The sequence below is a fragment of the Schistocerca americana genome, chromosome 8, assembly GCF_021461395.2.
Source record: "Schistocerca americana isolate TAMUIC-IGC-003095 chromosome 8, iqSchAmer2.1, whole genome shotgun sequence".
In the NCBI taxonomy this organism is placed as follows: Eukaryota; Metazoa; Arthropoda; class Insecta; order Orthoptera; family Acrididae; genus Schistocerca; species Schistocerca americana.
In genome coordinates, this window is record NC_060126.1 from 88075978 (window position 1) to 88148066 (window position 72089).

Consider the following 72089-nt stretch of genomic DNA (forward strand, 5'->3'; position numbering starts at 1 on the left):
CCCTTTCATGGTTCAGGTAGCATGGTACTCCCAATTCATTCGGACAGAACTGCGGAAGCTCTTCAACTGAATTTGCTTCTTCGATGTGTATATTGACCAGTAGGGGAGAAAAACTACATCCCTGTTGTACACCCTTTTTAATCCGAACGCTCCATTCTTGGTCTTCGATTTTATAGTTCCCTCTTGGTTATTGTACGCATTGTATGTTATCCGTCTTTCCGTAAATCTTGCCGTATTTTTCTCAGAATTTCGAACACTTTTCACCATTTTGTATTGTCTAGCTTTTCTTTCCAGGTAGCAAATGCTATGAACATGCCTTGATTTTTGTTCAGTCTTCCTTCGGTTATCAACTGCGACGTCATAACTGCCTCTCTCGTGCCTTTACCTACCCTAAAGCCAAACTGATTCTCATCTAACAGACGCTTAAATTTACCTTCCATTCTTCTGCGTATTATTCTTGTCAGCAACTTGGTTGCATGAGCTGTTAAGCTCAATGTATGTTAATTCTCGCACTTGTCAGCCCTTAAAATCCTTGGAATTGTGTGGATGATGTTTTACCGAAAGTCTGATGGTATGTCGCCAGCCTCACACATCATACACACCAACGTGAATAGTCGATTCCTCTTCGCCCAATGATTTTAGAAATTCTGGTGGAATATTATCTATATCTTCTGCCTTATTTGACCTTAAGTCTTAAAAATTAAAAAAAAAATCTTTTAAATTTTGATTCTAGTATTGGATCCCTTGTGCCTTCCATATCGACAGCTGTTTCTTCTTCTTCATGTTATTATTCAAGTCCCCACCACGCCTCTCCCCCCCACCCCCCTCCACACACAGGGCTTCAATCCTCTCTTTCCACCTATCAGCTTTCTCCTCTGCATTTGACAGTGGGATTCTCATTGTACTCTTAATGTTATCGCTCTTACTTTTAGTTCCACCAAAGCTTGTTTTGACTTTTTCGATGCTGAGTAGTTCTTGTGACAGTAATTCTGTTTTCCATTTCTTCACATTCTTCGTGTAGCCATTTCCCACTATCTCCCTGAACTTCCTGTTTATTTTGCTCCTAAGTGACTTGTATTCTCATAATCCAGAATCTGTCTGCTCATTTTTGTACTCCCTACTTTCGTCGATCAACTGAAGTATTATTTCTGTTAACCAATGTTTCTTTGCAGCTACCTTAGTTAACCTCCTTCAACATATATTTTTCTTTCCAGATTATGTGATTGTCCTTTTTATAGACGTCCATTACTCCTCCGCTGAACAGCCTACTGAGCTACTCATTATGGCAGTATCTACAGACTCTGACAACTTCAAACGTATCTCTTCCATTCGTTGGGACTTCCGTACACCATTTCTTTGTGCGTTGATGCTTCCTGACTAGTCTCTTAAACTTAAGCCCACCATTCATCATTACTAAACTATTATCTGAGTCTATATCTGCTCCTGGGTACGCCATGCTGTCTAGTACCTGATTTCGGAATCTCTGCCGGACCGTGATGTAATTTAACTTAAATCTTCGTGTATCTCCCGACCTTTTCCAAATGTACCTCCTCCTCTTGTGATTCTTGAACTGAGTATTTGCTATTGGTAGCTGAAACTTACTGCAGAACTCTAATAGTCTTATTTCTTTTTCATTCTTATTACTGAACCCATATTCTCCCCTGAACCTTTCTTCTACTCCTGCCACTACAACTGCATTTCACTTGCTCATAGAAATTAGATTTTCATCTCTCTTTTGCACTGAACTACCCATTCATTATCCTGACTTACTTTCTCATCCTTCTTGTTCTGCTTGCGACGTTGGGATGTATATCTGTACTATGGTTGTCGATGTTGATTTGCTGTCGACTCTGAAGAGAGCAACCCTATCACTGAACTGTTCACGATAACTCGCTCTGCACTACTTTCCTGTCCCTAAAGAAATGTACTACCGCTGTACCAATTTATGGTGCTTTTGAAATTACCCTACACTCATATGACCAGAAATCCTTATCTTCTTCCCATTTCCGGAGCCTCATTATATCTAGATTGAACTTTAACATTTTCCTGTTCAGATTTTCTCTACTGCTTTCAAACTTCTGACATTTCACATCCCGATTTGCAGAATGATGTTCTTTCTTTGGCTATTCAATCTTTTTTTGTGCTGGCGTCAGCTGTCGCCAGCACTCCGGTCGAGAAAGGTATAACAACAAGAATGATAGTATGCACTGGATCGAGCGCACCTATCAGGAGAGAGGCCAGAGACAGACTTGCAAGCAACACGCCGCCAACACCCTCTCGACAAGTGTTTGGATTGCCGCTGGTGACCGGAAGGCTCAGTCTCAGTTTCAGTCTCAGTCCCCATTGCAGTCGCTCAGTCACTAGCTCAGTCACTATTGTAGTTGGCGTCTGCCAGTTCACATCACTGGCCACGACAGTCTATAGCGACCGGAGTAATGTTTCTAGTGTGACTTGTACTTCACCAGCAATGAGGCTAACGTGGACCAGAACTGAAGAGCTTTTACCACAAAACATGGACGCTGTTTACGTTAAGTAGCCGCTATCTGTTTAAGTAAATAAAGAAACCTGTTAATACCTGTGTGCAGTTGTGTTGTAGAAAGAGGATACCAGCCATTAAACAACATCCTGTCCCTTGATTACTATGGTACAAGACGCAACAGTGGAGACGAGGACCAACACTTTTTCTCAGTCCAGAATCTTTCGCTACTGGAGGGATCATCGTAACACTTTTTTCAATTACAGTCACCTGTGGATACACATAATGCGTCATTAATGCAGTCGTTTCCATTGCTTTCGCATCCTCATTCCGCTGATCAATAATTTTTGCCGATTGTCAGACGTAGCCAGGATGGAGGGAAAGAGGAGGGACGAAATATTTTTCATTCTGGCAGATCAGAAGTAGTATTTTAGATGCAGCGTCTAAGAATTCTCTTCAGCTAACAGTGATTTCAAATCTTCGTAATGTCTCAGAATATGCTCGAGACACAGGAACAGAAAATGTTCGCATACCCAAGCAATTTTCTTCATGATTTGTACAGACACACTACCTTTTAAGATTGTGGAAATGAAGGTTTTTTTTAATCTGGATGCCATTGCACTATTGTGCAAAGTACAATCGAGACACATTCAGGATTATGCCGGAAAATCAGTCACAACTGGCTCAAAAATAAATGTCAGACGTGAACAATTTACTACCTACGACAGGTATTTAGACTGACACAATGCAATGTGGAAGTTTTCTGTGGATTGTCACTCATAATTTTGATGGCGATGAATTGGAAACAGCTTCTCGTGGTACATGTGAGTTGTCGGAATCAAACACAGGGGTCTTACAGATAAGTACCAGCAAACCTGGGAACAATCGATATTGTAGTTGTAAACTGTCGTAGCTGCGTTAAGAAAGAACCAGAGCTCCACGCGCTAATAAAAAGCACTGTAGCTCTATTCGTTATAGGTACTGAAAGCTGTCTAAAGTAGAAGACAATTTCACCTGAAAGTTTTGCAGAGGACAACGTTGTTCAGAAAGGGTAGATGACATTATAGATAGGTTGTGGCGTGTTTCTAGCTCTTAGGAGTAGTTCATGTGAAACTGAAACAGATGTTAGGTTAATGCGTGAGTTCGCAGTTTTTGTTTAGCATGTTGGTATTCCACTTGCTATGGGTTTATTTATCATCATTTTTATTGGTAGTTCACTGTTGCTGTTTCAGTTTACTTGTTGTCATTTTGACGGTTGAAACTGGGCTGTTAAGTGGAGAAATCGGAACATTTCCGACGTGTTCTTCTGTTTGAATTCAGTAGCGGGGTGACAGCAGAGGAGACAGCCAGAAACATTTGCGCCGTGTATGGGGTGATGCCATTGGACAGAGCACGACAAGAAAATGGTGTTCTCATTTTAAGGAGGATTGTTTTGACATTGGCGACTCTCCACGTTCATGAAGACCTTCAGGGTTTGACGAACATCCTTTAAACCCATTAACCCACAATGATCCACGTCACTGTACTCGAGAACTGGCAAATATGATGAACTGTGTCAATCCACCTCGAGCGACATTTGCATCCTGTAAGAAAGGTTCAAAAGTCGGGTGTCTGGGTATCACATGCTCTAAGCCAAAGTTACAAAAATCAGAGGGTGTCCCCTTTGTGCAGCACTGCTTGCTAATCACGAACTGACTCTTCAACGACACCGGCCTTTCCCACCCTGTGTCGTTACTGGTAACGAAAAATGGTATTTTCATGCTAACATAATGAAAAGAAAGAAATGGCTGTGCCCAAACAAAGCAGCAACTCCCCGTACAAACACCTGGCGCATCCACAAAAGATAATGTTATGCATCTGGTGGGAAAGCGGCGGTGTGGTGTGCTATGAATTACTTCCCCGAGACGTAGCCATCACTGCCGGCATTTACTGTGGACAACTGAGACGTCTTGCAGGCGCACTCCAAGAACAACGGCCAGGAAGGCTGCCTGAAGTGATGCAACTCAACCATAACGCCGGCCAGCATTTTTCTAGACTAACAAAAACACTATAAAGAGTCGGGAGGGGAAGCTATTCCACACCCACCTTATTCAACTGATCTTTCGACATCAGGTACAAAATTTTTCCGCTCTCCATCGAACAACCTCCAAGGAACTTCCTTTCCGGATCAAAATGCGCTCTGAACATCGCTCGACGAGTTCTATGCCTCAACACCACGTGCGTTCTACAGTCGCAGAGTCGAAAAGTTGCCCAGCTTTGGCAGACTGTTGTAAATAACGCGGAGAATATGTTATTGATGACTCAAGTCTCTGAAATGTGTGTCTGTTCTGTTTCTTAAATTTACGGATAAACGCTACAACTTATGCACCAATCCAATAGTTCCTGTGAGTTAAATATGTAGATGTTGCACACGATAACAGGAATAAATTGAAAATTTTGAGAAAAACTGACAGGAAAGATGGGACCTGGTGTCCGAATTTGTCAAATAAATATAGAAGGCACTAGCAGAGCAAAATGGCAATTCCTGCATAAGATCCTTAATGAGAATGATATTAAAGTCGTCGTAATCCAGGAAACGCACTTTGGCAACGAAGAACAGCTGAAACAGGGGAAAGATAACAGGGTATAACATGCTTAGGGCCACTCTCCACCTATCATAAGATAGAGGCACATACGTGTATGTACGAACCAACTTAGAAAGTACATCTTTAGTAAATACCTCCTCAGTTGACAATATATATAACGCTGTTACAAAAGTTTGCGAAGTAACCGCTGATAAAATTTATAAGCAACCACTTATTCAGCGGTCCCAGCATATCCTTCAATCAGTTCCTCATCCAGGTGTTTTTTATGCTAAAGACCTTAGAACTTTCAAGTCAACAGCTGGAGCAATGAAGGTTCCCAGATCTACGTTTTGCAACAGCTGATAAAGACGTTCGTCTGAGTGCCTGTCGCAAGCTTCTGACGGATTTCCCTCACTCTCAACACAGACGTGTAGTTATCGAAATAGGTATCATTATCCCTCCCTTATCTTCATATCCTCACCACAGATCGAACTTCAGATGTTGTGTTGGCTGAAGAGCCAACACCGTGTTACTAGAGGAGGCCGACATGCACGCGTTTTAGCTCACGCAGGCTGGCGTGAGAAGGGAAGAACTATACTGACGTGAGGTCTGGAACATGACAAGGAATTAGAATTCAGAAAGCGGACGTAGCTAGTTCGGTACTTAACTTTAATCCATTAATGATGAACGTCGCTCTTGACGGTACGTGATTCACAATATTATCTGTTCAGAAGACATATTAACTTAATATGGCTCCTTGCTAGGTCGTAGCAAATGACGTAGCTGAAGGTATGTTAAACTGTCGTCTCTGCAAATGAGAGCGTACGTAGTCAGTGAACCATCGCTAGCAAAGTCGGCTGCACAACTGGGGCGAGTGCTAGGGAGTCTCTCTAGACCTGCCGTGTGGCGGCGCTCGGTCTGCAATCACAAATAGTGGCGACACGCGGGTCCGACGTATACTAACGGACCGCGGCCGATTTAAAGGCTACCACCTAGCAAGTGTGGTGTCTGGCGGTGACACCACATCAGAAAAGCAAACTTGAAGAAATTTTCAGACATTCTTGATAAAACACTTGGTTGGATACCACCGTCACAAAATAACTATAAAAGATTTGTTGGAATGGTAATAAATACTGCTAAGAAAAGTATCCCCCCCCTTCCCCCCAGGCTTCAGAAAATAATATGTTCCAGGGGGGAGAAAGACTACAGAACAACTGTACCAATAGTTCTTAAAGAGTGACAATCGTGAAATCGTGGATGAGCTGGCCACGTCAATTTTGTAACATCAGGAAAGTTGGCATGGTTGTTGCTGCGTAGGTTGGCAGTGACGAACGAACCCACCCACACTGGTTTATCTGACTTTTTCACACTTGCACAGAGAGCCAATTGTACGGAGAGGAAATGTGTTGACATTTGCACGAAGCCCAGGACACTGCAGGTAGTGGACAGGCTGTTCCAGAAGTAGGGACAAAGGTCTGTTTGCCGCTACCTGCGTCATTCTCTGGAAAAGGGCAAAGCCCATTTTCTTCTCAAAGTTCCCTGTCCCCGCAGCTGTTCGTAGTGTGGATGGCTTTATCCCAGAGTTCAGTACTGCAGTTGGCAAATAGTGTTCTGTGTTTTAGTGCTGAGAAAATGGAGTTCACCAAGACCACCGAACAGAAGCCTTTACTGATTTACAACGAGCACTACTATGTAGTGGACTATACAACCAAACAAAACGTGACTTACTGGCGTTGCGTAAACTTTAAAAAAATAAATGCAAAGGAAGTCTATCCACAAAAAGTAATTCAATTTTGGGAACAGGTAGCCATGTTTGTATTCCAGAGGAAGCAGCAAATTAGGTGTAGAAACATTTGGTCAGCGCAAAGAAGAGGGCAAAAGAAACGGATGCTTCAGCTTCGTCAGTTTACGTAGAATGAGTAGCACAGCTCTTCAATCGTGGCTACGACTTAGCAGCATCCTTACCACCACACAGAAGTGTGAAGCAGTACGCAAGATTCCACCCATTCTGCAGGAATATTCTTCCAAGAAAATAATTTACTGATGAATGATGGTAGTAATTTTTTACTTGAAGATCATAACGAGGGACCGAAAGACAGAAAGCGGAAAGGGAAAAGCATGCCCACTAAATTATGTATCATTCTTTGTGTATGGAACCTTAAAGATTTCGAGCAAGCAGTTTGGACAGTTGTTTGTTCTCCACGCCGACCTTAATAGTTCCTGGGAGAGAATTAACACCATTCCAGTCGTTTGCACTTTGTTGCCAAATAAAAACCGAGAGACATATGAACGTCTGCTTTAAAATATTACAACTGCAGCGCTGCATCTCTGATGATGGACTTCGAAATTGGCATCGTGCAACCAGCTAAAGTTTTGTTTCCTAGAACAGAGATCACTAGTTGCAATTATCATTTTAATCAATGTTTGTGAAAACAAGTTCAGTGTTGCGGCCTCGTTCCAGCCTATAAGGAAAACGTGGAAATACAGACGACGTCAGAAAAGCAAAAGCGTCAGGACTTTTATGACTGTTTAGTGGAGCAGTGGTTCGATAGCGAACTTTTGCCAAGAAAGATGTGGAGCTGCAGTGGAAGGCGCCATCGCATTTGTAACGTTACAGAAGGATGGAACCGAAGAATAAACACATTAATATCAAAGTTCACCCTAATGTGTACTCTTTAGTGAAGAATCATCGAGAAGATGTAGGGGACCAGAGCCACCATTTTGACCGACTAATTTTAAACGTTGATGGGAACACAAGACAAAAGTCAGCAATGAAGATGACGAAAGGATTGCAAAGGCTTTGAAGAAACTCCAAGCTGATGGGAACTCAAAATCATTTCTGACTTGTGTGGCCTGCCCACAGAAGTTAGAGTGACAAAGAAAACGTCAGAATCATTGAAACATTTGCAAATATTGAAAAGTAGTTTGATGTTTTCGTTGGAAACCTTGTAAATATTGTAAACAAATTTAATCGGCGACGAAACGAGACTACCTTTTCTTGATGTTCTCTGGAAACGACACAAAATCTGCTAAATATATCTCGAAATTTGCAAAATATTCCCTAATGAAGATTGACAAGATTACTCAAATACCAAGATTATTCTAGGGAATAATCGCAGCATTCGCCTTGAGAGGTCCTTACAATCGAAAACTTTGTGGGCCGACACCGAATACTAAATATTTGCAGCGGAAGCGCAGAAAATGTCATGCAGTGAAACCCGTACTTTCTCCCTCCGTTAGAAGATGGGAAAACCAGCAACAAACTAGTATAGACAAAATAAATTATCATAAAAAAGTGACTGATCGCATTTTTGCAACCTTTCAACATATGTTAAAATTAGTTTCAAGTAACTCATGTCATAGGCTACAGCAGGCCTGTTGGGGATGCAGGTAGGCGATCAACAGCGGCCACCTTCGCTCGCCGCCTGTGTTGTGAGTGTTCGCGGTAAAATGCGACGGTCAGACGTCGTTACGCAATACAGCACGATCGATTGGTGCTGCCTTCAGAAGAATTACCATATTTAGGTTCGGCGTAGCCTTAGATACGAACACACAGTATATATGGCGCAGTGCTCAAGGGGAAATGCCACCCAAAAATTTAAATTTTCTTGTAGTTTGCCGACGACAACCAAATTTTAACATCGTGTCTATTTTATAAAGATGTATCATTACCCAAATTTAGAACTCCATAACTTCAGTCGTTTCGATTTTTGAATTTTTAGTACGATTTTAATCGTATTGTTGAAAACCAACTTATGGTGCCAACAGCACAATTTCCACATGACAGATTTTAAAGGTATATTCTCAAAATATAGTTCAACGGTCCTGTCCATTAACTTTGTGAGAAATATTAATAATTTTGTTTTCATAGCTTATCTGAAATTTTTGCCTTAAATTTTCTCAAATTATCAGTACATAAACGTGATGATAAAATAAACATATTTTCTATAGTATTAATGCATAGAAGTATGCAAACACATCAAGCTACTTCCTGCAAAAATTTCATTGGAATTGATTAATACTTATAATGAAAAATGTTGGTACTGAGCTTAGAATAACAAACTTATCGTAAAACGGATGTTAACATTCTATCAAAGAATGAAGGTGACTACAAGACACACACGCATTAAAATTCACCGGCATAATAACTTTTACCGTTCTTGCTTATAGGAGGATTCTTCTTGTAGTCTCAATATCAAGGTAGCCTTTTTCTTGAATTTCCTGAATAAAAATCTGCTCATACTCTTCTTGTGGAGGTACGTGGTAGGGATATCTGATCGCAAGCCAATGCCTCTTTCCTTGGAACGTGTTGATCATACTGAACAGGACTTCGTTGTGTTCCCTAAATTTATATTTATACTGTCACCAGGCAAACGAATTGATTTCTAACGACTGACTGCCAGCTGTTTATCTTCAGTTTTCCTGGAAATCTTGCAACTTGGTTTCCCCAGTTTGACTTTATGCCAAGTTCGCTATAAAGCTGGTTCTGTTTTATGACGATAGAAATCAAAAATTGTATTTGGCGTCTTTCAGTGTCCTACGTCCCCTTATGCAGTCCTTATTTCAAACATTTCTTCGACGTGCTTGTAATTCGAATACAGCCAAACTGATTTGGAATCTAAGAGTTAACACATCAAAAATGTGAAATAGTCATTAAATTTCTTTTGAAAAAAAAATTAAGTTTTAGGACGGTGTTTGTAAAGAGTTGAGAAGTAGCATAATGGTCGGGTTAGGAACTTCAAAGCAGTCAGACATATCAACATCAATGTATCAGTGCTGGATACCTAGGCTATATGTTTATTGTATGTGCTTGTATCTTGATGCCCTTAGTGTTCTATTAATATGCTTCAAAACTTTGAACACAAAGAAAAAATTCCGGGTTAGAAGAACATTATAATAACTTCCATGCAAAGGATTATGGACACTTGGAAGGCAAACAGTCAGAAGCTGAAGTTGAAAAAAAGAAGGAAAAAAGAAACCTTTTAAGTGATCTGACTGAAGAAATTATTCATCATATGGGAGCAGAGAAATAAAGACCTCAACAATTTTCTCAACATTTTCACAAGGAAAAAACATTTTTGTTTTTTGAGGGGGAACACTCAACGAATGAATCTGCATTTAGATACAGTTACCATAAACTGCTTTTCAGCTTGCAAAGGGTCGCGCAACTTCACTGATTTTCTGGTTATGCTGGCAGTGCGGAAATTCGGCTACAACTGAAACTTACACACCAACAGTGTGGCGTTTGGGTGATTAATATTTCACAGCAAAATTAGTTTCGTCGATTTCTGTTTCTTCGACGTGAAGTTTCGCTACTTCAGAAGTCTGCAGGTACGATTATGTCAATGTTTAGGCTTACATGTACATGGTGCTATTTTACTCAATGAAGAGAACGAAATTCATCTACAGTAGCTCACTGGCAGATTTAAGAGCTTGACTTCGAATCAGCATTACTCAAAAACTGATACCATACGTCGTGCAAGGTAAAAAAAGTAATATTCATCGACATACTGTCTTTTCACGAGGGTCATTCAATAATTAAAGAAAGAAATCGGCCTGCGGAAAACACTGTTAGTAGGGCAAGTTTGGTGCTTTTATGGCTTTAAGTTGGCATGACTGGGATGAGCCCTGATCAGCTGATGTACCAACGTTGTTTTGTTTACAACCTCAAAAATACATTTCTATATCGCGATTCCGCTTTAAACGTCCACAATAGTTGAACAACGTTCTGTTATTCGTTTTTTATTTGCTGAGGAGGAGAAACTAGTGAATATATACTGTAGAATGTTTATAGTTTATGGTGAAGGTTGTATGGATCGCACAAATTTTTACAAGTGGGTAGGGCAGTTCAAAAATCGTCGCGACTCAGTGACTGACGAACACCGTTCTGGTCTACCAGTTGCAGTTTAAACTCCCTCACTTGTAAGTCGAATTGATGACATTATTCATGACGACCGCCGTGTGACTGTGGAAATGATAGTTGATAAAGTTCAAGTTGGTACTGGTACAGTTCATAGCATTATCTGTAACAAGCTGAAGGACCGCAAAACATGTGCAATATGGGTCCCAAAGGAATTGACTTGGCTACACAAGGAAACAAGGTTGAAAGTGTGCACAGAGCTAAAAGGACGTTATGAAAGAGAAGGTGAGGACTTCCTCAACAAAATATTAACTTGTGATTAAAATTAGGTTTGCTATTATGAGCCAGAATCAAAAAGACAATGCATGGAGTGGAAGCATACCAACTCACCTGTAAAGAAAATTTTAGAACCCAAGCATCAGCAGGAAAAGTCATGTTGACGGTATTTTGGGTGCAGTAGGTCCAGTTTCTTGTGATTATCTCGAAGAGCAGCGTACAATGAACAGCCAATACTACTCGGATTTGCTTTTAAACAAGGTGAAGCCATCTACGAGAGAGAGACGTCGTGGATCTCAGAGGAGAGGTGTGATTCTCCAGAAAGACAACGCACTTCCTCATATTGCTCAACTAACTCGTGAAACCATCGACAAAAAAATGGGCTGGGCAGTACTGCCTCATCCCCCTTACAATCCTGGTTTAGCACCTAGTGATTTACATTTGTTTGGTGGATTGAAGGAGGTTCCAGGACAACAAGGACGTGAAAAAGTTTGTGGGACATTGGTTCAAACATCAAGATAAAGAATTCTTTGCAGCCGGAATAAAAAAACGTTGTAGCCCGTTGGAACAAGTGCATAAATGTTCAAGGGGATAATGCTGAAAAGTGAAAAAAATATTGTTTTGTAAAAACAAAGGCATTTTTCTCCAGACCAATTTTTCCCTTTAATTATTGAATGACTCTCACATGTTAAACGTTTCAATAAAATGACAATGAAATGTAAGGCTGGAAGTTTAAATTTCGTCCTAAAACGGCAGTCATGAAAAGACTGCAATGTTGAATTTCATTGACATTTCCCATTATGCTGAATTTCATTGCAAGTACTAATTAATACAATAGTCTTAAAAATAAATGTGCCGTAGAAGGCGTTAATGGGACACCCTGAATGGTACATGGTTGCTCACTGCTGTGGTGTTTATGCAAACCCGCTAGCACGAGCAGGTGCGCTGAAGTGTAGCCTGTTAGCCCCAGCAGAAACCCGGGCTCCGTGCAAGTGGCACTTCGTGCAAGTGTTCCAACCCCTGTGTATCCATCTCGCCAAGTGTAATAGCTGACCATATAGTCAAAACACCCAAAGAACATCAGGACTGCAGTCTTACCATCAGATAAAGCGAAGCTCCAATAGTAATTACATGCTCAGGTCCCTCTATAGCCGACGAAGTGAATAGAGTCACAGATGACATAAAACCTGGAAAGTCCCAAGCTGAAGGCGGTGTCCATCCAGAATTTTTAAAAGGGTGTTGGCAGAATTTCCTAATCACATTTTACAATCTGGTATTATGCCACATCTACTTAAGACAGCAAATATCACCGAAAACACTGCAGAAAATTCAAGCTTCCACCGGACATTGGAGGTATACGATCTTCATGGAAGACGACGATTCGTGAGCATCACTCATATTTTTTCCCGCTCGTGTCGGATCTGTCGACATGTCGTGTACAGAAGGATTCAAAGTGTTTTCAGATCTGTGTCTGTCTCGATCACCAACAAAACTGTGCAACCCACAGGAAGTTTTTATCATATTTTCAACAAATTCTGGAGGTACATTTGAAGGTCGGTCAAAAATTGTGGAATGTTTGGCAACACTGCCAAAAATACATTCAACATATATTCTGTCCCTACAGAGACTGTATCTGTAAAGCTTCTAAAATGAAATTGCTTCCGTATTAGCCCAGTAAGAAGCATGACACAGCGAAACCTTAATCACGAACGGTAGTAGAGGAAAGTAATCAAAGCCATGATACAATTGCCTGCTTTGAGAAAATTAAGTTTCATTGTCAGTGAACTTGTTGCGAGGTACTCAGTTCTTGAACACAGGTCCGCTATTTGCTCTAGTGTCAATGAACATCAGTCTGTGGTGAAATCACACATGGCTAGTAATCTCGTAATAAAACGACGCCTTTCAGCTGCCCTGATAACAGGTGTACGTTTACCGTTTGTAGTAGCCACTCAGCTCGGTAAGTTGGCTGCACTTATAGACAATCTTTAATTACTCTTCCTTTGAGGAGTGGTGGCACCCAGGATTTACTTTTAAGTAACCTCTTTCTGATATTCAGGAAGAGAAGTAAAAAAGAGGCATTATGCTCGACAGACTCCATGACGGAACGTAAGGAGCCGCCTGTATTGGCCTGGGCTGTGTGGCTGGTCCTGGCGGAGGTTTGAGTCCTCCCTCGGGCATGGGTTTGTGTGTTTGTTCTAATGCCGGCCGAAGTGGCCGTGCGGTTAAAGGCGCTCCAGTCTGGAACCGCAAGACCGCTACGGTCGCAGGTTCGAATCCTGCCTCGGGCATGGATGTTTGTGATGTCCTTAGGTTAGTTAGGTTTAACTAGTTCTAAGTTCTAGGGGACTAATGACCTCAGCAGTTGAGTCCCATAGTGCTCAGAGCCATTTGAACCATTTGTTTGTTCTTAGGATAATTTAAGTTAAGTAGTGTGTAAGCTTAGGGACCGATGACCTCAGCAGTTAAGTCCCATAAGATTTCACACACATTTTTTTTGTGTTGGCCGCAGCGGCGCGCGGTGTGGAGGCCCGGCGCGCTGCAGGCGGGCGCCCCTCGCTGCCTCGTGGGGAGCCGCCCTGAGCCTCTCCTCTGGGCTGCTAGGCGCGACGTGTGGCTGACAACCCGCTCGCAGCTGAGTCTCACCGTCCTGAACACATCGGTTCCATATTTGCAGGGCAGCCATCGGATCGCAACCGACTCGAGCTGCAGAATCGTGGAAAGATATGCCGCAATCTTCACAGGCCCTGCCGCTGTCTAATTGCGAGTATGTTCGCAGACATTTCACGTCCATACATGAGGCAACAGCGGATCTTGTCACCAACAATCACTAATGCTACTTTTGAATAAAAGCCGGTTGCCATCTGTTACAAGCCATCTTCGTGGTGTCGCTCTTTTGAAAGCCAGCAGTATACACATCTCCGACGTGTATTTTGATGCTCGTAGTATCGGAAGCTATTGATTTGATTACTTTTAGCTCAAGTACTTGCAAAGTATAAGCGTGCAATATACTCGTATCTTCCCCATCATACTGCATAGACATTTTCATACACTTCTTTGTCCTTCTTGACATATTCTCAAGCGTGTCTCATGTCGTAGTGCGAAACGCATCCTGGACAGTGCTGCGCAGTTCTTCGTTTGTAGCATAACGACGCGCAAATACTTGCGCGTTAATGACTCCCTATGACAAGTTGTCAGGTGTGGTGAGGTCAGGACATCTTGGTGACCATTCCAAGGCAGCTGCTGTTGCTGATGAACCACGACCTACTCGCTGTCCTACAGAGTGTTCATTTAGGAAATCGTAAACTTAAAGAGCGTAGTGAACAGGCACTCCGTGTTGCTTCAACCCTATGAGTTATGCGAGGCCCGATACTTCATGCTGAGGTATTAATCATGTTTGTAAAATGCGGAAACAGTTTGCACCACTCGCACTTCCTTCACAGAAGTATGTCCGAGAAGATGTTGTGATGTCATCGCTGCCCATACCGTAACGCGTGACAGGTTCCTTTCTAACTCCACTGTGTAATGAGGATTCTCTTTGGTCCAAACGGCAACATTTCTAGCACGTGAGATAACACAAACTTGGCACGGTTCAATGCATTCGGAAACTGAGTTAAACAAGCAAGGCGTGTTAAACGCGCTCATTTCACTCTCGTTTTCTAATGTCGGTCGAAGAGGTCTGACCTTAAAGGTCCTTCCTCGTCTGACCTCGCTTTGTTGTCCTTTGTATACCAAGTTCCGCAACATATCTACGTGCCGACTTTATATGAAATTGTTCCGTAGAAGCAGGGACTCCGGTACACGTTTCTTCTCGTATCCTCTTCCTTCCACACCGCTGTCTGTCTTTAATACAACCGAAAGCAAAAGTCCGCAGCTCGTGGTCGTGAGGTAGCGTTCTCGCTTCCCACGCCCGGGTTCCCGGGTTCGATTCCCGGAGGCGTCAGGGATTTTCTCTGCCTCGTGATGATTGGATGTTGTGTGATGTCCTTAGGTTAGTTAGGTTTAAGTAGTTCTAGGGGACTGATGACCATAGATGTTAAGTCCCATATTGCTCAGAGCCATTTGAACCATTTCGAAAGCAAAAATACTTATTTCCCAGTCCAGAAGCTTTGCCTTTCGCCGTGGAGCCGTACTAAATCTTTCCTGTAATGCTCCGACAATCTGTTTCACTGGCTGTCCTGTGTGTTGTCGTTCGGCGACTCACACAGTCGTCACTAAGCGCTCCTTAATAGCGTACCTATGAACGCTCGAATCTGCAACGGCTACAAATTAAATATAGACTGCGACCATGAAAGCTTATAAACATGAATCCCAACAGCTGATAATGTAGGTTCCAACATGCAGAATAACATTTGTCACCAAACAGGGGCTACAGCGTTAGTGGGAGTACTCGTACACCCTGTAGGCATAGTGCACACTCCCCTCTCGAAATGTCAATTGCGATGGAGGGGACACATACTATGCGACTATTTACCATCACAATCATGTGTTTCTGCGTCTTTCACTATTCGATCAGGTTGGGAGGAAAGAGGTGTGGTCGCGGCGGAGGTTCGAGTCCTCCCTCGCGCATGGGTGTGTGTGTTTGTCCTTAGGATAATTTAGGTTAAGCAGTGTGTAAGCTTAGGGACTGATGACCTTAGCAGTTAAGTGCAATAAGATTTCACACACATTTGAACATTTTTTTTGAAAGAGGTGTAGGGACAGGGAAGAAAACTGTGGTACTCATTGGGCCCACTGGCATCAGCCGAAGCTTACGGAGGTTTACTGGAGATTCTTGGAGACTGATGTCATTCAGTTCACCCTGAAAAAGTGTTACACGGTATCGTCAGCGAGCAGCTACGTGTGTTCACATGTCAGTCAGCCACAAACAGTAAGCAGAAAAAGGTGACATGGCGACAGCTAACACAGAGTCTGGGAGACAGCGGCGAGGGCGGCCCACAGAGGCCGCAGCAGCTGCGGTGACGTCAGCCACGAGACTTGCTCACAAGAAACTGACAAACTCAGAAACAAAAACTAACTGTGACGTAGGGCTGTGACGTAGGGACGCCGCGTTTATAGCACAGCACTGGCCTCTCGAGCCTGAGGAGCGGGCAGCGCCAGAGTTCAGTGCGCCATGAAGAGGTCGGGGATGTATTGCAGCCTTCTGCTGCTGACGATGGCCGCAGTCTCCCGCGGCCGCGACGCTAGAGATTACTTCGCGGAGGCGAGATTCCAGTATTCCCCTTCTAGGCCCGAAGACGCGCTCATCTTTTTCATAGGCAATGCTCCGCCCCTGATTTGTGAACCTGAGAAAACCGACGATCGAGTCAGGCGAGACCGCCCACAGGACGATTTTCGTCTGGATCTGCCACAGGGGTACTCGTCCTATTCATGTTCGTTCGAAGGAAACGCAACGAGACACACTAACTTCAACCTAATCCAAAACAGTGCACCGTATCTTTTCGGATTCAGTGGGGGCCGGAAAGTAAGTTTTACCGGTTTGAGAATGTACTGTACCAACGATTCACAGCTGCCAGATGAATATTTCCACCTGAGAGTGCAGCGCCCTACTGAGGATCGTCCAGTGAAATGTCGTCTCCGGAACGACAGTGGAATGCTGTACCTAAGGTTTCCAGGATTTCCCACCGTCGTTTGCCATCTGGGTGCTATCAGAGAACGTTACCATTTTAATCTGCCAGGTATTGCTGATGAACCACTCAAATGCGCGTTTCGCGTGTATTCGGAACTACCTTTAGGGGACACACACACAGAAGAACGGCTCTACCAGTCTCTGATTAGCAGACTCCCGACTCACGTGGATGGCGTTCGCCCACGTGTCGTGTGCTTCCACCGTACCATCTCGAATAGGACGGCGTTTTTTCAGCTACAGTTGCAGGGTGGCGCCACCTATGACTGCAGTTTCCCCGACACTATTCCTCACAATGTGGTAAGTGTGAACTTAACATTTTTTTTTATTATTTCGTTGTCTCAAAGCTTCGCCCATGGCTCTCACGCGAAGCATCAGTTTGATTCGAGCTGCACAGAAAAAACAGCCCGACTTTCTGAAGAAACCATTTCTGTGTTTGCGTCTACGCCTGAGCTCCGACTGTGAATCGTATCTGGATATCCTCATTTTCATAGGCAGTCACTTTAACTATTTTGCTACTGTTCTAAGCCTTTTTGATTGACACGAAATATCATTCTCAGTTGTAGGGATACTTATTAATTTCTGTAGCGTGGGGAGAGGTTCTCCCATAGCGGGAATAGGCTCAGAGCAAGAAACGATGGGCTACGGATACAAAAAAAAAAAAAAAAGCTACTGATATTTCTTGCTGTCGAGAATTTTCATCTGGAAAATATTTTTTTACTCCACAATATTCAATCTATACTTTTACTCCTACCAGCACTTTACAACAAGAATCGTCTCTGTGGATCCTAGTCATGATTTATTACATTTTTATTATTTACCCAAAATTCTGGCCGCGTTTCTGGTGACTGCGCTGTCAGTAGAGTAGCAGAGACCGTATAAGGTGAGCTGCAAAAGCGAATAGGATGAAAATTGGCACGAATTGAACGTAAGCATTTGGAAGTAGTATCATGTCTGCTTAACCCAGGTTTCGAAAATATGCGTACTCGGAACCCCTGACTTGTGCTATGATGATTTCTACAATAAGACGTTTGTCAGCAACTAACCTTGCTGATACCTCTGGAACCAGCAACTGCGAACAAGGTAGTGACTCTTCTTCTGAAGCGGGTTGTTTGGAGTCATCATAAGACTTTAGTAAACAGCAAACGAAAGCTGGGAGGTAAACCTTAAAGACATGAAAGTTTTCCTCCTCCAGTTGCATAATCTAGCGAACGATAACCTGATAATTCCAATCACATCAGTGTCCTCAGGATTTTTTTTATCATCGACAGGTAGTTCGTTGTGAAACTCAAGTACCAGATTATCTGCGAAACGATGGGAAATTTCGTAAAGATTTGATTTACTTTCTTTTCGGTTCCGTTGTTTTTGTGGTCTTCACTCTGAAGACTTTTTCGATGCAGCTCTCCATGCTTTTATGCCCTTTCCAAGCCACTTCGACAACAGTACCCTACATCCATCTGAACCAGCTTTCTGAATTAATGCCTAGGTCTGCCTCTACAACTTTTACTCCCTAATCTTCTCTCCATTACGAAACTGACTATTTCTTGATGTATCGGGATGCGTCCCATTAACCGATACCCTCTTTTAGTTAATTTCTACCATAAATCTTTTCTCAACAGTTGGATTAAGTACCTCATTAGTTACTCGATCTACTAATATAATTTTCAACTTTCTGCTATAGCAGCACATTTCAAAAGCTTTGATTCTCTTCCTGTCCGAACTGCTTATTGTCGACGTTCTCTTTCGCACAAGGCTACGCTTTAGGCAAACACTTTCAAAAATGACTTGCCATCACTTACATTTATACTACATTAACAAATTCCAATTTTTCCTAAATGCTTTTATTGCTATCACCAGTTTCCACCTTACATTATCTACATTACTTCAGCCACAGTCAGTTACTTTGCCAGCTGAATAAATAAATTTATGTACTGCCTTTAGTATGTTATTTCCTCATGTAATTCCCTCAGAATAGCTTTATTTAATTTGACTAGCAGCCAGTACCCTTGTTTTAACTTCGTTGAATTTATCTTATAACCTCTTCTCAAAAAACTATGCATTTCGTTCTTCCAAGTCCTTTGCCGTCTCTGACAGAACTACAATGTCACCACAAACTTGAACGTTTTTAATTTTTTACATAAAATTTAGTTCCCTTTCTCAGTTTTTCCTTGGTTTGCTTTTCTGTTTGCTGGGTTTACAGATTCAATAACAATGAGACAGGCTACAAACCTGTCTCACTCGCTTGGGTACCATTCAAATATTTGCTGTCGATCTGTTATGTAATTTTATATCTCAAGTTTCAAATTAAAAAAAAAAAAATTATCTACAATGAAAGTTGAAACATTGCTCTTCAAGATCTAAAAATCATTAAAACTACTAAATTCCATTTCGAGCTACATTCACTATTAACAACATGATGTTGTAACATCTTATTTAAAGTGTTGAAGGTCGTATACACTAATAAAGATGTAGATGAAGAACTGTTTATATTTGGAATACTATTTGCACCACCGACAACTCGTTAAACGGTAAAGGCAGACACCTTGCAAGAAAGTTCCATCACTTCTTGACGTTGGGGAGGGTCTCTATTGGCTGCGAGGATTTGCTCTTTGCCTGCCGTTTTCTGGTTTACATAGTCAGTACTGCCAGACAAGTAGTAGCACAAGTGGTCTACCAGTTTACCTCAGCGTTAAACATTTCCTCTGCCTTGGTTACCTTTCCCTCTTCCTTTGATGTGTCATCTCATTCGCAAGCTAAGCGAAACGATCTTGTTACAGAATAACCACGAGCTCATCATCACTAGACACTGAAGGCAACGGCTTTTTTATGTGGCCATACTTGTCTTTCCCTTGCCATTTTTACGTCTGGTTTCACCTATTGCCGTTAATTCCATGGACTTCAGTATCTAAAGTACTAGTCCTACCTACTGAGTTTTTCGAACATTTTGCCTTGCAAGATGTTTCTTATAAGTGTGCGTGTCGAATTAGTGTCCAGTTAATTTCATTTTATTCTCTTTAACATGTTAATCAATGTCCTTCTTATAAAAGTAAATATTTATTTCCGTCCTGCTGGAAGTAACCGGTTTCGGTTATAAAAATCGTCAGACTATACGAAGCACCGGTGTTCAGAGCTGCTGAGTGATACACACACCTTAACGTCGTTGCACATCAGCTCGGTTCAGCGGCTCTCCTTGCTGCCTGGTACGTTGTTCTGACTATGGTTTGTAACCGAAACCGGTTACCACCAGTAGAACGAAAAGAAACTGCGATTGGGAATGTCGCATTTTGTTCTTATGTTACGAACAATCGCTAACGTTTCAACATGTTACGAAAAAATGAACTTCCTTTGCTGTTTAATTTCATTTCGTGTATTTTGATTGCATTTTCTTGCAGGCAATGATGTTCTTACATGAAAACTATCTAAATATACGGCATGACGAATTTCTTTCTTGTTTCCATAATAAGTAGCATTTTGTTCACAATTCGCTCTTATTTCTGAAGCCTTGGATGGTCATTGCTTTTATTATTTTATTTTCCTGTGCATTATACTTTCGTTGTTTCTGTTATTATCTGCTTCTACAGCTATATTAGCGAGTAATCTTAATGTGAGTGGCTCCATCTGCCCCTTATAGCTTCTGCCACTGGAGTTTGTTGACCATCTGCATAACGTTCTCCCGCCGACTAGAAAAAGCGATCACATGACGGTACACGCTGCTCGTCGTTGGACTGTCTCTATCTATTCTATTAATCCTACTTGGTACATGGAAATGTCGTTGAACCGTGATTTATGTTCAAAAAAATATTCTTAAAAATTTAATTTATTTACTAGCGATTCATCAAGAACATTAACACATTTAATCACACTATGTGAGCGTGGAAGTAGTTGCCAGGGAGTAACTGATGAAATAATAAGCAAATTCCTTTTTAACAAATGGTAATTTATTCACTTTAATGGTGCCTAAAGCATTAAAAAAAACAGATTTAAAATTATAATCAGAAAGCACCCTCTAAATATCAAGTTACAATTTATTCAGAGACAGAAAGAAACAAATTTTTGACTGTATGAGCTTTCGGGCTGAGAACCTTGCCACTCCCTTTTGACACGGCCGTAGTTATGACCGCTCACAACAACCTCTGAAAGACTACACTGGTGCAAATCTGCAACACACCAGATTACTTTAAACTAAACGTTTTAACAATTCACACAAGCACACAAACTATGCACCCTGTAGGAGGGATGGAAATGGTACAAAACACTAAAATTAAAATATTAACTTTGCCACCGAAGGTACAACTTGATTTTAACTTCTAAGAAAGTCTTACGGTGAAAGGGTGGCAACTTTATATACTAAATTGATCATTTAAATAAAAGCCCATGAAATGCAATCATATATAAAATTCTACATGGTTGGCCAAACAAGTTAAATGCTCTACAGTACACAGATGCCGCCCCGCAAGATGATAGGCAAGATCAAAACGTATTTCAGGAATTAGGCCGTTACACTCCAAGCAATAAATTCGTAAACACACCGAATCCGACAAACATGACAGAGGCAGCCACTAACGTACGGCAGATTGATAGGGAGATTACCGAACATCCCGAACCACAGGTTGCTGTAACCCACCCCTACTCCACAAGGGAAAAACGGACCACCCAATTCATAAATAACCACCTTCCCGCGGGTGGGCAAACGGAGAAGAATGGTGGGACGACCCCCCCCCCCCCCCCCCCGCCCAAAAAAAAAAAAAAAAAAAAAAAAAAAAAGCGGCTGGTGACCTCACCAAGAAAACAAGTAGAATTTAACAAGTAAATCAAACAACATATCAGCAATCACTTCTAATAAACTGCGATTTCTGCAGAAGACCTGGCGCAGCACTCCCAAATCGCCCTCCCGAATCGTCGGCTGCCAGCCGCTTCAACGAACGCAGGAAGGCGCGCCCATCTCCCGTCTAACGGCGTCGCAGCTCGCACCGGCCAGACCGGTGTCGTGGGTTGACTCCTGTTGCTCTCGTGTCGACGGCGAAGCCATTACCCCTCGCTATACGGGGCGGCCCATTGGACTCACGTGGCGACCTCACATGCGCCGACGCTCAAGACGGAACAGTCTTCTTGTGCCTCAGTGCGCGACCGACCAACCGATCGATCCGACTGCAATTTACCATTGCATGAGGAACTCGAGCAGACTGGCGGCCTAACGCGCAGATGCAGGAACTAAGCCCCGACCGGGCGACCGCTCGCTGACTTTCTTACTGGCGGAGTGGAAAGACTCTCATTTATCCGGCTTTAACGATTGATCCGAACGAAAGACATACTAGCATTCCGGACGACAGACAGACAGTAACTGCCTCACAAATTCGGACGAGAGACAGACTAGCAAGCTGGGGATGAGGGACTGACCCAGACTGACCCACTGGCAAGCTCATAACGCCCCTTAAATGCACGTGAACAGGCAACCTATACCCTTTCCCAGCAGAGGGAGACACAAAAGCTGCGATTGCCACAGCGGCGCCACCGCCAGAAACGGAGGGCGATTGCTTCACACTACGCGCTGCGGCGCGCTCTTCAAAACGACAATTTTTACTACGGCTCAGTTGTGTAGCTAGGGTAGGGTGACCAAACGTCCCGGAAAACCGGGATTGTCTCAGTTTTCATCCCTGTGTTTCGGGACGCTCAAAAGTCCCGGAATTCAGTTTTTAAATACATGTCGTGAAACTTTCTCAAATTTTTGGGGTTTCATTATATTAAAGGAAATATGAGAAATTAATATATTTTAGGTTATTTATCTAAAACCTCCATTGTCCCATACTATTAATCACAGTATCAGTATTGATACACTCAGGCAATAATTTACTTTGAGCGGTACTTTGGCCAACAAGTAGTAAGTTGTATTATTGTAACAGAGCTATGAAACCGTCCGATTGTCGCGCCACTTACTCACAAACTCATTGTCAGAACAGTGTAGTAGTTGATGTTTTGTCAGACAAAGTGCAATAGTTTTTCTCATGTTAGTGGTATTATTGCTGCAGTGCTGTGAAACGCAATGCCGAAACGTGCCTGCAAGTTCAGTGACTGTTATTCCAAGGAATGGAATTTCATTAATAAAGGTCGTTTTGATTACGAAGCCGAGTGTTCCGTATGTAACTGTTGTATTAGTATAAGTCATGGTGGACGTTCCGACATAGCTCATCACATCAGGTCAAAGAAACACATGAACAGATATAGTGCACCGAGCTGCCGTAAAACTCTACAAAATTATTTTGTGAAGCATCAGTCAAGTGAAGAGACGAAAGTTCGAGCAGCCGAGTGTTTTTTAAAAGCTGTGACTGTCTTCAGCATTACTCTGAGTTGGTAATAACTGCAAGTTATTTATTTGCAATCCCAACCCATAATGCCAATGTGGAAAGAATATTTTCGTTCATGAATATCCAGTGGACTGATGAAATAAACAGAATTGAGGTGGACTCTCTTGAAGCAATCCTGCAGATCCTGTACAGCTACAATATGTATTGTACCGAGTTTTATCACTGTGTCTCAAAGAACAAAGACACGATCAAAAAGGCTGGAGGCAATGAAAAATATCCTTTTCTCCAGGGACAGTCAATTCCATCTACAAGTGCTCAGCAATATTAAAGCTCTTGTTAATATTAATTGATTAAAAGTTGAATGGCTGTAAAATTTTGTAAAATCCTAATACATTTCTTTATTACTGTATACGCCTATTAGATGTCATTAATTATACAGATAATCTAGATTATATCAATCTTTTGTATCCTCTTATTAGTTTTAATAAAGGGGTTAACAAAATGTATCAAGAAAACATCAATATACTTAAAATTAAGAAACCTGGGTACATGTGGAATGAGGTGTCCATTGGCACCCGGGTGAATGTGTCACCGTTTTCACCGAAAATAATTTGGTCACCCTGGGCTAAGGCCACCCATACGGTAGACCGTTCTCCTGGTGCGTGTCTTTTGAGTTGACGCCACTTCAGCGACTTGTGTGTCTATAAGGATGAGATCATGATCATTAGGACAACACAACATCCAGTCCCTGGGAGGAAAAATTCTCCGACCCAGTCAGGAATCGAAGTGGGTCCCTTCGGAACGACGTTCCGTCGCGCTGACCACTTTTTTTTTTTTTTAATCTCATTTTTGTTCGGTTTCGTTCGTTGCATCTCCTCGGGGCGGACGTCGTAAGACATCCGTTTAAGTTCGTTGTTGATCGAATAACTCAGTACCACTCAGCTACCGGGGAGCACATCCGACTTCGTGAGGGAGTAAGATTCATAAACAACACTCGAGAGTCTGTCAATCGAGTATTTTGTAAACCACTTCTTACGGGGATGAATTACAGTTCTTTACTATTTTTCCAGTGTATCTCAGCCAATATCGGCTATTCCTACAATTTGTTTTGCGTGGTCATTCCATTTTATGTCGCCTAAGGTGGTCACCCGCTATGGATTTAGAATGTTATGTTGTTGGTTATTGGCTTTTATGTTTTACGAGAAAGAGAAATTAAGTTGTATGTTCCCACAAGTTATTATTTAATGTGATGTTACTTACCAGCCATAAAGTGGTGACCTCAGGTTCAGAAATCTCGCACAGGAAGAAACAAGCAAGCGAGGCGACGCAAATTCTCCGACGAATACGACAGAAGTTCTAAGATACATTTAGTACAGATACAAAGTTCAGTAGAGTCCCGTTAATCCGAACTAGTTGGGACCGGACCATGTTCGGATTACCGATTTGTTCGGATTAGCAGGAATTACGGTCACGAGTTTCTAGAATAAAGTATACCAAGCAGATAAGTTGGTACACCAGGGTAGCAAATGTGAACAGGTGTGGGAACAATGGCTCACTCTCACTCCCTGCCCATGTTGTTGTGCGTTGTTCAGACCTTTGTAGTGTTTGAGGTCACTGCACTGCCAGTTGGCTCGCAAAGCGCTTGGTTATGTTAGTTATGGATCGCTGGCAGTCGTTATCAGTTCTAATGTATTCGTTCAGGTGTAGTGGTGCACGTATTTTCGTCATGAGTAATCGGAAACATACAACGTTAACTCTCAAAGAAAACCTGAATGCTTTGAAGCGGATAGACAATGGTGAGAATGTATCTAAACTGGCAACGGAACTAGGTGTTGGTAAAACAATCATTTGTGATTGGAAAAAGAACCGAATGAAGCTTGAACAGTCCTGTGCAACGTCTTCGGGATAAACACTCGAAATTCGGCAGACTCTGAAACAATACCAGTACGATAAAGTGGATGAAGCTCTTTTCTTTTGGTTTACGCAGGAAAGAGAAAGGGGAACTCCTTTGAGTAGAACACTGGTCCGGGAGGAGGCTGTTTACCTGAACAAGTTAATGAATGGTGATGAGTCCTTCAGTGCGAGTACGGGTTGGGTGGACAGATTCTAAAAACGTCATGGAATCCGTCAGCTAACAATTACTGGAGAGAAGCTTTCTTCTGACCGTGATGCAGCGAAGGAATACATGGGTGAGTTTGAAAAAATGATAAGAGAGGAAAAGTATTCTCCCCAAGAAATTTATAGCGCTGACGAGACCGGCCTTAATTTTAGGGCATTGCCAACAGAAAGCCTGGCATCAAAAGCAGAAGACCGTGCTTCTGGTTTTAAAATATGCAAAGATCATGTAAATTTACTAGCGTTCAGCAACGCGGCTTGTAATCACAAGCTGCCTTTATGCTGACCGGTAAATCTGCTAGGCCCAGAGCTTTTAAAAACTGCAACATAAAGTCCCTGCCCGTATATTATCGAAACCAGAAAAAAACGTGGATGGATGGTAAGTTGTTCAAAGAATGCTTTCACGGCCAGTTTGTTCCCTCTGTTCGACGGTTTCCGAACGAAAATCATTATTCTCCCCGGTCAGTCCTTTTGACTGATAACGCGCCATCTCACCCCAGCACTGAGGAATTATGTGATGGAGAAATTGTGACGAAGTTTCTGCCGTCGAATGTTACACCACTTCCACAGGCGATGGACCAGGGCGTACTGAAAACATTAAAACTGATTTACAGAAAACAATTTGTAAGAATGCTGATCCAAGATGATAGCATTCCTATAGTGGACAAAATAAAAAAGACCAATGTGAAGGATGTTGTTTATTGGGCCGCTGAGGCATGGCAGAATATTTCGGAAAATACTCTGAGAAAATCTTCGAGAAAACTGTGGACATCTGTTGAATATCAGGACAATCTAGTTGAAAATGAAGAGGAAAATCTACTAAAAATGATACAGACAATCCCTGGATGTGAAGAAGCTGGTGAAGGAAACGTAGATGAGTGGATGGCACCGGATAGGTTATGTGTGGAGAACCTTACTGACGCTGATTTAGTTGCTGCTGTGGCTCAAGACCAGGAAGAAGTGGACTGCTGTGACAGAAGTGACAATGAGCCCGAAAGCGACAAAGGAGAACTGGTGCCACGCAGTGACGTAGCAGAAGCCCTTGACCTCGCGCTACGTTATTTGGAGCAACAGCCCACTGCTACACCTGCTGATTTCATGTTTATGAGACGATGGCGCAACTATGCGTCATATAACAGTATGCCTTCATTACGCCAAAAACCAATGACAGAGTTTTTGTCATCTAAAAAAGTAGGGAAAAATGTCCCCTGTATTTTAGTAAATTTGACAGCTTTTCTTTCATTGTTATGCATTGTTTGAACCTAATGTTTCTTGCCAGTTTTTCTACTACATGTTTACTGTACTGTGTAAGTTAAAACAGTGTGTATGTACAGCAGTTAACCGCACAGTTTTCCATGTGTAGACTTTCATTTTTCATGTTCGGATTAACCGAACGTTCGGTTTACCGGGGTTCGGATTAGCGGCGCAGTCAGATGCATATATAGCGCGGCTCGGAAACGTTTCGCCGGGACAAATTAATGATTTGCGCACGACAGGCTCCACTGTCGACGAAACTCCGAGAAACGAAGATTCATGTGGACGGTGTATGAAGGTTCGCACGTCTCCGTTCCTGTCTGATAAACAGGAACCCTTCTTTTCGATGTTAGAGTTGACGTTCACTCGTAATTCACTAACAAACAATCAAGAAAAGATCGCGATGCCAGTCAACAGTCTGAACAGTCTAGAGGCCAGAGCGGCAGCATCAGTAGATGACGAAATTAAGCGTTCACCAACAACACAGCAATATACAAGTCTAAAGAAGATTTTGATAAGTAAGCTTAGTAAGCCGTTAGATCAACGGATACACAACGTGTTACTCAGCGAGCGACAACGTGTCAGATCCCCCTGAGAATTTTGGCGGCAGTTACGGGGGATAGTGAGAGAGGCAGAATCTTCGGATTCTGTGCTCCGGCACGTTTGGACATCACAGGTCCCCACGGCAGTAAAGGCGGCGGCGGCTACAAAGGCTGGGTGGGACACGACCAGTTATCTGCAGCTGTCCGACAGAGTTCATGCGACAATGGAGACAACAAGTACACTGAGCGGACGCGAAGTTGGAAAAGTATCAGGCGGCGGCAATTCGCAAGGGTCAACGGGCGGATACAACTGCACAGTTTCAGAAACTAAAAGACGAGCTACAGAGAAAAATCGAGGCTGGTAATGTCACTGGAACGGAGGGTTCTGCAGCGCACTTAGGAAACAGTGGATAGACAGAATCTTAACAGCTATGTTGGTACAGGGTGCTAATTATTGAACGATATGAAAAAAAGTAAATTTGCTACAACTACGGCGTGCACACATTTTTTTCAATATGTGAACGTCGCTACACATTTTCGGATTTAGGTTATGACATGGTCGATATGCCTGCCATCATTGGCGGTGATGTGGCGCAGCTGAACAGGGAAGTTCTGCGTGACCCTCTCAAGTGTCGGAACATAAATACTGTCGATGACCTGAATGCTCCTGCTGCTTTCAGCTCGGGAATCGTTTTGGGATTATTGCTCTAAACCTTCTATTTAATATAGTCCCTTAAAAAGGAGTCGCACGCGTTCTGGTTCGGAGAATATGAAGGCCAATCGAGGCCCATGCCAGTATCTCTGATCTGAGAATCCCAGAGCCACAATGCAGTCCCCAAACTGCTTCTCCAGGACATCAAACGCTCTCCTGCTTCGATGGGGTCGAACTCCGTCTTGCAGTAACCACATCTCGTCGAAATCAGGGTCACTTTGGATAATGGGCATGAAATCATATTCCAAAACCTTTATGTACCGTTCGGTAGTCACCGTGCCATCTACATCTACATGATTACTCTGCAATTCACATTTAAGTGCTTGGCAGAGGGTTCATCGAACCACAATCATACCACCTCCCTACCATTCCACTCCCGAACAGCGCGCGGGAAAAACGAACACCTAAACCTTTCTGTTCGAGCTCTGATTTCTCTTATTTTATTTTGATGATCATCCCTACCTATGTCGGTTGGGCTCAACAAAATATTTTCGCATTCGGAAGAGAAAGTTGGTGACTGAAATTTCGTAAATAGATCTCGCCGCGACGAAAAACGTCTTTGCTTTAATGACTTCCATCCCAAATCGCGTACCATATCTGCCACACTCTCTCCCCTATTACGTGATAATACAAAACGAGCTGCCCTTTTTGCACCCTTTCGATGTCCTCCGTCAATCCCACCTGGTAAGGATCCCACACCACGCAGCAATATTCTAAAAGAGGACGAACGAGTGTAGTGTAAGCTGTCTCTTTAGTGGACTTGTCGCATCTTCTAGGTGTCCTGCCAATGAAACGCAACCTTTGACTCGCCTTCCCCACAATATTATCTATGTGGTCTTCCCAACTGAAGTTGTTCGTAATTTTAACACCCAGGTACTTAGTTGAATTGACAGCCTTGAGAATTGTACTATTTATCGAGTAATTGAATTGCAACGGATTTCCTTTGGAACTCATGTGGATCACCTCACACTTTTCGTTATTTAGCGTCAACTGCCACCTGCCACAACATACAGCAATCTTTTCTAAATCGCTTTGCAACTGATACTGGTCTTCGGATGACCTTACTAGACGGTAAATTTCAGCATCATCTGCGAACAACCTAAGAGAACTGCTCAGATTGTCACCCAGGTCATTTATATAGATCAGGAACAGCAGAGGTCCCAGGACGATTCCCTGGCGAACACCTGATATCACTTCAGTTTTACTCGATGATTTTCCGTCTATTACTACGAAGGAATATCGCACTGATTATTTTGTGCCTGGACATTGCACACCACAGAGTCATCCGTTGGGGATGAAGAGGCTTCTCGATCGCGAAAACGGATTCTCGGTCCCCGAAATGCGCCAATTTTGCTTAGTGACGAACCCATCCAAATGAAAGTGGGATTCGTCGCTAAACCAAGCCATACTGAGCATTCTAGTTCCCATTACGCCTCGCGGCCAACCCTGCAGATTGAACGCCCTAACACAAACCATTCCAGAAGGTATGGCGAATTTGTTTCATATAGTTCAGTAATTGTCACCCTGTACCACGGACGGTTCGTACAACGAGCAGCCAAGTATGTTCTACCATGCAGATAGGCACGTTTCGTCAATAACGTGGAGACTGTAAGTACAGACACTTCCTGCTTGCCCTTGTAACGACGACTGTGTGTACGAGATGTAAAGACTTCATGTTATTATCTAGTGGACACCAGGTGTGACGTAAGCACGCTGCTAGTAGATAGAGATATGTCATTCAAGGACAGTTCATTAGTTTGCTACTCGGCAGAAAATAAACGGCCGATAGCAACGTACGGCAGCTGCAGCAAGGATGTGAATTTAGGTTTTCGTAATACTTGGCGCTGGACGTTTTTAACAGTCGACGTGCCGGAACCGAACGTAGGGGCGAATTTTCAGTACGCAGCTAGTTATCACCACTGAAATTCTGTTGTCTCGAGAAGGAATGGGAAGTAGCCTTCTATGAAAATTGAGAGACAGAGGAGGCGGTTCGGTACAAGCGACGGAGGTAGAGCATCTTATGGACCTGACAGCACAGTCGTCGACTGCAGTGGCACACAGTACTGTTCACCCCACAAACACAGTGATGGACCTTCCAGTCTCTTTTGGACCGAGAGGACTGTCACCAGACAGGTTGGGGACGGAAAGACCGAATTCGAACGTATGTTAGAAAGAGGAATGTCACGGAGATGAGAGCGCATGCTCGTCACTTTTATATCTACTAAAGAAAAAAAAGGAGAAAGTTGAAGGCCTTGCGGTGATTGCAGGGAATTGAATGCTCACACGATACCCGGTCAGTAGCCAGGGTCCAATATTCGTGAATTTACGAGTGTACTAGTGGGAGCAAAATACATCAGCTTCATAGATTGTCAAAAGGCATAGCGTCAGATACAGGTTTCGAACGCTGACATACTGAAGACAACTGTTACTATACCTTTTGGACCCTTCGAACTTTTACGTATGCCAATTGGTCTTAAAAACACAGGTCAAACGCGGCGACGTTTCATTGATGAGGTGTCAGGGGATGAGACTTCACCTTCGCCTGTCTCGACGATATACTGATGTTTTCAGCTACACAAAAGCTCCATGAGGCTCACCTTAAAGCTGTTTTTGGTAGACTACGTAGGTATGGGATAATAATTAATGAAAATTAGTGCAAACTGTGAAAAAGACACGTCACGTCACGTGTGAAGATGTTTCCAGTGACAACTTTTTTTGTTCTAAATATTTTAACAGAATAACAACAATGGTAGTATCTGAACAAGGTGAAGCCTTCCACAGTGCAGATGATGCAGATTTTGCTTCAATAGAGGAAGAATTAAATACCCTGAATCAGTTAACTACAGAGGTAAGTGTTACTCCTGTTAAGAAACTGTGGTCGGTGAAGTCCAGTCATAAGCTCTATGCATCAAGAAAATGCAGAGAAATTGCTAAAGCTATGGATGAGTACCCTACAGCAAAGCTGATCACACTCTTCAAAGTAGAAATTCCATATTCAGAAGAAAATGAACAAAATCGCTCTTCCACCTCTTGTCAGGAATTTTTCACAAAAATCATTTCGGCTGTTAAATATTGTGCAACCTGCAGTTAAAATGTGCAAGTTTTAATTATTATTCCAGAGACATTTTCAAAGAAAATAATTTTGAACCACGTTCCGTCAGTATCATAGTATATGATAGACAAATCAAGAAAGTTTGTACAGTGTTATGGAGCCTGTGCTCCTTTTGTGCTTCATGGCAGTATGTTTAATCCGACAACGTTGAAGAACTTTCTGGAGCATGTGACATATGACACCTTGGTTGGACGTGTGAAGTCATTAGAGGTCTGTGATGTAAAGCGAGAGATTTATTTGTTTCAAGAATGTGGTGACTGCCCTGGAAAGGGAGGACTGTCTTTACAGAGACTTGGCCTGGAAGATGTAGCAGATAACTCTGCAGAAACTACATATATGACATGGTAAGACAATAAATTAATTAAGAAAACTATTGCCTTTGACAATTTCATTGATGAACTTGATAAATGGTCAGTGAAAGCAGTAACACACCAGCATCTGAAGAAATTGCAACAACACATTGCAGAAGGGAAATGGTGTGTACAGGCTGAAGAACTATATTTAGTGCTTCACTGTGATTTTGCTGAGAACTGGTCTGTAATTCTCCCACAAGTCGTACAGGTTTCAATTTTTACAGGCGTGACATATTTTCAAAACAAGACCACAAGTGCTGCAGTTGTAAGTAACGACACAGGACATGACTCAGCACATACTTTGCTAGCAATGCGCAAAATTCTTCAACTGCAAAAAGGGGCACAGATCATCATCATAATTTCTGATGGTGCTCCTAGTCATTTTAAAAATTGTTACCAGCTGTTTGAATTGAGTCAGTTACTTGTGCCATCAACTCACTGGGTATACAGTGCTACTGGTCACGGGAAGGGGCCTTGTGATGGTGTAGGCGGCCTGCTGAAGCTCCATGCTACAAAACATAATCTTTGCAGACCAAATACAGCTGCAATTCCGAATGCCGAATGCTGAGAACGTACCTAGGGCACACAATTTCAGCAGTCGACACCCGACCGTTGGAAGAGAAAATGGTATTTATAGAACAACTACCTAGACAATTGGATCTGCAACAATAATGTAAGTTTTGAGGTGTTGTAAATCATTGAATGTGGATGAACCACGACCATAACATGCATTGAAAAAAAATGACAGTGCATCGAGAATGGCTAGTTTCTAGCTGAAATCTAGATCTGCCAATAAAATTTCAAAAGGACGACTGATAGCTGAAATCTATTGTTTACAAGAAAATATGTCTCCCAAAATATGAGGGAAGAGAGTAGTATACATAAAATCTTTTTTCTACTGTAACGTCATGAGAAATCTGTTGGCTTCAAAAGAAGTGAAAGGTGACAATAAACACCATACGTAACGTTTCTGTAAAACGGTTATGAAGGTCATATGAATCAAAATCTGAAAACGTATTACATGTGAAAAATGTTTACTCAGTCACCAATAATGATTCTTTACAAATAAAATTAATCGCTTGCACTAAGAAAGTTTAAGACAAACAATAATTATATCAGCTAAATGATGGACAGCCAAATAAAACTCGCCAAACCATTACGTGGGATAAGTGAAGAGTAACAGTGGCACGTCCGAAGCACTGCAGTGTACATACGTCAAGTTGAACGCAGTGCGAGTCTGGTGCATGTTGTTGGGATTTGCGAGTTCTGACCAGGGATACATATTTGTTATTAGTAATTAGCAGGTGCAAGGCACTAAAAGTTTTCTTTTGTCAGCGAGGGGAAATTAAAGGATCTGTAAACTTTCTCTTATAAACCCACACCAGTCACATGACATTCAAACAAGGACTAATAACCTTACATGTTCTTGTATACATATAATTTATTTCAATCTACTATCTGTTGTTTCGGTTGCACCCATAAAGCAAAATGAACAATTCTTACCATAACAGACTTCCGGAATCCTCCAGAATGTCAAAACGTCCTTCACAGGGTGGAGGGCAGTTTTATCTAGTCCTGTGGATGAGTTGTTTTAGAAACTAAATTTGGCAGCACTGGCATAAAATCTAAAAATACATACAATCATTTCACAGAGTAACATGAAGTTAGTTAAATATTTTGAACCGCAAAGTTGCGAACATGTTAACTAAAGCCTGCAGAAATCTTTCTATTTCCAGTTTTCTGTTGAATGTATTATTATTGTTAGGATATAAATTGTATTGCATAACATTTCTGTTTTCATTATTATCGCAGGCAGATTTTCGAAGAAGTTTTCTATTATACTGTGCTATGGCTATATTTAAGTTAATATAGTTAAAATTTTGATAGGCTTCCGTCGCCTAGAAGTGGACAGCAGTTCCAAAATATGTTCTAGAATGTCTGTTTTAAGTTTTAGTAACTTATAATTTAGATGGGCAGCTTGTGATGAAGTGCGGCTTAACTAACTTTGTCTGTTGTTCTCTCTGTTTCAGCTACAGCCAGGAAATATGACCCAAGGCTGAAAGCCACCTTCCCCAGCAAGGCAGAAAACTCGTTACGGCAACAAAGCAGGAATACTTTCCACAACTATCTAAAAAATAACTTATAATAATGCAATAAATATGGGTACATAACTTTCAACATTGCTGCCACATTACTTTATTCCAACCTTAATGATGCTTCTATAAAGCTCCTTTTGCAGAGTACATTAATTAGATACGGCTGCACTTCCCAGATACACGTCGATTAGTCTATTGTATGATTTTAAATAACAGGAGTGCATAGGAACTGGAAACTAAGGTGGGGCAAATCTGAAGCAAACGACTCCGCTGGTCAGCATCCACCAGAGGAAAAATGTTTATTATAACTATCGTTTGCCTTTAGTATTCCACTGCTGGGACAAGGATAAGAATGGCTCAATGTCGACAGCGAAATCAAAGTGTATGTCGCGGTATTCTGGTTGATGTTAATGAATTATGAACACAGTAAATTATTTATGATTAACTACAAATACATATTATGGATTCTACTATTATACCAACCACGATTACACTTCTGAAGGACCAGCCTACATTATTACTTACTTTTGCAGAAGGCAACGGGGTATTGTTATTCCCAGCATTGATTACTTATTCAATACGTTTCAAGAAAGGAATGTGGATGATTTTTTTTTTTTTTTTGTTGTTGTTGTTGTTGACTCTGTATTCTTAGTGACGTGTCGTGATTATTACACAACAAAAGAGAAATTTTAACCTGTGAACTAGCTAGGGGTTACCAACTTACTACCCCCACTGTTGTTAGGAATCTATACGGACAGATCTGAAAACTAATTCCTTTAATCTGAACTTTTAGAGTAATATGCAAAGTGCTGTTATTGGTATGAATACGATGTATTTTCAGTGTTGAGAATAAAGTACCAGGCATGTTCATGCTTTCCTAGATGCATTAAAAGACCGCTGAAAGATGTCCACTTGTTTGATGCATGCAAGAGGGATTCACCTACAGACAGCGTCATCCTTACTTTTGTATCTACAATTAGTTGCCAACGAATACGTTGACAACAAACACCGAGGTGCCGCTGATTTCAGTGCAAACAAGGGCGCTACTTCCAACCAAAAAAAATGGTTCAAATGGCTCTGAGCACTATGGGACTTAAGTTCTGAGGTCATCAACTTAGAACTAATAAAACCTAAGTAACCTAAGGACATCACACACGTCCATGCCCGAGGCAGGATTCGAACCTGCGACCGTAGCGGTCGCGCGTTTCCAGGCTGTAGCCCTAGAACCACTCGGCCAACCCGACCGGCACTTCCAGCCAAACATCTGGCACGCGTGTCGATAACCACGACTGCTGTTATGGGTACAATTCTGTTTCCAAAACACAAATATCTTCAATGACACTCTGACACTAAACCTGGAGAGAACATTGTACAATATTCCTAGGCTGCGACAGTCGTACTCTGAAGGTAAGTCCAACTGGTGGACAACAGTCTTCTATCCGATGTAGGCACTGCCGTGGCGGTGTCGTACTTATCCATCCTCGGAAAGATGAACTGTGACGAACTAAGCCCAGCGGAAACATGCGCTTGTGTGTGTGTGTGTGTGTGTGTGTGTGTGTGTGTGTGTGGTGGCCAATGCTAAATAGAAACATACAGATCTCTTCTTTGCATATACAGCAGGTTTGTCAGTGAACTTGATAAGGAGGTCACTGCATGGTATGGATCTGCAACGACTAAAATAATTAGAGGTCGTTGATAAAAAATAATATATTGTACTTAACTGGTGGTACAGGAGTCTTCATAGTCAGGAGGAATATTATTACAAACAGAGAGCTATAGAGGCATCACATAGACCTCACTTTAACTAAACGCCTTGTCAGAGGTTGCTTTCTATCAGCTGAAGGCTATACTATTCGAGCAAGAGAGGCTGAGCGCACGCTAGAGACTTGTTGCAAGCAGCGGAGCGGCCCTAGCGGCGTTAATCTCGACTAGCGGGTCCAGCGATACTGGAACGGAGAGCGGTCGATGACTGCAACCCTTAACAAGTGTGGTATCGACGTTAATACCGCACTTTCTCTTTGTTTGGCACTGTCAGGGGATTGGTACACGGATGGGTTCATATCACCTCCGGTTTCATTACGACGTGATGCCAGGGTTATATTGTTAACCTGCCTAGGTGGATAATGTGTCAGAAGGCGACTGCGTTGTATACCGGGCAACCAGATGTCGAGGGACATCGCGCTGTTGTCCTGGTCTGGGACACTGTTCCGACTTGTCCTAACTGTCTGGTGACGTGGCATAGGGCGTCTGTCCCGATAAAAGCTACAGCGCTGTGGCGGTGTACTTTGTCGATGGGATATTTCTCATGAATATATCTCGAACTCGTCCACGATGGATATCCTGAACTTCATTTCTTGCATTTACTTTGTTGGATATCGAGTTCTCGGATATTGGTATTGCAGGTTGTGCCCGTGCTACACTATCGTACAGTATGCTGTGTAGAACGGTCGCTTTGTAAAGACTAAATTTTGTTGCCGGCTGGAGGTCCTAGCTAAGGAACATTGTCATAAACACCCGGATCATTTTAAGTATCATCGTCTTGATGTGAGTCCTTTTTATAACCGTGTCGCAAGGTCAGTTTCTTAGCACCGTCAGAGGTATCCTCTCATTGGATGTTGTCTACTTTTTTAGGATTAATAATAAATTTGTTCTTTAGTCCCTGTCTAATTGGCAGAGTATGCGATATATTATCTGAGGTTTGTAGCGCCCATTATCATCGATATCATTGTTTCAGAGACTTGTTGAAAGTTATTTTACGGTGGTAAATCGTTAATATTAGGTTGGTGCGTAAGTTCGAAGCCTTTTTGTTTTGTGTATTGGTCTTCTGGTTACTATGGGTTTATGTATAGATTGTCAATTTTCATTTGTAGCTCCCTGTTGCTATTCTGGTTTACATGTTGTCGTTTTGTCATTTGGAAATAGTGACTGGAGCTCTGGACGGTAGGAAATGGAGGGCTATGTTGAAAAATCGGAACATATCCGACATATCCTTCTGTTTCAGTCAGGTAGAGGGTGACAGCAGCTTGGGCAGCCAGAAGCATTTGCACAGTGTATGTGGATAATGCCATTGGACAAAGGACGGCAAGAAAACTGTTTTATCGTTTGAAGGAGGATCGATGTGACATTAATGATCCTCCACCTTCAGGAAGACCTTCATGGTTTGATGAAGATCGTTTAAACGCATAAAATCAGCAATGATATACTTTAGTGTGCTAGACAATTGGCAAATCTGATGAACTCTGATCATTCCATCATCGTGCGACCTTTGCATGGCCAGAAATCAGTTGTATGGGTTCCATACCGTCTAAGCCAAAGTCACGGATATCAGTTGGTGGCTATATGTGCATATGTGCATCTCTACTTGCTCGTCATCAATTGACTCGTGAACAACATCGAACAGTCCTATCCTGTATCGTGATTGATGAGGAGAAATAGTTTCTTTAAGGTAACATAATGAAGAGAAAGGAATGGCGCAGCCCAAGGTAGCCACAGCCTGTGCATAGACGTGCGCGCATCCACAAAAGTTAGGGTTATGCATCTGCTGGAACAGCGATGATTTGACGAGCTACGAATCGCTTCCCCGAGGTGTAACCATCACAGCTGATATTTATTTTCAACAACTAAGACGTCTTGCAGACGCAGTCCAAAAACAACGACCAGGATGACTGCATGAAGTGATGCTACTCCACAATAACGCCCACCTGAATTGTGCTAAACTGACAAAAAGAAACTAAACAGGAGTTGGGTTGGGATGTCACTCCGCACCCACCTTACTCACCGGATCTTGTGCCCTCAGATTTTCACCGTTTCCACTCTCTATCGAACATCCTTTGAGGCTCTTCCTTTCTGGTTAAATATGCGCTCCGAACGTGGTTCGACAAGTTTTTTGCCTCAAAACAACGTGATTTCTACAGTCACGGAGTCGAAAATTACCTCAACGTTGGCAGACTATCGTAAATTGATGGCTAAATGTATTATGTGTATATGTTGTGTTTACTAAAGTTATTGGAAAACGCTCAGATATTATGCGCCAGCCTGAGACGAGTGTGAAAACGTAAAGGATACAGCCCTGGGGAATGCTTGCTGACAGATATTTCATTCAGGATTTCTTGCCCTGAAGTTGGGTGGAAAACTTCCTATCGTGATAGTAGTTATCCAGTATCTTTACATGTTGTCGTTTTGGCATTTGGATATAGTGACTGGAGCTGTGGACGGTACGAAATGGAGTGCTATGTTGAAAAATCGGAACATATCCGACATATCCTTCTGTTTCAGTCAGGTAGAGGGTGACAGCAGCTTGGGCAGCCAGAAGCATTTGCACAGTGTATGTGGATAATGCCATTGGACAAAGGACGGCAAGAAAACTGTTTTATCGTTTGAAGGAGGATCGATTTGACATTAATGATTCTCCACCTTCAGGAAGACCTTCATGGTTTGATGTTTGTTGAATGGAATGCCATGATGTCTCCTATTTCATGTTGGGAGTAAAGAATCCGAATAGGGAACGTAAACAGTCACTTCCAAGCCCTGTTCTAAATCGTACAGAACTCTGCCTCTTGAACTGGTGGTCGTCAGATGTCTTGAGGTCACCTCAATCGATAGAGGTGGCGCAATTGTTCCTAAAATGAACTCGCATTAGGGAGGAAGACAGTTCAAATCCGCGTCCGGCCATCCAGATGTAGGTTTTCCGTGGTTTCCCAAAATCTGTCCAGGGGAACGTTGGAACGGTTCCTTTGAAAGGATACGGCGGATTTCCTTCCTGATCCCTGAAACAATCCGAACTTATGCTCCATCTCTAACGATATCGTTGTTGATGGGACGTTAACCACAATCTTTGTTTCATTTTTGTGGAGTTTGTCCAGAATAATGTCTTTATTTGCAGGTAGATGTTGCATGGGGGCTTAATTAAAATGCAATAATTTTAGTAGCTGTGTGTCCGCTTACGAAGTCTCGTAACCGGTTGGCCCTGAGTAGTATTAATACGTGATCTGACTGCATAAAATAACAATAAAGAATGACAAGAAATTTCCGTTAACACAATTGATTAATTAAGTCCCCTGCAGCTATAAAAGCTACGAAACAACAAAGCACAAGTCTAACTGTTCTGTGTGTGGTAGTGTAATTCAACGTACATGTATCTGGCACGGTTCTTCCTCAATACGGCAAGATATTTTAAACACCATTTACAATGAACTAATTGAAAAACTACAAATACCACAATTGCACATAGAAACCAGAATTACAAGTCTAATACATGAACACGAGCCAGATGCTTTGTTGACTGAACCTGTGACCGAGAGGCATTGTCATTAAAGAAATGTGAAATATTTTTTTTTTACCTCAGCATATATTGACGAAAAATGCACTGTGATTATTGCAACATCTTCCATCTATATATTACACCAGTCGAACAGCATCTACTCTCTCGCCCAACAGAACAACAACTGCACTCGACATCCTTTCAACAAGTACTGCCCTCGGCAACCTCTGAACTACTACTGCACCAGTGGAGGCGCCGGAATAATAATCTTTGGCGCAATCTCTGGCGCTGTGACTCAGTGTAGCCACCTTTCATATGCCCTCCTCCACGAGCTAGAATTCAATGGTATTTCTGCCAGCATTGGTGGTGAAAATACCACCAAATTCGTCCAAAGAACGTAGACAAAAATGAAAGATGATATTAATAAGTAAATATCACAGAACTAAATAAATTTTGGCTTTGCACTGACCCTTCAGTAACCTAATATATGAAATACAGTGAGGAATACAAATACTTGCATACATGTGATTTTACATAATAGTTTACACAAGTATCATTTGTCAGAGTAGTTAAACAGTTCAATCTATGGCACCAGCAATGACGAATAGGTGCAGGTAAGAGACTCATCACATTTCATGAAGAGTAAATACACTAAAAATAAGTTTATACAAATATGAAACTTCCTGCTAGATTAAAACTGTGTGCCAGACAGAGACTCGAACTCGAGACCTTTGACTTTTCCTAGTTTGGAAGGTTGGAGACGAGATACTGGCAGAAGTAAAGGTGTGAGGACTGGGCGTGAGTTGTGCTTGGGTAGCTCAGTCGATAGAGCACTTGCCTACGAAAGGCAAACGTCCCGAGTTCGAGTCTCGGTCCGGCACACAGTTTTAATCTGCCAGGAAGTTTCATATCAGCGCACACTACGCTGCAGAGTGAATATCTCATTCTGGAAACATCCCCCAGGCTGTGGCAAAGCCATGCCTCCGCAATATCCTTTCTTTCAGGAGTGCTAGTTGTGCAAGGTTTGCAGGAGAGCTTCTCTAAAGTTTGGAAGGTGGGAGACGAGATACTGACAGAAGTACACCTATGAGGATGGGGTGTGAGTCGTGCTTGGGTAGCTAAGATGGTAGAGTACTTGCCTGCGAAAGGCAACGGTCCCGAGTTCGAGTCTCGGTCCCTCACACAGTTTTAATCTGCCAGGAAGTTATCAGCTAACACTCCGCTGCAGAAGGAAAATCTCATCCTGGAGTTTATACAAATCTTTTCAATAGTTCAATAAACAAGTAGCACTCCTCAGAGTAGATGACCGTTCCAACAATGGCACCCCACAGTGGTCAACAGGTGGAAATAGCAGTCCCATAACATTTCATCAGCAGTATTTCGACAGCTCCAACAGTGGCACCCAGCAATGGCGAGCAGCTGCAGACACATACAAGTGACATTCTCTCAGTAGAAGCAGTTCCATCAGTGGCACCCAGTAATGTTGAACAGGTGCAGACAGCAACAAGTGATATCATTTCAGCTGAAGCAGTTCCATCAGTGACACCCAGTAATGTTGAACATTTGCAGGTAACAGTCCATAATATTCACCAGCAATAATTACACAGTTCATCAGAATTCCTCAGCAGAAGTTAAACATTTCCAAGTGGCACCCACCAATGTTAATAAGTGCAGATAACAGTCCATAATATTCACCAGCATTAATTACACAGTTCATCAGAGTTCCTCAGCAGAAATTAAACATTTCCAAGTGGCACCCACCAATGTTAATATGTGCAGGTAACAGTCCATAATATTCAACAGCATTAATTATACAGTTCATCAGAGTTCCTCAGCAGAAATTAAACATTTCCAAGTGGCACCCACCAATGTTAATATGTGCAGGTAACAGTCCATAATATTCAACAGCATTAATTATACACTTCATCAGAGTTCCTCAGCAGAAATTAAACATTTCCAAGTGGCACCCACCAATGTTAATAAGTGCAGGTAACAGTCCATAATATTCACCAGCAATAATTACACAGTTCATCAGGTTTCCTCAGCAGAAATGAAACATTTCCTAGTGGCACCCACCAATGTTGAACAAGTGCAGGTAACAGCCCATAATATTCACCAGCAATAATTACCCAGTTCACCAGAGTTCCTCAGCAGAAATTAAAAATTTACAAGTGGCACTCACCAATGTTAGTAAGTGTAAGCAACAACAACAGTTTGAATGCACACACAATTGCTTTTACAAAATTATTATCAATGCTCTTACACTAAACATACAAATTATAATAAACACACAAATGATATCAGATAATTGTCATATTAACTATTACAAATACACAAATATCAGTAAACCTATAATATTTATGGGTGTCAGTGCAAGCCACAACAAACAAGTAAAATAATATTTAGGAGGTAGGTCGGTACCAATTATTTGGGATTAGGAAAGGAAAACACACAAAACACACTCACTCATCTCTCATCCACATATTATGTACTACTGTGTAATTGAATAGTGTTAACTGTGTAAATGCAAGTCTGTCAAAATTTGATGTTCAACATGTGCATCAAATAGAGTCGCAGCAGTGTATAATAGTCAATAATAGTTAGTCAACGTCATAGGCATCATATCAAGACCAATGTTTGCCAAGTCAAATCAAAATGTACGGTTGCTGAACAACTGTCAGTGTGCCAAGATATGCAAAAGCCTCTCTCCAAAAAAAAAAGTATATACTGCTTATTGATTTAACAAAGTGTGTGTGTGGACAATCTTCCTTCCACTGGAGTGTTCTAGTCTGCCATCTTCATCCTTCTTGTTCCATATAAAGCAACAAAAAATATGCTCCTCACTTACTTTACCTCTTATCCACCAAAACTCCAATAATCATCAGCATCGCATAATCTCAATACTTCAGTAATACCTCTTCAATACGTCGATACATGTAAACCTTATCACCAATATCGTTTACCTTACATCCTATCCACCAAAACTCCAATAATCATCATATCACACAATCTCAATACTTCAATCATACCTCTTCAATACGTCGATACGTGTACCAATATCATTTCACTCCCATAACAACTCTTTCCTCTAGTCAGTCTCCTCAAACAAGTACAGATAAAATCCTAGTGCAAACTTCAATTCATCATCCCATACAACCTGAAGACACAATGTCCACACACAACCTCTGTGTAATCCACCTGAGCCAAATCTTCTACTCATTATGAATTATAAAATACATTTTGGTTACCTTGTCCATCATAAAATAATAGAAATGGATACATGACCTCTAATAGCCTTCAGTTTGAATAACTTTCAGTAAGTAGGTGCGAGTACGTAGTATGAATGATCACATAAGACTTTGAATGAATAAATCGTAATATTTCACAGTGTATACACCACTTCAAGAATCATGGCAAAACAGAAGCACACATGTTGAGTATTTCTTTGTGTCAAGTGTCACTTGCTATTTCAATGGCTCACGAAGAGTGCAGTGTAATAACTATCAATGGTCTAAAGAGAGAGTTGGTATTTCATGTCGTTAGCTTCCTTCCTATTAGAATAAATTTATACAGCTTCCACAAAACCTCCAGCTCATGTGACTTCAGTGAAGTTTCTTGTACCAATGTAGTTCGTAGAATTATAGCAGTTCATTTTCTTATCTTAAAATATAAAGCACTGAGCGTAAGAAAAACATGCAATAGCGAGTAAATATACCAGTAGAGAACAGAATGTCAACAAGTGGATGTAGCACAATCCCTACAACGAGGCTCTACCAAGCGAACAATCTATAATTAATACCATAGTGTAACCTAAACTCCATGTTTGTTCACAGTATATAAGCATTTCTATATACCAAATTAATGAGTAATTATGACAACAAAACAGAAATGTGTAAATATGCTATCCATACGCAAAGCAGCAAGTATATATCTTACATAATAAACAGGTCATTAGCATCATATCAGCATAAGTAATCTCAATAAGTAAACATGAAGGTGCAAGCAGATAAATCACAACGTATAACTTACATACATAACCATATCAGCACAACTAATCAGGTGACAATTATAATTTAAATAAATAGGCACAGCAGGCGCATAATAAAAAAAAATATGACACCAGTGAAAAAACAGAGCAGCCAAGCGATGCATAATAGACATAAGTAACAACCGTGTTCATTAATCTATCATTGGCAAAATCAGTTAACATAAAGTATAAATCACGTAGTCGCGAGCAACAAAAGTACATACTTAAGTAGAAATATGTTACCTGAAAAATAAACTCAATTAATAGTTACCTTTTTAGTTTATTACTTTCTTCTTCGAAATTACATTCTTCCTGAAATTTTCTCGATAGCAAGTCGGAAACACACAGAATTTACCTGAAGTTCTTAAATATTTTACACAACTGTATCCTGGAAAAAACTGAACGTTAATAACATAAGTTATCAAGTCACTATAGCTTTATACTGAATTTAATCGGAGACTGTGTATTTGTCTACGGCTGTCAGTGCATTCGCACTGAGCGCTCGATCAGCTGTACGTAAGCGTGACGTAGGAAGTAATTGTTTGCGGTCAACGACTACCTTGTGCGGCGCGCGGACTGACTGTCGCTTTGAGTATGTGCAGCCGCCAAAACACGGCGCGGCACCCCTGCATTGTCTACGCGTCCACGCGCGACTGTCAATCTCGCAAAAGCATGTCATTCCACAAAAATTGCAACGTTCGATATATGATGTATTCCCTTAGAGCACCGTGATTTAAGAGTTTCTACTTCAACAGTGCTAACATGAATAATTTTGCGACCTCTATATGGACCGTTACAGAGCAGAAAAAATTTGCGACACAAGCCTTTTTCTTTGTGAGAAAAACGATGAGACTTAATTAACACCTTTTGACGAACTGACAAAGTTTTTAAACGACCAGTACGTTTAGCTGATTTCACTCTTCTAGCAACCGCAGATGCAATATTTTGTAGAGCCAGGTTGACAACTTCAGAATGCCGCAGTTTATGTGTAGGCGAAAAAGGAACTATTTCAGAAATGCGATTTGTCGGTGCTTTATTTTTTAATATCAATATAGGCGGGAAAGAAGTTGAATCATTAGGGAGTTCATTCAGAATGTTTTGAAAAATATGAAGATACTGATCCCACGTTCTGTGATTATGATGACAATAAAGACGACACCATTTATTGGTTTCCTTCATCCATCTCTCTAAAGCGTTAGATTGAGGGTCAAAAAGTGAAATGAAAATTGCTTTAATCTTACGACGCCGTAGAGTACGAAGCCAAATTTTAGAGCGAAACTGTGTTCCATTATCTGATATAACTTTATCAACATGACCCACTTCTTTAAGAAAATGTTTGATGAAAGCATTAGATACTGAACGAGCTGTTGCTTTGCGTCAAGGTGTAAAACACACATATTTTGATGTCAATTCCACTGCTACCAAAATGCACGAAAAACCATCAGTAGAACGAACCACTGGACTGAACAAATCGACTGCAGCCATCTCCTTTAATTTCGCTGGAATGATAGGAAACAACGGTGATCTGTGAGAAATAGTTGGCGGCTTAGCCTTTTGACATAATTAGCATTTGCCAAGAACAAATCGAATACGTTTTTCCATATTACTGAAGTAGCAATTTCTCGTAATTTATGAAAGCATTTTCTGGGACCAAAGTGTGCATAACTGAAATGTGTATACCAAATCAATTTATTAACCCACTCATCAGGAATGCAAACTAACCAAACAGAGTTGTCAACCGATTTTCGTTTAAAAAGGATATAATTGCAAACTAAATAACACTGTCTAATCGCTACGCTTTCCTTTCTCATGAGGCTGGTATGTATTGCCCTGTCTGTTTCGTCTGTCATTTTCAAAATTACTGCTATAACGTCCGTTCCGATCATTATCCCTTTTCTCTGAAAATCGATTGTGATTACCATTACTGAAAAAATTACAAGAAGTTCCGTCGTCGTTGTCATATTCAAGTTCTTGTAGCAAAGTCTTAAAAGTTTGAATGTCGTCTTTACATCTTCCGGCTAAAGCAATGTGTCTTATCGATTGTGGCAGCGTAGTTAAACAAATGCGAATTAATTCAGTCGGGCTATAAGTGTTGGAAAGTAATTGATTCTTTCGAATCATGTCTACAAAGTATACTGCCGGCGTGCGGAACTCAGACTGTTTAAAATTACGCTGCATAATAAGACTATGTTTGACTCTGTCTTGCGTGTTTTCGGACAAATATGCCGATAGAAATGCGTGATAAAAATCATTTAAATTATTACAATCTCTAATAAGGACACACATGCGCGTCGCCGGTTCGTTTCTCATCAATATCCTGAAAACTGTCACTTTCGGGTAAAATAGTCATATCCGGTTATTCTTTATTGACTCCTTTTCTAGACAGATTGATAGTTGAAGCCTTGTTTTGATAGATGCAAAGAATAGTAAAAGAGTAGGCAGCAGAGCAGAAAACTAAAAGGGAAATAGCACAACTACAGCTCGGGGCCCTTTGCACGCTACGGCACATATTCACTTAGTGTAGTGAATCCCCTGAGGACTTAAATAGCCACACGTAAATTCCAGTTTGTGACTTAGTGGAGAATTTGGTGGAAGATTAACATCTGCACTCGACATCCTCTGAACTAGTAATGCTCTCGACATCCTGTCAACAAGTACTGCCCACGACAACCTCTCAACTACTACTGCACCAGTGGAGGCGGCGGAATAATAATCTTTGGCGCAATCTCTTGCGCTGTGACTCAGTGTAGCCACCTTTCAATGTATCACAGTGAGAGCTTACAAGTCGTCACATAGCCACGAAAAAGTTTTCATCGTTCCAGGAAAATATTTGCTATATTATTATTCCAGTTTTGCATCACAATGTTTAATTGTAATCAGGTAATTTACTTATGTCGGTAATAACCGTCTTCAGACCTGACAAGGGAACCTCCCCATCGCACCCCCCTCAGATTTAGTTATAAGTTGGCACTGTGGATAGGCCTTGAAAAACTGAACACAGATCAATTGAGAAAACAGGAAGAAGTTGTGTGGAACTGTGAAAAAATAAGCAAAATATACAAACTGAGTAGTTCATGAGACGATAAGCAACATTAAGGAGAATTGGAACGCAGTGGCGCCGTGGTCTCGTGGTAACGTGAGCAAGTGCGGAACGGAAGGTCCTTGGTCAAATCTTCCATCGAGTGAAAACTTTAATTTTTTTATTTTCAGTTTATGTGACAAACTCTTATGTTTTCATCACTTTTTTGGGAGTGATTATCACATCCACAAGAAAACCTAAATCGGGCAAGGTAGAAGAATCTTTTTACCCATTCGCCAAGTGTACAAGTTAGGTGGGTCGACAACATATTCCTGTAATATGACGCACATGCCGTCACCAGTGTCGTATAGAATATGTCAGATGTGTTTTCCTGTGGAGGAATCGGTTGACCTATGACCTTGCGATCAAATGTTTTCGGTTCCGATTGGAGAGGCACGTCCTTTCGTCTACTAATCGCACGGTTTTGCGATGCGGTCGCAAAACACAGACACTAAACTTATTACAGTGAACAGAGACGTCAATGAACGAACGGACAGATAATAACTATGCAAAAATAAAGAAAGTAAAATTTTCACTCGTTGGAAGACTTGAACCGAGGACCTCTCCTTCTGCAGCTGCTCACTCTACCACGGGACCACGGCGCTCCGAAGCTCACGTTCTCCTTTATGTTGCTATGTGGCCAAGACTGATGACCAGTTTGTATATTTTGCTTATTTTTTCACAGTTCCACACAACTTCTTCCTGTTTTCTCAATTGATCTGTGTTCAGTTTATCAAGGCCTATCCACTGTGCCAAGTTATAACTAAATCTGAGGGGGGTGCGATGGGGAGGTTCCCTTGTGAGTAGAAAGGTGTTACAAAATATATATTTATTTATAATGTCATTACATGCGATGGTGCATTCAAGGTCTGAAAATGGTCATTACCGACTTAAATTAACTACCTGATTACAAATAAACATTGTGAGCCAAGACTGGAAATACAAGAAAGCAGACAATGAGAGCTATTTTGCCGACTGCTGTTAGCGCTGTGACAGCCTTCCAAGAAGCTGGTTGTTCAACAGAATGCATGAACGTTTACTTAATTAAGATTGCAGTGAAATCACCTTTGTGTCCAACTCTGCCCGATAGCCTTGTACATTTCGGAGTTTCAACGCCGTGTTTTCCGCAGATGTGTCTCAGCAAGAAGTCCACAGCCTAGTCTGTAGACGGAAACAAATTCTTCAAGTTCCGTGGTTTTCAGTCCACTGGCGTTCCATATTCAGGACCGGAGGCGAGTAATTAGTTGTCTGTTAGTGATTTTTAAGGCGAGATAAATGGTTTGATTATTTGGTCGACAAGGGTGAGTATGCTGGGAATTGTTCGCGGATGCATTGTCAGCAATTTCTGGATTTCCGAAAGGGCTGGAGTAATGGTGTCCATGACCTTCGTGGAACCGTTTCCTGCTTGTAGTTTTCGTGGTACAGGGTTTGCTGCCCTTGCACAAGTCGGTCGCTGGCTCTTGCAGGTGGGTCGTCGCTGTTCCCGGCTCTGTTGTTGTCGAGGCCCCGGCGTTGCTCTGGTTGCTGAGGCTCGTCCTGGGTCGCCGGTCTAATGCTCGTCGTTCGTCTGGGTGTTTGTGGTCGGGAAGTTGTCCACCGTTGGTGAATATGGAACAACTGTTGCTACTTTTTGATTACGGTTTTAGGGCGCAAAGCTGCTACGGTCATAGGAGCCCATCCTGTGGATTAGTGAAGGATGAAAACCCGAAATCAAAATCAACAGCAATGGGAGCGAAACTCAAGAAAGAAGGAAACTAAAATCGGAAGGAAATCTTAGAAAACTGCTATTGAAGGGGGATTGTTTTTCTCGGAAATAGCTTCAAATAACCGATGGTATCTCACTAACATAAACTCAAGGATGCGATCGGCTGAGCAGGCGTCATCTGCTAAAAGCGAAGATATATCAGGCGACAGCTGTAAACGGGAGCACGGCGGATTAAAATAGGGACACTGAAGTAAAAGGTGTCTCACTGTCCTCGACTGAGAGCACTGGGGACAAAGCAGGGCAGGACCCCCGCTTAAAAGACGGCTAAAAAGACAGTGCCCTATCCGGAGTCTAGTTAAAATTACCTCCTCCCGACGACGAGGCCGGGAGGAAGAGGTCCACGCACAGGGAAGAGGTTTTATCGGGAAGTGCAGACCAATGTGTGTGCCATAAAAGAGCAACAAGAATTCTAGCTACGTTGGACCGCCTCTCCATGAGCCCAGGTGATCCTTTTCACAATTCCGGCCTTTGGGTGGCTCTGTATCTGGCATTATACATCCCCGCAGTGTTGACAACCAGCATAACGGACATATCGTGCTGGGAGATGCCAGTAGTTGGCCATATGTCATATGTAACTGCTGGCATCAATTCAATTGCGCACGCCCTTCCTTTGGAATGTAATCTTCTAATCACACTGTGGTGTAGAGTATGTGTTCAAGTCCGTACTTTCTGTCGTTGTTCTTGACCTCGGGTAAGACGACGACGTAAATAGGTAGTGATCGCAAATCTACCATTGTTTCATCTCTTTGTTTATACTGATAAACTGTGGTTCAACGAATCCTTTCGCGCCTATCGCCTTCGTTAGTTCGTCTCTTGGGGCACAGGCAGAAAGTTCCATCAGTACGATCTTCAGATGTTTCTCCTAAGGAGGTTGATGTCTGCAGAAATCCCATCTGTGGTGATGGAAAACGACTAACGCTTTTCTGTTGTTGGTGTAGGAATCAAAATGGTATTTTTTGTTGTTGTCTTGGTAGGCAGTTGTAACTTCTCCTTAGATGTGCTTTTCTAATGTGAAATGGAACTGAGGGTATTTTCCTGTGTGGTAAATGGTGACTGGTGGTACTTTTTTTCATCGGTCTCTGGTTGGGACTGCTGTTGTTCCATATTTGGATCGTTTACTTGAGTCTTCGATGACATGAGAAATGGGAATCTGTTGGAAGTTTCTACTCGTTTTCGCGTGCTAGTATCCATTGCTGACGTATCATATTTCTGTCGCACTTGCTACAATCTTCGCCGTCGACATATTCATGTCACCCCGTACCACTTCCTCACAAAGCTCAGAATCATTTCGCTACAGACTACGTGTGTTGACTCGTCGTCTATAGTGAAATGGTAGTGAGCTGGGCCGCAGAGTGGTAAAGTGCTGGACCTGTATAAAAACCATAATACTTTAAACTAACTTATTTAAAATATTTAAAATCCCAGAGTGTGGAAACTGTTTTGATTTTTCCTTTTCTAATAAAAATAGTGCCTGATGGACAGTAGGAAACAAGAATCTAGATCAAAATGACTAATTGAAATGACTCCAACGAAAAGCAATTATTAAACTCAGTTCAAACCTTAACATATATAAATAATTTCTACAACAGGTTAGTGTATGATCTTTAAAAGAATAAACCTTCAATGTTTTAAAAAACGTTAAAAGAACAGTAGTAACTTCCGGAACCCGCACCCCTGCGAGCTCTTATGTACAAACTGAAGACGCAGTGGTAATGTGGTCACATCAAATTACCTTTACTTGCTACAGACTACGCTACAGGCTCCACATAAGCGCTTATAGTTTCAATGCGCTTACTATACAATAAAGAAGGAACCTGTACCACGTCAAAATTACATAAGCAAAAATATGGTTGGAAATACATACAATAATTTAACCCATCCTAACTTCAACAGCCGAAAGTGCTTAAAATTTGAAAACGAACTTAAAATTATTACATAACGGCCACAGGTGAATAAGCCATCAAATACAAGGTGCTTTGGTTCAAATAATATATCAAAGGCTCGGGAAATTACTGGCCAAAACAAGAAAATACTGATTAGTCGTTCTATAAATTAACGGCAACAGTACTCGCACGCCACTCGGGTCAGAATTACACAGTAAATTTTAATAAATGACAACGCTTTCGCAAGTGTACGGCCACGGAACACATATTACTTGACATCACAATTTACTCAAAATAAGGCTTTTTTTTTGCACTGCACGATGCAACAGATTGGAAACCAGAATAGGACGTAGTAAAGCAGACCCTCGCGATTCTGAACTGACGCATACCGACCGAAGTAAGGAGGTCAGATGCTACAGTAGGTACCACGATGAGACAGAGTGCAACTTGGAATATACGGCCTGGCTGCAGTGTTGTCCTAGTAACGGCCTCTTCCAAGTCGCACCGCAGTAGAAGCAAATCCGCCCGCTCTGCACTTAGCTAGTGAACCCTGTCGAAAACCACCTGAGACCGACCACCACTGCTTCCTGCTGCCTCTCAGCTACACCCCACGCTGCACTGGCCTCTCCTGCACTAGGTCAAACTCGTAAAAACAGCTGAGCGTTCTTGTCGAGAGCCGCGCTCACTCAGCTTCGACACCGGAGCGCTACTGATTGTTAACGCACTAATAGAACTGTCATCAGCGAGTACTTTGAGCACTACACGCGCATGCAAGCCTCTATATTCCCCACCTTCTGCCTGCCATCTGGTGACAACCACCGAAGATTCACCTATCGATCAAGAGGAAAGATCTCCTCACCACAAGTTTAATCGGAAAATCGTGTTCTACGATTCATGTGGGTTTTGCGTCTTCTTGCTGCATGTCTTCGACCATTCCTTGTTCAGCATCGTCATTCTTCGACGATTCTACACCTTCTTTTCTTTTACTTTCATATCACGATGCACAGTGATAGGTTTGCATCGTTTCTTCCGGTGCATTTGTCACCGTGAATTGTTACTTCGATACTGTTCTTGTGGAGTGCTTTGTACCGTTAATTGCAATGATGTCGATCGCCGTTTCTGCTTCCATGTTCACTTTTTTTAATGGTGAGTGGTAATCGATTTTGTATGGTTTTACCACTTTTTTTTGATGTGTGTGTGGGGGTGGGGGGCTTCCTACCCATGGCCTACATGTCTGAGCTTGTATTGGGGAAAGTGGGTTTTACATGCGTCCTAGCCTCCTACGTGACCCTTGTCGCCTTTCCCTAAAAGTCTGCCTAGCCCTGGCTACCTAGCCTAGTCCTAATAGTCCTATGTCGGTTTTGGGGAGTACAAGACAATTCTGTGGAAAATCTAATCATGTTGGATCAAGCCCTTTATTTAACGATTAACATTTCCCTGCACGAAGCCAGTTGAGCGATACATGCCGCTCAAGATTTGTTCGCAGCTCTCGCTACACCAACCGGAATGAGGCGAACACCTTGAAATGAATTTGACCTTGATCGCACTGCTGTCGAAGCAATATCTCTAAACCATGATTACCGGTTCACCGTCACTTACGGCATACTGTACAGGCTCAGCCATGGAAACGAATACACCTAGATCTTATAACATATTCTGTGATGTGACCAGACGATAGTTTCCGACAATATAACTTCCACTGTGACAACTGTGGTGTCACCGCCAGACACCACACTTGCTGGGTGGTAGCCTTTAAATCGGCCGCGGTCCATTAGTATACGCCGGACCCGCGTGTCGTCACTGTCAGTAATTGCAGACCGAGCGCCACCACACGGCAGGTCTAGAGAGACTTACTAGCACTCCCACAGTTGTACAGCCGACGTTCATAGCAATGGTTCACTGACAACTACGCTCTCATTTGCCGAGACGATAGTTAGCATAGCCTTCAGCTACATTGGCTACGACCTAGCAAGGCGCCGTATTCAATTGATATTGAGATTCTATTAATGTATCATCAAGAGCGATGTTCTACAAATGTGGATTAAAGTTAAGTATTCCAGAAGCTACGTACTTTTCTTTATAGCATTCATTACGTATCCCGTTTCAGACCTCACGCCAGCCTGCGCAGCCTGCGTGAGTTTAAGCGCGTGCCTTTCGGCTTCCTCTCATTGTGTCTAGGCTGTCTTGGCTAGACACAACAGCAACCAAAACCGATTTCGAAAAGATTGGAATTCCTTTTGTGGTTTCTCATATAATATCCCAAAACCCATGAATCAAGGTAATCTGATTGATACAGCATTTTTGATTACCAAGTACTACATCAACGCTTTTTAACGGATCTACTATCTTATGGGGTATCAAACGAAAGTTATCAGTAGACTGAGAATATATTGGTAAAGAGGAGACAGCTTGTGATCTTGGGTGGAGAGTCGCTGACAAATGTGTAAGCATCGGTAGGCATAATCAAGAGAAGTGTGCTAGGACCCTTGCTGCTCATATTTTACTATAATAACTTCGCAGACAATTTTAGTAGTAACTTTGGACTTTTTGTGTATAATGCAGTTGTCTAGAATGAAGTACTATCAAAATAAAATACTGCCAAACACTCTCTTATTTCTTGAAAATATTTCAAAGAGGTGCAAAGTTGACTGCTTTCTTCACATCTTTACAATCAAATTCTGCACTACATAAAACAAAAAAATACACTGTACTCTAACTACACCATCAATGACTCATAACTGAAATCTGCCCAGTCGTACACATACCTGAATGAAAAAAATCCGTGGGAATGTGAAATATGTTGACTATACAGGCTCAGTGATGCGTAAAAGAGCTGAAAACATCGGTTCATTGGTAGAATATTAGAAAAATGTAATCAGCATACAAACATTATTGCTTACAACAGACTGAACCTATCGTTTAATATTGCTCAGTCGTATGGGACTACTGTTAAATAGTACTAACAGGGGATTTTGAAAGCATAGAAGGAAGGGCAGCAGTAATGGTGACAGATTCGTTTGACTAAGAGGAGAGTGTCACGAAAATGCTGAGAAACGACTTTACCAGTCCCCTGAACATAATCGTCAGTTATCCCGTGAAAGTCTACTTACAGAGATTCAAGCATCAGTAAAAAGCAAGTAATAACAAGGGGCGATCAAAAACTTTCTGTTTGAGAACGTTGCTGCACATCATATGCAACGTAGAGCGTCTCCGGTGCTGGTATATAAGCACCGACAAGTAGGCAAGGGTTAGTATGGCATTCGTGTCCTTCCGATCTGCGTGCGGTAAACGCGGAAACGTGAAATGTGGCGACGTTATTACCAAATGCATCCAAAGAGAACGCCGAAGGACCAACACCGGTGAACACCCATCGGTGAGTGAGGCACGTGTGTGGCGCAGCATATCTGTTGAAAGCCACCGTTCAGAAATGGTGCGCCAAGGGGTGCCGCTGCTTCATGGCAACGCACGTCCCCAAATCACACCTGTCAAAACGCATAAGTCACACCAACTCTAATGGGAGACCCTCCAGTACCAGACCTACAGTCACGATCTCTCCACATGCGGTTATCTCGCCTTCGGTCCCTTAAATAAGGCCTCGAAGGGCCGACGATTGCTGTGGGACGAGGACGTGCAGCGGCCAGCTGCGCAGCTCTGCACTCAGCAGGGCGCGTTGTTTTAGACAACGGTTGTCTTTAATCTGATGCCACGGTAGGATGATTGCCTCAATTCTCACGGCCGTTTAGTCTGACTGACGTACCGCTTTTGGACTCCACAGCCTTTGAACGGAAAATTTTTACTCACCTTTACAGAAATATACCGTAACCCTCTTTGTATTGACCCCGCAGTGACTGATGAGAAAACATTACAATAATCATAGCACGCAAGAGGAACTTCAGAAGTCTCTCGTGTCTTGCTACATAAGCTAAAGGAACGGAAAGAAATCCGAACATGTGGTACAGTGAGATATAGAGACCCTGCCATGCTCTTCACAGTGGTTTGCACAACCTAGGTGTAGACGTTGACGTATGTGTAGCATTATACACAGTAATTCCCAAATTCCATCTGACAAAACATCTGTGAAGCTGTTTGTTGACAATTCCAACAGAATCGGCCACGTCTATAAGACAGTAAAATATTCTGCGTTTACTACAGTAGAGCAACAGCAGCAGTGAATCTGTTCAGCTACGAAGACAGGGAGTATCCTCTATTTGGATGTGGCCCGTTTGAGATGACAAGGCAGGAATGTGGCCAAACATAAACATTCCGTGTCGAAATATTGTACTCGGGCTAGGAAGGAGAGGTACGTTCTGGGCTCGAAATATTAGTAATACAAAAATTTAAAATTAAATTAAAAAAGCATCAGAAGGAACACTAAGAACTGCTAGTGTCTGACCAGGCTCCTGGGTAGTGAAAAGTACAAGAAGGTAGAGGGAGTCGTGGATGACCTGCCACCTGCAATGTACCGTTAATTTATTTAACTTGTACCTATATCTCCATCCTTAAATCCTGTAACAAATGTTGAAATTAACTTTGTTCTCTGTTATATAGCAAAAGGTGTTTCGCAAAACGCGACATCATAATCAATGTGGGCATTGAGATGGTAGAGCACTTGCCTGCGAAAGTCAAACGTCCCGAGTTCGAGTCTCGGTCCGGCACACAGTTTTAATCTGCCAGGATGTTTCATATCAGTGCACACTCCGTTGCAGAGTGAAAATCTCATTCTGGAAACATCTCCCAGGCTGTGGCCAAGCCATGTCTCCGCAATATCCTTTCTTTAAGGAGTGCTAGTTCTGCAAGGTTCGCAGGAGAGCTTCTGTAAAGTTTGGAAGGTAGGAGACGAGGTACTGGCAGAAGTAAAGCTGTGAGGACGGGACGTGAGTCGTGCTTGGGAAGCTCAGTTGGTAGAGCACTTGCCCGCGAAAGGCAAAGGTCCCGAGTTCGAGTCTCGGCCCGGCTCACAGTTTTAATCTGCCAGGAAGTTTCAAGTTTCAATGTAGGCACTGTTGTGGTTGATGAAATACTTAACAGTTGCATACCAATGGGAGGGTCAGTAACTGACCTCAACGAAGTTTTTAGGCTGTAACTCCTGTCGTGTTCAGTAGTTTATTTAATAAATACATGACATTTATCGTAATTATAATTGCTAAAATAGACAATAAGAGCAGATTTTGGTTTACACTCATTGTTGAGTTATAGCGATTGTTATAACTGAAGGTGTAGCAGGTCAACAATCACCACTCGAAGTCAACCCGCAAACAGTGTGGCGAGTGGAAGGTAATATCTTTGTGGCATTTGACAGAATGTACAAGAAGATGAAATTGACAGATGACGAAATTAGAAATTTGCTTGAGAGTTCAGACAATGAATTTAGTGGTGAACTATCCGAAAGCTCAAGCAGTGAAACTGAAGATGTAGTCATGGAAATTCCAGATCAAGTTGTTTCTGACAGCAGCGAGTTGGATGAAAGCGAAGAGGGTAAGTATTGATTTTTATTACTTTTTGCAGATATTTTGGAGTATATTAGGGTGTGTGTCTCGGTAGAGTTTTTAGTTTGCTAGTGTTCGGTTCTGTTTTCATATTTTTAAAGATATTCAACCAACAAGAAGACGACCCAGACCGAAAGCACAAACTGATGAACTTGAAAAAGACATGGTGGCCCCGTGAAGGATGATATGGAAGAGAAGCCCTTACGTAAATCATAGTAGGAGGTCTGTTGCTAAAGTAATGAGAACCCCGAAAGGAACTAAGCCAGGGATAAAACCTGATACACCAGGTAAAGCTTTTCTTATGTACTTCGATGAAAACATCCTGGATAACATTTTGATGTTGTAAGACGTGTATATTTCTATTGTTTATTGTCAAACCACAATTTATGAGAGATGTTTATATTTTATTAATAGGATTAAGTAGGAATAATTAATATTTGTCATGTTGGAAATAATTGTGGTAGCAGGGAATGTCTGCACCAAAGTATTGTTGTGGGCAAGAGAGACCGCAAATTGATATGATTTTAAAAAGGGCGGGAGAGACCGCATATGGATACATTTTAAGAAAAGAGCGGGAAAGACCGCGCATTGATACATTTTGTAATGGTAGCAGGGATTATCAGCACCAGAAAGCATTGTTGGCAGGAGAAACGGTACTTTAGCGTTCGTAGGAAGTCAGTAGTAAGCGAGAAGTAAAGCGAGTCTGTAGCAGGTCTGAAGCGAGAGGTTGAGAGGAGCGGTGTGCCTGCCAGCCACTAGCTATGATTTACAAGATATTATAAACGGATGTACAGAGACATCAGCTAACTATTATAATAAGAGGAACTAATATTATTGAATTAATTTTTTTGAAAAACTCAAGACTACTGAAATTATGTTTGCGCATTGCTAGTTGTAAGATTATTGTAAAAAGTAGGTCCCATTTGAACGTTTGTAAAATCATTTCATTCAGAATATAATTAACTTTTGCCAGAAATATTGCATTTCTAATTATAATCCATCCCAAAAACCATCAACGTAAAACTTTTCAAAATTTTATTGTTGTCAAGAAAAAGTTTAACTATGAATTACGTAACTTCAGTCAAATTAATTAAAGAATAACGTCAGCTTTGCTATTAAAGAATAACGTCAGCTTTGGTAATAAATACAGCCACTTATTATGAAAGCCCACCAGCAGCTAATAGAGTATAGTAAACCAGAGTAAGTATATTCATGTCGCAGTTCAATGTAGCTGTCAGATGGCGATCCAGTAACAGTAAAAAAGGTAAGGAACAGTTTTGGGTTATTGCAGATAACGACTGAGGGCCACGACGACGACACATTCTATGCTTCGTCGAAATAATCAGAAAATCACTTTTAATAAGCAGTAATTAAATTTTTATGCGAAGATAGAGAAAGAGAATAAATTTCAAAGGGAAGATTTCATTTGTTGTTATTAAGCAAGAGATAGAAATCATAAGGAAAGGTTTCATAGGTTATTGTAAAATGGGAGGTTATCAATAACTAAAGGGGTATAGAGGAGACGGGAAGGTTTCAATGTGTACCAATCAATATCAGACATAAAGATAAGCCCAAATATCTGGGAGTAAAATTAGACCGTACACTAACGTTTAGCTCCCATCTGGAAGACACCAAACAGAAATTAAAATCTCGAAATGCCATAATGTCTAAACTGGCCGGAACATCATGGGGGTGCGGAGCTAATACATTAAGGACGTCAGCATTAGCCCTCGTGTACAGCGTGGCTGAATATTGTTCACCAGTCTGGGCGAAAAGTGCGCATGTAAATAAAGTAGACACCCAATTGAAAGAGACGATGAGAATTATCTCAGGCACACTTAGGGCTACCCCATTTGACTGGCTCCCAGTCCTTGCCAACATGGAACCCCCTGATATAAGGCGCTCCATGGCGACCTCAAGAATATATAGGAAGATCGTACACAATCCAGAACTCCCTATACACCAAGACTTATCACCCATCAACAGGCTAAAATCTAGGTCCCCCTTTTGGAAGATTGGCAGGGAATTACAGGACTTCGACCCAAAGCTAGCCTGGGGGGAATCATGGCGCAAAGGGACACACAAGAATCAAAAGCTTATCGATGACCCCAGCAAGAAGATAAATGTGATATACCGGGTGATCAAAAAGTCGGTATAAATTTGAAAACTCAACAAATCACGGAATAATGTAGATAGAGAGGTACAAATTGACACACATGTTTGGAATGACATGGGGTTTTATTGGAGCCGAAAAAATACAAAAGTTCAAAAAATGTCCGACAGATGGCGTTTCATCTGATCAGAATAGCAATAATGAGCATAACAAAGTAAGACAAAGCAAAGATGATGTTCTTTACAGCAAATGCTCAAAATGTCCACCATCATTCCTCAACCATAGCTGTAGTTGAGGAATAATGTTGTGAACAGCACTGTAAAGCATGTCCAGAGTTATGGTGAGGCATTGGCGTCGGATGTTGTCTTTCAACATCCCTAGGGATGTCGGTCGATCACGATACACTTGCGACTTCAGGTAACCTCAAAGTCAATAATAGCACGGACTGAGGTCTGGGGACCTGGGAGGCCAAGCATGACGAAAGTGGCAGCTGAGCACACGATCATCACCAAACGACGCGCGCAAGAGATCTATCACGCGCCATCTGTCGGACATTTTGTGAACTTCGTTTTTTTTTTTGTTCTAATAAAACCCCATGATATTCCAAGCATGTTTGTCAATTTTTGCCTCTCTATCTACATTATTCCGTGGTTTATTAAGTTTTCAAATCAATACTGACTTTTTGATCACCCTGTATTTAGTATAGAAAACTCTCTGATGTACCGAGCTTCATTTTCGGAGCATAGACTGAGGCAGTCTGCAGACTGCAGTGCTTGCGTTCTGATGATGCTCTAACTGGAGCAGCTAGAAAACAGACCGACAAATTTGCTCCTGTCAGGGATATATGGAACATGATAGCTTGTAAATTTCCTGAGTTTTATAATCCTTGTGAGTCAGTCATAGTGGATGAAGAACTTGTGACCTCCCATGGGCGATGCCTATTCAGTCTGTATATTCGGACAAAACCAGGAAAATATGGAATAAAGGTGAACCTGTTATGTGAGTCAGATACGAAATACTGCTTCGCTGCGGAAAGCACGCTAATGAGAAGAACCATAACAGTGGCCCTGAAGTAGTTAGAAAAGTGATTGAAATGTCTAACTTTAAACAATCTGGAAGAAATGTTGCCATGGACAGAAAGTTCACTACCGTTCCACTCGCATCTGATCTTTTGAAAGAGAAAATAACTACAGTTGGTACTATTCGAAGTGACAGACGCGATGTTCCTACAGAGCTTCGCCCTGTTTCTCTAAAAAACGCTACACCGGGAACAATCCGATTTGCCTTTAGTGATGATGCCACTTGAGTCAGTTACGTGCCTGAGAAAGGAAAGATTGTTACAGTATTGTCAACCCAACGTCATGATATGAATGTGACAGAACAGAAGCCAGACATCATCCTATTCTACAATTGTACAAAGTCAGGAGTGGATACATTCGATAAGTGTGTAAGAACGTACAGCTGCCGTCGAGCAACGCGTCGATGGCCAATGGCGGTGTTTTTCAACTTGTTGACATTGCAGCATACAATTGATATGTTGTATTTCAAGATACACTTAAGGAATGGACAAAGAATTACCCGACAAAGAGTTTGGAAGAAAGAAGTACCTGAAAGATCTTGCTCGTGAACTTTGTGAGCTCAACATGAAAAGACGCTGTAGGCCTACACTCAAAATACACTGCAGTGTTATCAACTTTTGGGTATGAGTGTAATCGAAATCAAGGTGCTGTGAGCAGAGGAAACAACGTTACGGAGCCGCGACGGAAAGTAACACGTGCAGCTGTGCATAATCTGCCAAAGAAAGGATTCTGTTACCTATGCGCCAGAAGCAAAGGCCGTAAGTACATGAAAGCTTGCACACACCAAGAAAGAAGAAGTAGTTCGTATTGTAAATTGTTTTGAATGTGAATCTGAGTAATACTTGTAATTGTAAAATTAATACAAATAAACATAAAAACTATTTATTTTTTACTAAAAATGTCCCAGAAACCCTTTCCCAGTAATAATAATCAACATTTTAATCTTCTAATCTGGCAAATTTATGGAAATACCTAAGTAATGTGATTTATCCTAGATACAGAATGTGTGATGGTTGTGGGTCAGTCGCTGACCGCTCCCATTGGCGTTTGCCAGTGCAACATACAGCATTGGTATGCCACTGTTAATTGTTTGTCTTCTCTATAAGCAGACGACGGTAACAAAATGGTTTAAATGGCTCTGAGCAGTATGGGACTTAACGTCTGACGTCATCAGTCCCCTAGAACCTAGACCTACTTAAACCTAACTACCCGAAGGGCATGACACACATCCATGCCCGAGGCAGGATACGAACCGAGACTGTAGTGCCTAGAATCGCTCGGCCTCCCCGGTCGGAGACGATGATAACATTTTGTACTATTACAATTACGAGTTTTACTTGTAACATACAGTCACCTTCAAATCCAGTATTGCAACAGGAGATAACAGATAACACCGATATTTTCAAATGTAAAACCAGTGGCTATGTTGCGGTTACATATAAGAAGGAAAAAATGGTCTTTGAAAAGTTATTTGTGTAGCATTAGTTACAAGGTTTTACGCCTATTTATGCAGTAACACCTTGACTTTTTCGATTTTCCTGTGTTTCTTTGTTGACAGTAGATAACTTTAGGATGTTTCTTCAGAAAGCGTCAAGAGCACACACTGGCTCACCATAAGTGAAACACCTTGAAAATACGGACGGGTGGTGGTGTATCCTCGTAAGTAAGTAAATGATTAGAGTTGCAATTCTACATGAGATGCCCAATGGACACCAGAGTTATTTGTATTTGTTCCCAGACCTAGTAAATCAGCACCATATTTGGACTGACCACTCTGAAGGAAACGGTGGTGTCGCGCACTTGTGTTGGACAGCGTTCTCATCACCGGAAACAGTTCCTAAGCGGCTTCATTGTACGTCTCCATTTGGCCGAATGGTCGGATCGTGAAATATTAAGAGTTATGGGATATTCGAACGTGACAGTGGCTCGACGTTGGAATGTATGGGAATGTGAGGGCAGACAGTCTCACCGCCAATTTCCTAGTCTACCACGTCTGACCATCAACAGCGGAGTGTACCAAATGCATCGTATCCCTTCACACCTGAACCTCTCATCCGAGAACAGATAGCGGACTCCCTGCAAAGTTCTGTCCCATCCCGCCCCGTTGGTCGAAGACTAGCAGCAGCAGGTATAACCGGAGCTACCGCGCCACGTGTCAGTCGCCGTTTAACAGCACAGCACAAGCCGGCTGCGCGTCGAGTGGAGAAGTGTGGACTGTTGACGAGTGGTGTCGCACGTCGGACGTCAGCTCCGTCCCAGTTTCGGTGCCCAGGATATCGGTGATCAGTTACAACAGCTGTCGGATAGCTTGCCTCAGGAGCGATGTTTTGGCAGGGCGCTGGATCTAAATTGAATGATTCACTTTGACAAAGATATTATTACACTCAGTTTCAAAGTACAATGACGAAATTATGAAAACTGATACTATGATAGCTTTAAACGTTTGCATAAAATTATCTAAGACTTCCAAAACCACTGGCATGAAAATTAAAGTTATTTTCTTCAAAACGCAAAACTTTTACACTCTGTTCTGATTAAGTTTTAAGAAAGTAAATTAAAAAAAAAGTGGTGGTGGCCAACCTCAGAGTGGGAGTTAAGGCCACACAGTATGGAAATCTAATGAACCAACAGTAGAACCTGAAATTCAGTAAGCCCGGTGGTGGAAGCGTCTGGGATTTCACGCAGCTAGGCTCCCAGTTACTGTTCCATCATTTTTGATCAGCATTGTGATTGAAGAGCCAAAGAAACTGGTGTACCTCCCTGATATCGTGTAGGGCCCCCACGGGCACGCAAAAGTGGCGCAACACGACGTGGCATGGATTCGACTAACGTCTGAAGTAGTGCTTGAGAGAACTGAAACCATGAATCCTGCAGGGCTGACCATAAATCCATAAGAGTACGAGGGGGTGAAGATCTCTTCTGAACAGCACGTTGGAATGCATCCCAGATATGCTGAATAATGTTCATTTCTGGGGAGTCTGATAGCCAACGGAAGTATTCAAACTCAGAAGAGTCTTCCTGGAACCACTTTGTAGCAATTGTGGACGTGTGGGGTGTCGCATTCTCATCCTGGAGCTGCCCAAGTCCGTCGGAATGCACAATGGCCATGAATGGATGCAGGTGATTTGACAGGATGCTTACGTACATGTCACCTGTCAGTGTAGTGTCTAGACATTTCAGGGTACCCCTATCATTCCAACTTCACATGGCCCACACCATTACAGAGCCTTCACTATCTTCAATAGTACCTAGCTGACAATCGGCATCCATGGACTCATGAGGTTGTCTCCATATCCGTACACGTCCATCTACTCGATACAATTTGAAACGAGACTCGTCGGACAAGGCAACATGTTTCTAGTCATGAACAGTCCAGTGTCGGTGTTGACGAGCCCAGCCATTGCGTAAAGCTTTGTGTCGTACAGTCATCAAGGGTACACGAGTAGGCCTTTATCTCCGAAAGCCCATATCGATGATGTTTCGTTGAATGGCTCGCACTCTGACGCTTGTTTACGGCCCAGCACGGAAATCTGCAGCAATTTACGGAAGGGTTGCACTTCTGTCACTACGAACGATTCTCTTCAGTCGTCGTTGGTCCCGTTCTTGCGGGATCCTTTTGGCCGCAGCGATGTCGGAGATTTGATGTTTTATCGAATTCCTGATATTCACGGTACACCCGGGAAATAGTCGTACGGGAAAATCCCCACTTCGTCGCTACCTCGAATGTACTGTATCATCGCTCGTGAGCCAACTACAACACCAAGTTCAAACTCACTTAAATCTCGATAACCTGCCATTGTACCAGCAGTAACCGATCTAACAACTGCGCCAGACACTTGTTATCTTACATAGGCGTTGCCGACCGCAGCGCCGTATTCTGCCTTTTTACATATATCTGTATTTGAATACGCAAGCCTAAGCCCATAGCAGTTTCTTTGGCGTTTCAGTGTGTATTATGGTGGGAAGTTTTAATGAATGAAATAGTATCATTAGCAATCGCTTTAATACATCTATTTAAAAAATACAAATTTGTCAAAATTATTTACGCATAACATAGATACATACAAATCAGCTGCTACCAAAACAATACACACACAGATATTTTGTCGATCTTGTCTTTGTGCACAGTAATAGAATGTTCAAGGCAAAGGCACATCTTGTAGTTTCAACAAACATAACTGGTTCTTCGGTTTCGTTTTTGTAGTTCATACATATTCCTCGTGAGCTCGTAGTTGATTCCACTTCAGAACTCTTCATACCACAAAGCTAACCAGTTCTCAATTACCCGTTTTGGCAAAGTTTTTGACATTGCCCTTTGTTGAATATGGTATTGCAGAAGCGCAAACGAGAACTGCCTCAAAAATTATCTTCTTCCCAGTTGTTCTTACTCATCTGGTGATAATAATAGCGGCATTTCTTTCAGCTGTGTTGATGGCGCCAATCGTTGGCCATCTTCATTCATTTCTAGCTACATTATATCATGCCTTGGTTCCAGGTATCACGTCAAATCCATCATTAGTAAGTTTATAGAATGTGATGATATCTGGTTTGTTTCTCATTCCTCTTATTTTCATCAATATTTCCATCGTGATACATCATAGACAGAAGTGTTTTTGCAAGCTCGTAACTTGTAAAATAACTGTCGCAAGCCATGCTGCGCCCTGTTTTCATGATAAGGCGCCAAAGTCTCTGAACAAGTCCTTTTTTTTCCCCTTTTTTCGTGTTTGTATAGGCCTTCAGGCTGTTGCCCAACATACACCTCCATGTTAAATGTGTATAAAATTCTTGCATCCACTGGTAAAAAAATCTTTATTCCATACTTGTTTCGCTGATTTGGCATGTACTGGCGGAATCTGCGTTGTCCACGGTCTGCTTCTCGTTTTTTTTTCTGTCGCTGTCACGAATTCAGAAACTGTAATAGCCATATAAAAGTTTGCAACATGTTGAAAATCTGTCTTGTTGTAGACATGTGATCTGTTTCCTTAACATGTTTTTCCTTTATCGTTGAATCTGAGGCAACGAAGGATAAAACGAACCTGTTTATGACCATAGTGAGATGATATAGTTCAACTCCCGTGCCATTTGCTCGCCACAAATTTTGCAGACTTAATAGATGCTCACGAATTACACAAGTGTAGTACAATAATCACAAGAAAATCTCATTTCTCCTTTATTAGTATGGTAAACATCTCTTTCTGTAGAAAAATTCCCCTGGGTACTTTCAGTGTACCTCTTAATACAGTTAACGAGTATGTGCATAACTTGTTCATCAAGAACCGTTTCCCCCACTTTTCGCAGAACTTTACATACCTGGTAAATAAGTTACGATGTTATGACAACGTGTGCGCAAGTTCTTTGGTGGAGCACGTGACTTCCATCCATCCTTACCGACAAACATCTCACTATCTGCGCCTGTTTCATCATTCGATGCTTCTTGTTCAGTACCATTTTCACATTCTGAGTCCTGGATTTCTTCGAAATGGAATTCTCAGTTTTCGTAATCCGCATCTACGCTTTCGGCCATCGTTTCTTTAATTACAGGGTGTTTCAAAAATGACCGGTATATTTGAAACGGCAATACAAACTAAACGAACAGCGATAGAAATACACCGTTTGTTGCAATATGCTTGGGACAACAGTACATTTTCAGGCGGACAAACTTTCGAAATTACAGTAGTTACAATTGTCAACAACAGATGGCGCTGGGGTCTGGGAAACTCTATAGTACGATATTTTCCACATATCCACCATGCGTAGCAATAATATGGCGTAGTCTCTGAATGAAATTACCCGAAACCTTAGACAACGTGTCTGCCGGAATGGCTTCACATGCAGATGAGATGTACTGCTTCAGCTGTTCAATTGTTTCTGGATTCTGGCAGTACACCTGGTCTTTCACTTATCCCCACAGAAAGAAGTCACAGGGGTTCACGTCTGGCGAATAGGGAGGCCAATCCACGCCGCCTCCTGTATGTTTCGGATAGCCCAAAGCAATCACACGATCATCGAAATATTCATTCAGGAAATTAAAAACGTCGGCCGTGCGATGTGGCCGGGCACCATCTTGCATAAACCACGAGGTGTTCGCAGTGTCGTCTAAGGCAGTTTGTACCGCCACAAATTCACGAAGAATGTCCAGATAGCGAGATGCAGTAATCGTTTCGAATCTGAAAAATGGGCCAATGATCCCTTTGGAAGAAATGGCGGCCCAGACCAGTACTTTTTGAGGATGCAGGGACGATGGGACTGCAACATGGGGCTTTTCGGTTCCCCATATGCGCCAGTTCTGTTTATTGACGAAGCCGTCCAGGTAAAAATAAGCTTCGTCAGTAAACCAAATGCTGCCCACATGCATATCACCGTCATCAATCCTGTGCACTATATCGTTAGCGAATGTCTCTCGTGCAGCAATGGTAGCGGCGCTGAGGGGTTGCCGCGTTTGAATTTTGTATGGATAGAGGTGTAAACTCTGGCGCATGAGACGATACGTGGACGTTGGCGTCATTTGGACCGCAGCTGCAACACGGCGAACGGAAACCCGAGGCCGCTGTTGGATCACCTGCTGCACTAGCTGCGAGTTGCCCTCTGTGGTTGCCGTACGCGGTCGCCCTACCTTTCCAGCACGTTCATCCGTCACGTTCCCAGTCCGTTGAAATTTTTCAAACAGATCCTTTATTGTATCGCTTTTCGGTCCTTTGGTTACATTAAACCTCCGTTGAAAACTTCGTCTTGTTGCAACAACACTGTGTTCTAGGCGGTGGAATTCCAACACCAGAAAAATCCTCTGTTCTAAGGAATAAACCATGTTGTCCACAGCACACTTGCACGTTGTGAACAGCACACGCTTACAGCAGAAAGACGACGTACAGAATGGCGCACCCACAGACTACGTTGTCTTCTATATCTTTCACATCACTTGCAGCGCCATCTGTTGTTGAAAATTGTAACTACTGTAATTTCGAAAGTTTGTCCGCCTGAAAATGTACTGTTGTCCCAAGCATATTGCAACAAACGGTGTATTTCTATCGCTGCTCGTTTAGTTTTATTGCCGTTTCAAATATACCGGTCATTTTTGAAACACCCTGTAGCTGCCGAATTTTCTTATCTTCAGCCTAGTATTAATATGGCATGATGCAGTTCAATACGTCAGGATGCTAAAATAAGTTGCCAAGTAAAGACAGGTCTGTTATAATACAAAACAAAGGTAATACTGCATAAATGCGTTGACGGGAATAACCTAAGCGGAGCTAACAATAAGCTGACAACAGTGCATGCGACTCATGGGTGATACACTTAGAACTGTTTCACGTAAGCTAACCGGTGGTGTTATTATATAAATACCAGGCACCACATACCAAACGGCTTGTATTAAGGTCACTGAAAGGTAGTGAGCTTCTTAGAAGCAAGTTTCTGACACTGTGTTAATGTGAAAATATTTTCCTTGGTCTCACAGACCACCTGCGTGTATTAGAGCCAAAATTTGAATGGTTTCTATAAAACCAGTCTTAGTCGACTGTAACTGTATTTACGTAAAATGTCTAGATTTTTACAATGTTTGATAAACGGCTGAAATAGTAACAATACAATAACGTGCTGTTCCGCTGCACCAAATTTAAATTTCCACACTTGGCTTAAAACTCAGTAACACATGCTGAGAGTAGCTCACAATAACTTATGTCGCCTGCAACAAATATTTGGTCCTCAGAACCTAATCTCTGAGCTAATATCAAGACTCAAGTTTGCAGCAAACAGTAAATAGTTAATGATCAAAATTATGTAACTGCAAGTGGAACAATTTTCCAGTGAGTAAATGAAATTAACAACAAATTGCTGAACTTACGCAGATGGTGTCGCATTCAGCCGTTAACAGTACGAGAGTCGCCCTCTGTCGAAGCGGTCGTCATCCAAGTCTGTCGCTTTCTATGGCTCAGACTGAATTTGTGAAATTTTGAACAAGGCGGAACAAGTATACAACAAATTCCTGTTCCATAAAACGATTACTGCAAGCGGGAAACAGTATACAAAATACACAAGTTTTAAACGGAATCATCAGTTTTTCGTATGTCTACATTCATAAATTTTCAATTTACACTAGACCAACAGAAACGTGGCCGGCAGTCAGGTCACTTTAAGGCTAAGCAAGTTACTTACGTACTTAATGAAACTTTCTTAGGTTTCACACAAATACACAAAGCCCGTTCAGTCGACGCCACTCTGGGCGATTTGGGTGACGATGACGATGAAATGATGATGAGGACAGCACCAGTGATCGAGAGCAGGGAGTTCTCCGACCCGGCCGGGAATCGAAGCCAAGCCCGCTGAATGTCAGACGTGTTGACCACTCACCTAAGGGTGCGGACTCCCAGTGCGCTAAGATCTAGTCTATTATTGTAGAACAATTTCGCACTACTTTTCCGTGGATCTGAATATTGTGGAACACGTTTTGAATATTACAGTTTCCTCTAACTGTGACTATAGCAACATCGTGGCGACAGACTACCGGAATCGGGAAGTACGACCAGGACTCCCGTGGTCAGATTGTAGCAATGCTGAGAACGTTCCACAGTAGTGTTAAGAATTCAGTTGGGATGTATGTTCCGGAGCGATGGCTGACCCACACAAACGCACCTCACTGCTCCGACAGGATACCACGGAGGCACACCCACCACACCACACCGAATTCACACAGCCACCGCGCTGTACTTGACACACACAGCGGCCCGACTGTACAGGCGCCAGTATCAGATCAGATATCAGACGTGAGGCCTTCACCACCAGAAACACGCCGTCGCGCCACTAGTCAACAGACCTGTACAACGCGGCTGATCTACAGCGTCACCGCGCATGCTCCCGAATAGTACACCTCTCTGCACTCGCTACACTCTGTAGGGAAAACTAAAGACCACAGTCGATTAAACCAGAGAGACAGCAAGGGGGGGGGGGGGGGGGGAAATCGAAAAAGATTACTGGGGAAAGATAATGGTGCGCTGCTCAAGCTGCTTTATGACACCCCTACCGAGAGAATCGCTGAATGCATCCAGTCTAGAGAGGGTACAGCGTCATACTGATACGTGGGCTCAAACTGCCAACTTCTTTGTATATCTATCTTGATTTTCTAATCACCGCGATAATCCTCCTGGCTGCTTCATATATATATATATATATATATATATATATATATATATATATATATTTTGTCAGGTACTCTGTTTTTCGAAGAGTAACACCAGAAAATGTCTTGGTACCCGAAATGTGGATACTATGAAATAAAAATTTATGAAAAATGTGTGAAATTGGGTGTTTGTGTCTTATGTAGAGACTTTACTTCCTCCACTTATTACTGCGTTGTTTTCCAAGAATATAATTTTTTACCTGATAGTGGTGTGTTTGTTAGTATGGATATGCGTGGCAGATTGAAACAGTTTGTTTTACAGGGATCAGAAGACTCATCTGCTCTTCAGTGGCAGAAGTTTTACAACGTAACCGTAATGGACAACATTTCGCAGTCAAACTAATATGTGAAAGATACTGAAAGGTTGGACTGGAGACTCATGTTGCATCGATTGAGGCTGGGCAGAGTGGCCGAGCGGTTCTAGGTGCTACAGTCTGGAACTGCGCGACCGCAACGGTCGCAGGTTCGAATCCTGCCTCGGGCATGGATGTGTGTCATGCCCTTGGGGTAGTTAGGTTTAAGTAGTTCTAAGTTCTAGGGAACTGATGACCACAGCAGTTAAGTCCCATAGTGCTCAGAGCCATTTGAACCATTTCCATCGAATGATGCAGAGAAAGCATATGCTAATATACCCACCAACAAACACTATGCCACTATGGCTTCAGTACATTAGAACATGTTTTTATAAAACAGATCTGAAGGTGGACATTATAGACCGAAACCGGTAGTCCAATGGCAAAAAATTTGTGACCACAGAAGTGAAGTAAAGGAAATTTATTCTATATTCGGGTCACAGTTCAATTCGCGTCCATGTGAGATCAACTGCTAAAAGCTGTCATGAAATTGTATGAAAATAACACAACGAGAGTAAGGATTGGGAATAGTTGGAAGGAAGAATTCGAGATGAATAAGGGTTTGCGGAAAGTATGTTGGCTGTCACCGACCCTCTTTAGGCTGTATCTAGGTGTAATCCTACAGACTTGGCAAAGAAAATACCAGATTATGGGAGTGACAGTAGAGGACAGCGAGACATTTAGCCTGTATTTTGCAGATGACCAGAGCAGAAGACGAACATGATCTGAGCTATATAGCAAGAAAGCTTAAAGTGGAATACAATAAGGCTGGCCTGAAGATGAACATTAAAAAGTGTGAGTACTTGCCTTGTAGAATGAAAAAGCCAAATTTTGAAGGCAGATGGAGAAGTAATTCTAGATGTGGAAAAGGCAAAATATCTGGGGGTATTATTTAATAAACAGGGCACAAGCAATGATGAAATCAGTAATATTAATGAACGACAAGTTGTAACAAGGGCAATAAACTCTGTACTGTGGAACAAAAGAATAAGAAGAACAACGAAGAAGAGAATGTATAACTCTATAGTCCAGAGTGAATTTTGTACGGAGCAGAAGCTTGGACCGTTAGCAAAAGAAATAAGAACAAACTGCTTGCCACTGAGATGGATTATTCAAGACGAGGCTCAAGTATGGATAGGACAAGAAATGACGTAATCCTAAAAAGGACGAAAATCGGTAGGGATGTCTGTGACGATGTACAACAAAAACAGCTGATCTGATTTGGCCATGTGAATAGAATGAGTAAGGTCAGGATACCAAATAGGATACTATTATGGATATCACCCCAGCAGAAGAAAAGTGATCGGCCACGAAGCAACTGGCAAAATGATGTTCAGGAGGCTACGGAAACAAGGAATATGAACGTTGAGGAAAGCCAAACCAGAAGAAGATGGTGGTGGGGCGGGGGGGGGGGGGGGGGGGGGGGGGGGTTGGCGAAGCGGGGTCAGCCGTAGAGAATTCGCAAGACGTAGTAGTAGTAGTACAAGAAGACGAAAATTTTACAACAGGGTCTTCTCAACAAGCTTTGATGATAGATTAAGTGGAAGATAGGGATAGTGGCTATTTGAAGTCACATTCGTTAGAGAAAAATGCACGTACAATACGTACTCGTGTAATTCACGATGCAGAAAAATTACTATGTCGTAATTTCTGACCGTCCAGCTTAGTACTGAGCGATAACCGTGTTTGCTGGGCACCTGGTGAATCTAGGCTTTTGTCTCCCACTGTGAGAACTTCACCAAGTCACGAGGCCGAACGTTCCTCCTGTCAACCACACTGTACGTACGCTTCCAAGTACGAAAATAGATCGTAGGACGTGGGGCCCGTCGCCCGAAATATGCTCTTCTCCTTCCTACTCTTAACTTATTTCAAGCATGCATTGTAAAATTTAGGAAAAGACCATTTACATATACTTAGGCTATCATTATGTTACGTCTACTGGAAAAGCATTTTTTTATTTGTACGCCTTTCATTTCAGGTCCTAGACCTCGCAGTTGAGTAACATCTAGTATTCCTCTTTGAGCCACTAAAATAAAAAAATAAAAATTATCAGCAATAAACTAGTATAAGAGAAAATTCTACTAATAGTACTACTACTACTAATAATATTAACGATACCAATAAAAATAATGCACTCATGTCCAGAAAGCAGAACACACATGGTTCATATGGCTCTGAGCACTATGGGACTTAACATCTGAGGTCATCAGTCCCCTAGAACTTAGAACTACTTAAACGTAACTAACCTAAGGACATCACACACATCCATGCCCAAGGCAGGATTCGAACCTGCGACCGTTGCGGTCGCGCAGTTCCAGACTGTAGCACCTAGAACCGCTCGGCCACAGCGGTCGGCGAAAAACAGAACACCTTGAACGACTAGAGACAACACGTTCATATACACAGGACATGTACATTAGTATGTTCTGCAGAAGTGATCAGCATTTTAACAATGTTGGCCCGCGAGTTAAATATCAACATCGATGTCGCTTCGCAACACCACGAAACCGTTAAAATGTGTCTGCGGATCTCGTTGTCGCTATAAACCGAAGGTAATGGGACAGTGTGACTTAATCAGACGTGCAGGATGCCTCGTAGACGTATTCGCGAACCGTACCGTCAAATCAGTGAGTTTCAAAGAGGGCGCATTATTGACATGAAATAATGTGATGCACCCACTCGGGAAATTGCTGCTCGTGTGGGACGAAGTGATTCGGCAGTGCAACGGGTGTATGCAGAATGGTTCACGGAAGGCCGTAGGACGAGATGGGTCAGCACGCTCCACTCAGACCATCCGTCGAGAAGATAGACTCCTCATCCGAATGGCATTTTCGGACAGATCTACCTCCTCCTCGGCTCTGGCACAACGGTAGAAGAGTGTAACACATCGTACAGTATCAGTGGTGACAATCCGTCGCCGTTTATTACGGCACGGCTTACGTGCGCGTCGACCACTTCCCCCCTAATTTCGACGAATGTGCAGAAACATGCTAGACGGCAATGGTGCATGTAAAGACACCACTGGGGACAGGAATGGCATTAGTCAGTGTTTCCGGACGAATCCAGGTTTTGTTTGTTTGAAAATCATAGCCGCATTCTGGTCCGCCGAAGACAGGGAGAGCGGTATCACAGTGACTGCATCGCACATTACATACAGCGCCAACTCCAGGACTTACGTTGTTGTTTGCTACTGGGCACAACCACAGATGACAGTTGGTGCGTGTCCAGGACAGTGTAACCAGAGTGACCTGCTTGAATGACGTCCTGCGATCCATAACCATAACCTTACTGCACAACACCCCAGACGCCATTTTTCAGCAAGACAATGCACGAACACTTGCCGTCTTGGAGTCACAGGATGTCAACCTTTTGCCATGGTTCGCCAGATAACCAGACGTGCTGCCAATCTAAAATGTATAGGACATGGTGAAATGACGGATGCAGCACCGTGGTGGGCCCTGTGCCTACTAGGCAACAGGACACACGCTGAATTGCCCTGACCTAAATGCTTACGATTTCTGCAGAACATGATAGTGTATATCCCTATGAACAGGAACGTCCTCTATTTAGTCGTTCAAGGTGTTCTTTTTCTGACCATGGGTGTAATAACGGTAACAATAATAATAATGTTAGTAATAACAATAATCCCATGCTGCTCAACGACCTAGTACAATCTTTTAATTGAATGCCATCAAGGCGACTTGCATGACTCTGACGTACCTCAGTGATTCTTCTGCGGAAAGTAACCTACAGTCTAAGGGGGAACGGCAGGGCGACGGACGAAAATATTGCTCAGATTCAAGAATTTTTTCACCGTACTGGAATGTAGTAGCCAATGGAGTTTGCTGTAACGAGTAAAGCAGACATTGAAGTTTTAATTGGTATTATTTTATTGAGAAATATCTATATCTATACTGTGTGATTGGGATTTTCTCTAGGCAGCTCTGAAACTAGGTAGATCGATGGTTGTCTCTGTAACTCCGGTTGTGGTTATCTCAAACATATATCGTTGCAGATATAATTTTAGTTCATCGTAGGGATTTGCAAATAATATCTTTCCGGTGAAATTATAGATATTTGAAAAAAAGGCCCTTTTTTGGATTCCTCTCTTCTGGCCGAAAAAAATACTAAATATCAACATAAAAATCAAGTACATTTAACTGAAGAGAATTCAGTTTGCTTCATGGGAGACCAAAATCTTTCAAATCGGATGGGTGACGACAACCATCCTGAAAAACACGGTTTTGAGAAAAACGCGTTTAAAATTTGACAAGTGTTTGTAATATAAAAAAGGGACACAGTTTGAAACTTACAGGATATCATCAATGCTGGTTCATAATAGCTATCGGCCGGCTAGTGGATGTCAGTTTTTTGCTACATTGACCTGATAAGCCCTCAATTTCGTCCTCAGAGCACTTTTCATGGCTGAGCGCAACGCCGCTGGAGTCTCTATCTTCATAGAGCTGGCGCTTTTCACCGCCCGATTTGATTTGAAAGGGATTAGCCACGTGCATTAATGCAGTACGGACTACATACGAGGTGTGGCTAGAAAAAAACCGGACTAGTACTGGTGAAACAATAAAACGA

General features: G+C 42.1%; 1 protein-coding gene across 1 annotated transcript; it reads left to right on the top strand.

The window, feature by feature from the left end:
• The first annotated feature begins 16268 nt into the window (after positions 1–16268).
• On the top strand, positions 16269–33369 carry LOC124545372. The gene is made up of 2 exons (XM_047124282.1): positions 16269–17099; positions 33220–33369. The coding sequence occupies exons 1-2, from the start codon at positions 16287–16289 to the stop codon at positions 33247–33249; spliced, it is 843 nt and encodes a 280-aa protein (XP_046980238.1). The 5' UTR covers positions 16269–16286; the 3' UTR covers positions 33250–33369.
• Positions 33370–72089: the final 38720 nt, after the last annotated feature.

What these genes read in the sequence shown, in the direction of transcription:
- LOC124545372 (XM_047124282.1), top strand. Translation starts at nt 16,287, where the DNA reads ATGAAGAGGTCGGGGATGTATTGCAGCCTTCTGCTGCTGACGATGGCC. An exon ending in ACACTATTCCTCACAATGTG is followed by an intron (nt 17,100 to 33,219) that starts GTAAGTGTGAAC and finishes TCTCTGTTTCAG; the next exon opens with CTACAGCCAGGAAATATGAC.